This window comes from Dryas octopetala, chromosome 2 (assembly GCF_963921425.1).
Source record: "Dryas octopetala chromosome 2, drDryOcto1.1, whole genome shotgun sequence".
Taxonomy (NCBI): domain Eukaryota; kingdom Viridiplantae; phylum Streptophyta; class Magnoliopsida; order Rosales; family Rosaceae; genus Dryas; species Dryas octopetala.
The window spans coordinates 13,412,695-13,484,783 of record NC_141367.1 but is presented as its reverse complement, the minus strand read 5'-3'; the positions used below and the strand labels follow the sequence as shown (position 1 = coordinate 13,484,783).

The following is a 72,089-nucleotide window of genomic DNA, read 5'->3' as shown; positions in this document are numbered from 1 at the left end:
ATCAGAATAAGAGAAGAAATTGCAAAGTGTCTGACTTCAAAAAATTGTTGATAAGCTAAGCCCCGGTTTACAGAAATTATCCAAAAAAATCTTGCATCCATCCCTATTAATTGAAGGTGAAGATGCAGCAATATCTATATTAATTTCATTTGGGCTTCAACTATATTTCCCCCTTGGCCTTGGCTTGATATAACTATCTTGCAATTAATATTTATACACTTGACTGGTTTAATGCTAATCAAACAGGCAACAGTAAGCCTAGTAAAGCTCAAGCCTCAAGCTAAGCTAAGCTAAGCTAGAAGCTAAGCTTTCCTCTTCAAACACTAGGTTTTTTGCCCCCAGATGGACCAAACGAATTCCTTCCTTCCACTTGGTACCTAATTAAACTAAGAAAAACTCTTCTAGTACTGCTACACTGAAAAAGAGTTGTATTTAGTACTAAAATTAAACTGACCCAAAAAATAAATAAATGAAGGTTGCTAGAATTTACTTAACAAATCTACTAAGGGTAAATTTGGAGCAAGAAGCCTTTTAACTTCTGTGTTTTCCAAAACATTAGTCTTACCAGTTTGAAACAAGGAAAAACAAGATATATTCTGTGGATTACAAATTGAAAGAAGGAATGAATAAATATATTGTATACCAGTTTTTGGGCACAAAAAATTCGCAACCAAAACAACTGTTCCTCAGCACAGAGACTTTTCTTTTTCCATCTCTACTAAAGTACTTACAAAATTTTGTGTATCTGTATACTGTACAGTGTACACTAAAAACTAAATTTTTTTTGGAACTTTGCTTGCGCCTTTTAGTTCCGTATTAATTCTAGTATTGCACTTCAGAACTCAAAAATGAATTCTTTCAAAATCCAATGAAATCTATATTGAACTCACTCCCTGAATTTCTAGACCAAGCTAGGATTTGGGTCTGTACCTAACTCCAAGACATTTGCTTCTCCAGAATGTGGCTTTACAGAACCATCTCCAAAATGATGGTTCTGCTCATGATTGATTTGTGTTGTCCACAACACAACCAACAACACCATTAGTACTGCAAGAAACACCATTGCTGCCCAAACCATCTTGGCATATCTCTTCATAGGTTTGCAGTGGTTGAGAATGATATCAGAGAAAGCATCCTTCACTGTCTGACATTCCACAAGACTTTCCATTCCCGGGTATACATTTAGTATGTTTTGTATGGAAGTTGTGTAAATTTCCACCAATTCGTATTCGCTATTGGATATGAATGATCCATTTTCACAGGTTCCATTGTTGGCAGCTGAACAAGTATATACCTTCAACACCTTCAAAATTAAAGACAGATAACTAGGATTAGACAGAAAGAAAAATATATATTCAATTATTCACCATAGTAGTAATTAGTTTAGAAGGGGTCAAAATTACACTTATAATTCCTCAACTTTGCTGTCTGTCCCACTTTGCTGCTACAAATTGACTCACATTACCTCATGTATTATAAATTTGTTGCAATATGGGTCTGTCCAAGATTCTATCAGACTTCTCATGTATTAGACTTCCATATTTTTCACAGAATCTTGGATGGAGTTGGACCCACATTGCAATAAGTTCATAATACAAAAGGGCTAAGTCTGTCAAAATTTTTTAGGAGCCAAAGTGGGGTATACCCCAAAATTGAGGGGGCATTGTGTAGTTTTTCCTTATAAAATATGAAAAACATAAGAGCTTAATTTGTTAAATTCAAACTTTCTTCAAGCATACCTCTGGGATGTCTCCTATTCGAACTGAATCAACCGGGCAGTTTTCTGGCTGGTATTGGTACTCTGGTGGTTCTGAGAAGGGATTGCAGACATAAGCTATATTTTGATTTGCTGGCATGTTTCCATTCACCTGGAGATTTACCAACACAAGAAATTTCAGAATTGCAAGTACTTTGTGCACATGATAAATTAACTCCGAGTTATATAACTAGAGCACCTAATAATCTGTTGCATAAGCGTGCTAACTTTTCAGTTCACCAATTAATTCTTGAATGTAAGACATGGTAACATTCTGCCTATTGAGGAGTCTATTGTCCACAGTAAGTTCCAATCATATTCAAGTAAATTAATCATGACTGATGACACAGTACTTCATATCTAAGAAATAAGTCAAATACTGATGAATTTTGAAGATATCACTGGAACAGATGAAATAACTTTTTCACAACTTCAACAAAGATCTTAATTTTCTTATTACTTGGTTTCTAAAATACAAAATAAGAACTTAATTACCTCATTAACTAGGCTAGAGATCCCTTTACCAATATCATGTAGAACTGATTTTGCTGAGAGCAATTCATCACAGGGGAGGATCGAGCTCAAGCTGTTGTTGTTGGGATTTTGTTGGAAATTTTCAAGAGCTGTGCAAGCATCACCTGAGAACCTGAAATAGAAATAATGGTTTTTCTTTTAATTCTTATTCTCATTTCCAAACTTCTGTAGTCCTGCATTTCTTCTAGTTGTTTCATTCATGGAGTCCTACTAATTGAATGTTGTTTGAGAATATAATACAGAACATATAATATATAATACAGGTAATGTTCTGTTGTCACATATTCAATTAAGGGTCAACCTAATCAATGATCTAGATTAACAGTCTATCGACATAACATTGGCAAGAGAAAGTTTTACGTATATAATACTTAATTAAATTAAGGAAAGGAAAATATGACTCGACATACTCTGCTAAGAAGAAATAAATCCCAAAGAATAGCCAGCACATAACAGTTAAGAGCCAGCACAGTGTAATGAGCCTGTAAGAGAGCAAATTAAACAGAAACATTCAGATTAATCATATCATTGAAATTTGAATGGGCCTCCATTAATCAATGTACTATTTAACTTCCATGTTCAAATTGATTTCTAAATTGTGTACTTACAGGTAAACTGGCCTTTGTAACTTCAAAATTCCGGCCGCTGCAGCAGGGAGAATTACAACTTCAGTGATAATTACATTAATTGAAATGATATAATATACAGGAATTCTTGCTTGTAGTTTAAGTAACTACTGGCCATATTTAATTCTTGAAATTTTTATTTTCATAGTCAAACTTTTTTTTTTTTTTTGGTGATCATCATAGTCAAACTTTAAAGGCAAAAAACAAGCTGGATGTTTGGAATTTCATTTTCATGGTAACAAGAAGATTTGACAATTAATTAAAAAAAGTAAGATGGTGGATTACCAGAATTGATGCCTAATGATCAAACCTTAATACTTGTTTCAAACTAATTAAAAGTAAAGCTCCTTTAACTATTAGTGCTACTGATGAAAATTAAAAGCACACTTAATTGCACTCACACACCTGACAGAGCAATCACTGCAACCAGGGTCAAGGAAATAGTCACTGTGGTTACTATATACCTGCAGGAACAAAAATATATCATATATATAGTTATTGACTAATCTGCAGCACCCGATGAGAGGGTTTGATAAAGTTTGTTGGTTTACCACAATTCTCAAAAATTGAAACTTTTAGAATGTATATTTAATGTTAGAGCCATCAAATGTAGGTTAAGTACTCTTAACAGAGACAAGCACTAGTCCCATATTGGTTGATGTAAGCTTTTAATAAAGCTATATATGCTCATTGGGTCTCTGCACCTAGTAGCTTCAGATTTTTGAAATAGCGGTAAACCAACAACTTTATCAGGGTTAACATCGAGACTTGGGATCCAAGGAAAGGGAGAGAGTAAAGACTTACACTATCTTGAGACCCACGTCAATTAGATTCCTGTTCTTCTTAGCTTGCTTTGCTATTTCTGCAGCTACAGTATCAAGTATCTCGGATGTGGAGGTGAGGGGGCTAGAAACCTCAGCATTCCCCATTGCTTCAAAGTTATTTCTCATTTCTTTGATTGCTCCTGTTGTGTTGTATATGGTATCTGATGCATCATTTGCTGTATTGATGATGATGTCCACCACATTTTTCGCTTCTGAATGAAATTTCGCGTTCCCTCCTAGAACTAATCCCAATGCAACTCTGCATGGATGTTTCAACAAATCATGATATAATTATAATCTATATTTGGCAACAATAGGACAAAAATTTTTATGTCAATGACCATTTAGTCTAAAGAGTATCTGTTTGTTTCTAGCAATTAAGACTTATAGTGCAAAGTTTGAATGACTTACATTGCAAAGAGCATGGAGAATAAGGCCAGGAATATATGCCAAAGGTGACAATGCTTATGACAAAGTGGTCTTTTCCTCAGCTTTCCACTCTTCCTATTTTTACAACAAAATTTTGTTGCTAACAAGAAGCATCCAAATAAAATGCCACACAGAAGCCACAGCACCCCAAGTGCGTACCCATGAACTCCTGTAAATATAGTTGACTGCACATAACAAGATCAAATTAAGTTATATATATACTTTGTGGAAATAGAGAGAGAGAGAGAGAGAGAGAGAGAGAGAGAGAGAGAGAGATTTACTTACAGCCCAGTAGTGCTTGTTGGTAATGTTAAATCCTCCTCTGTATTTCTTGAAACTATCTAAAGGATCCACCCTCACAGTTTCATCTGACTGTCTCATAGCCTCTTCTGACACATAGTTTGCCTGATCCAGATTCATCCCTGTAAACAAGAATAAAGGCAGTGAATATGCATCATTTTTTGTAATACGGGAGAAGGTAGAGAGGAAGCTAAAGAATAGTGGTGAAAAATAGTGGGCAGAAATGATTTTTGTTTTAATTACAATTTTTTCTTTTACTCATGTAATTGTATTTAATATATAAAAATGTGGTATAAGAATGTGGTAAGTATAGCATTATTCATTACTATATATCATGTTGTAACAATGTCTTATGGAGGAAAAAAATTGTATGCGACTATAACTGCCACATGGTGTTACTATTACGCCACGTGTTATAATTAATATGCTTTTTCGTGTGATCATTTTTTGATTTTAAAATTTTTTACCAAATCAGCATTATATTGTCTTAAGTCTTAACCAATATATAGAAATATGTAAGTTTATTGTCAAAAAAAAATCCAATCTTTAATTCCCTCTATCCAAATGGATTCCAAAATATCCTCAAATTTAACTACATCATGAAAACGTACTATGTCTATTTAATAATTGGAAGCCTGAAATGTCACCATAATTACATAGAAATTAAGAAGGTTTGAAAGCGAATCAAATAGAGGAGATTATGTAGATATGGTAAGTGCATGCATATGCTTACCTACTGGTATTTCTGCCTGTGCCAAGTTACTGGATGAAATGGGTTGTCCTGCTATTTCTGGGATCATCAAGCCTAAAATTATGACCATCATGGAAATTATGCTGAGAACTAGTGGTGTCCCACATGTGGACCCCATCTTTAACCTGCCCAAGTAACCAAGTAGATGAATATATAAGATCACTATTTTCCTTCAGAGAGAGAGAGAGAGAGAGAGAGAGAGAGAGAGAGAGAGAGAGAGAGAGGAGAAGAGCATTGAATGGTTTAGTTTGGAGTAGTTGATGAGGGAAGTAATTTATGTTAGCAAAAAGAGTTGCAAAAGAAACTGCTAATTAATTCCCACTAGATGCATGCATTCGGGTTCCAATATGTGAATTCTGGAAGGATTTCTACATATTAGATAAAGAGTTTTCTAGCTAGTGGCTACTAATAAAGACACATAGAATGAGTGCTTCAGAAAAAGGCAAGATACTAGTAACTTTGCGTGATTGCCATTTCTTTCTTTCCCTCTTGATTTAACTTATAAATAGAGTAATTAACAAAACCACAAACCATTAATTTTATAGTAGTTTTGGTGTTTTTTAAGAATTATTTTATATACCGCCACTAATTTATGTATTATAATATAATTAGATGTTATTAATACTATATCCTATAAATATAAACTCGTGATCTGTCTATATTATAAAATGTAAATTAGTTACACCAATATAATAATCTATTATAGTAGTTTCGGTTAACCAGTACTAACTGCATTTTATTTTGTTTATTTTGTCCTTTAGTATTGTTAATTGTGTTTCTCTTTTTCTATTTTTTATCTGCCTAGGACGTTTTGAAGTTTAAGAGCAAAAATTCCACAAAAGTCAAAATTTAAAGGGTAAAATTGTAATTTACTCTTATCTTTTATGAGAATAATTTCTTTGCAAGGTAAAAGAACGTTTACACGGCAACAAAATTTGAACTGATAGGAATTAGAGCTAATGCATGTATCTTAATTAGAAATTTACTTTGTGATCAAGGATATGATGAATTTCAATTAAAGGTAAATGCAGGTTTGCCAAATTTGAAAGACAGGAAAGAAAAAGTTTCTCTACCAAGAATTTTCCAAGAAACAGAGGCTGGATATTAATGCATGTAGAGTGCTAATTAACTAAAGTAGAATAACCATTAACGAACGGTAGAATTAAAGGGAATGGTTTTTCCATGAAGCTAGTTACCTGCAGAAACTCAGAGATGAAAGCTTTCTGATCATCAACGTTCAATGAATTGAAGCTGCTTCAATGGCTGCTAATAATTAGCTTCAACAAATTAACAAAACCTTTCTCTGCCAATTGTGAACTATCTCTTTAAAAACATGATCATATATATATATATATATGCTTGTGTTTGTTGGTACTTCCAAGTCTAAAGCAGCCAAAACCCAAGTCAAGAACCTCAACTGAAACACCTCTAGAATTTCTTAATTTTCAACCACACAAAAAAGAGATGGCCTACACACTTTGGTAACAAGAAAAAAAAAATAATAATATATAAAAGGCTAACTAAACCGTGTCAAACACTTCTTTATGCTTGTGTGCATATATATATATATATATATATATATATATATATATATAGCTAGAGAGAGAGAAGAGAAGAGAGGAGAGGAGAGAGAGAGTGATGGAGGTTTGGTATTTCCAACTTAATCCAATCCTCATATGTATGCAACTACTTCATATATATATAGCTTTATACAAGAATGAAGCATCAGCCATATTGGATGGAGTTGGAAATTACATTAATTGTTTTCCAATAAATGTCTAAAAGTCAAACATGAACAAAGAAATGTGATTGTGGTCAAGTTAGCGACTTTCTCGTCATGGGCCTCATTGGCTGTATTCGACACGGCAGTGCACAATTGTTTGCTCCTTTTCCATTGTTTCTAGTAGGTCCTGCATCCCGCATGCGTAAATGAAATCTAATACGGTCAAAGCTCATGCGCTATGTTGCTTCCGCCTATCCAAAAGGAGGAACTTTATTAACTAATGAATTTTAATGAGACCCTAATTACGAGTTTAATTCAAGTTTGGAATATTACAAATTTTGACTTTTTGTGACTTTTTATTAGACTAAATTACCCCTCATGTGATGTGCGCTTGACCAATTTGTATTGATTCTAAGCTCTCATATACACTCAACTATCTCTAGGGATTGCAAAATTGTGTGTTCAGGTGCTCGAATTGAACCAAGCGGGTATGGGGACGGCTTCGGGGATTTTTATTAAGTTCATAAATAAAAATTAGTCCAAATTAAAATTATAAAAGGATTATTTTTTGTTTTTGGTTAAATATGAATTTTTTATTTTTAGCTATATTATGTGCCTTCAAAGTAAAATTTATCTATAAAAAAAATTAAATTTTATTTAACTAATGGAACGGGTTCCTTAATCAACTTGACTACCATCAACTTTAAGTAATGGAACGGGTTCCTTAACAGATTTGGGTAGTGACGTAGGGTTATGGGGGTGGCATATCCGGTTCTCCTCAATCAACTTGACTCTAATCTCTTCCCCAAACTCAACTCTATTCTCCTCAACCAATTCGACTCTAATTAATCTCCTCGACCAACTCAACTTTAATCTCCTCAACCAGCTTGACTCGTTAGATAATTCAGTCCTTTTTTAATTTTTTAAAAATAAAAATTGTTAACTTTTTCATTGGAGTTGTCAGAATTGTAAATGCCTCATTAAAATAGATCACCCATAAATTTCCTAAACCATAAACAAGATAAAGGTAAGAAAAAAAAAGGGTTTTTTTTTTTTTTAAGTCCAAAATGAAAAAACTCATGATCAGCCGGCCTACTTGTAAAAACACAATGATAAGCCGGTCCACTTTAATGAACTGAGTACTCGATATTATCCACCGAGCGGTCGAAAATTGTCACTGTGCGATAATAGTTATTTGAATTGCAAAAAATACCTTTGTTATAGTATTATTAATTGTCACTGTGCGATGTGACAATTAACCCAATTCCAAAAAAAAACACTGAACGCTCGATACCAAAAACACGGAATAGACATAACGTAGGCTTTATTTGTACAAAATAAACCTATTTATTATTGTAACTTTTTATATGAATTTATTTATTATTAAGTACTGTAAATAGATTTTAGAGTAATTTACTTATAAAAACAAAAAAACAAAAACCAACTTTTCACTTCCTTTTTTGTTATTGTTTATTTTTTAGCCATTTTATCAGACAAAAGGAAAGTCAACAATAGACTAAAGAAAAAAACAACTTAAAATTGGAACACTCGTGTTGATCTGTAGTTTCCGAGCAATTAGTACCTCATGCAATTTGCCACAAGTGGACTTTTCTTTTCTTTTCCATTTTTCTTGTTGAGAGGAGTGAGATGTGGGCTTTGGAAGTTGACACTTCAGACTTGGTAGGGTTAGGACCCCAAGTAGAAAACATAGTTAACCGTCGTAATGGACCATGAACCATTGGAAATAATAATGGGCCAAAATATGTTGCAAAAGTTGGGTTTATAATTTTTTAGGTTTCTAGGGTGGGGTGCTCTAAGTTGATATAACGCTTAGGGCCCGTTCCAATATATAATGGGGTTTACAAAAATCAAAATAATAAATTTTGGTATTTTTTGATTTCTATAACTTTTATTTTCGCTTTGATTTCGGTAAATTTGGTATCTAATACTTTTTATTTATTTATAATAATACTAATTATATATCAATAGAATTTAAAGTAAATTACTCTAAAATTCATTTTACAGTTCTTAAAGATAAACACACCTAAAAAATTACAATGATAAATAAGTATATTTTGTACAAATAAAGCACACATTATATTTGCTTTCGTGTTTTTGGTGTAGAGTGCTCGGTGTGTGTGTGTGTGTTTTTTTTTTTTTTTAATTGGATAAATTAACACTGTCATACAATGGCAATTATGAAATTTAAATAGTTACTGTCGTACAGTGGTAATTAATAAAAGTATAACACGAGTATTTTATACAATTCAAATATGGGGTATAGAACTCATAGAAATGGTATTTTTTTTTATTTCTATTAACTTTTAAAGAAATGTTACCACCATCCAACATATCTTCACGTACCATTTCTTCTCCTTCCTCCCATCATTTCATCATCTTCCCATGGGACATTGGCATAACGTGGCTCAAAGCAAAGCAAAGTCAATTATTTATTCTTGCCCTCAGTGCAAGAAAAGGACTAGTAAACTACAAAACTAAGCTGCAAAATTAAAGTCTAAGACATTGTGAGTTGGCCCATTAAAGCCAAATTAATGCCAAATGCAGATACCATCCCCTAGACCCATGACTGTTTTATATATAGTTGTAATTTTGATCCTACAGTGCTGGTTCACAGCCAGCATATACCACCTCCTAGACCCTCTCAACCCATCACCTTGCAACTCTTAATAACCTGACCTTTCACTTTGTTGACACTGAAGATCGAGCCAGAGGAAGAAGATGTCTTCAAGTGGCAATCTTCGAGTAATCGATACCCACGTTATGCCAATATCCCACTACTTCCTCCCACTATCACATTTCTTTCCCCTCTTCTCCCCCAATTATGGTTGGGATTTTTTTTTTCTTTTTTTGGCCAGGCAATTATGGTTGGACTTAAATAAAAAAATTACTAGATTTGTGATGAGAGATAAAATAAACAATATATAAAGCTAAAGGAATTGAAAGATGAATAGTGAAATTGAGATTGGAAAGGTTGGGGAGAAGAAATTGAAAGAGATAATGGAAAAAATGAATCAAGGGTCATAGGATTATTGGAAGGATTGGGGTAAAGAAATTGTAAAAGAAATTAATGGGAATTAAAATGAATCAAGGTCATTGGATTTCGGAAGGGTGATATATGTTGTATTTTACCAAAAATGATGTGGCAACTAAATAAGTTGATGTAGCAAATAATTAATGATGTGTATAAAATAAATTTGCTACATCATATTAGGGCACATAGATTTTGTGCCCTATTAGGGCACAAAATCTTTCCCTATATGTATACATGCAAGTAAGAGAGAGTTTCAAGTAAGGATGGCCTTTAAGAAAAGTAAGACCATCCTCTCTAGGTACCACCCACTAATGCAGTTCAATGATTAAAAGCGTTTGTTTTTTAAGTCTTTCCTCAAGGGTTGTCCCTGTAATAATAATCAACGAAATCAATGATAGTTTAGTCATCTAAACTATGCAAATATGTGTGAGATATTTTTAAACCCTTTTTTGCTTGTTTCTTGTTCCCTATGTACTTCACCCTAACTTGTACATATACACTATATATAAGACTTTTAGAGGCCTAAATATGTGTGAGAGAAGTGAGATTCTATTAGAGAGGTTGCTCTTCTTTGTGAAGATTAAGAGAGAATTATACGGTTTTAAGTGAGATTTGAAAATAAGTTGGGATTCTTATCGTGAATTAGTTTGAGCAAAGAAAGATTATTTGAGTGTGGAATAGGCTATTTCCTCTTCGTTGTAATCTTCTTCATCCTATTAGTGGATTCATCGCCTACTGGACGTAGCCCAATCATATTGATTGGATGAACCTAGCTATATCATGTGTTCTTTGTATTTTTGTTTGCTTGTTTGGTTGCTGCTCATTTAGGATTAACTTTCATTCTTTCTCATCTTAGTGTGATCTTGGGCTAGAGATTTTTCCTAAATTCCTAACACTTATTATATATGCACCTAAGATTTCGTAACATTTTTTAATCAAAATAGTAGATAATTTAGTTGATAAGTTTAAAACTCTTATAATTTAGTTGATAAGATTTCCTATGATGTATTTAGAATTTGTAGTCAAGTCCTTTGACTATATGCTACATTGGAATTATAAAGACACATTTCTTATAATCTGGAGGGGGCTGGGAGGAAGGCGATTTATAGGAGCTAGGGGGCAACGCTGATGGCAGAGGGAGGAGGGTCAGCAGTGCAGTGAGAGGGAGAGAGGGAATTGCGATGGCACCAATATGAAGGGAAAATAGAGGGAATTGGATGAGGGGACACCGATAGTGGGGAGGAGGTGGTGGTGTTCGGCTTGGGTGGTTTCTGGTTTCTTTTTTGTTTTTTATTTCTAACTATTTTACTTTAATTGTGCCAACCCACATATTGGTATACTCAAATTGGGACCTGAATCCTCTGCCTTGCTTCCCTGCAAGGTTAGTACCAGACTCAAATCTGAGTCTTTGAAGACAAAGTAGAGAGAGAAAAAATAAGAAGAGAGAAATTGTCTTCAAAAACTCAGATTTGAGCCTGGTAAAAGATATTGGTTTCGGGTTTAGTGTTTAAGTCTCATAATTAATTGTAAGATTTTTTACAACTTAAATCTCATAAAGTGTGGGGTTTAAAATTTAAATCCCTTGAATTGTGGGGTTTAAATCTCATGAATTATTGTTTTAAAATTTTTTAAATAATAATATGAGAAATTTTGGAATAAAGAACTATGACGTAGCTGGATGTTTAAAATTGGACTTGGAGTAAAAACTCTAAAGAGGTATGGTGTTTGTCTAACTGGTGTTCATAGGGACCAGACTATCCCTATGGTGACACCAAATATTTAATACCTCCAAGCCTCCAACAATCCCTACGGTGACACTGCCGCAGCACAATCTCAAACTAGAGTACGATAGCCTTGGCATTCACTTGACATCACAAATTTTCATGATATTTTTCACTCACTGATGCCTTGTAAGGACCATTTAGCAAAAGTGGATGAAAGTAAAATTAGATGGCTCCAAAGTAAATAACAAAGCAGGCAAATCATACACTTCTCTGTACAAAGAAGGTCAAAAAGGAGAAAAAAGTAAATACTCACTACCACGAGAACTACAAGCCCCGACCAAAAAACCATATGTTTTGCTCACTCAATTACTTGCACTGGAAGATATAAGCACCATTGATTAGCGATACGCGGAAAATACATGAAATAAAGTGCTTCTTATTACTCTTTCAGTCCCCAATACATGCCAAAAATAAACGAAAGAATTTTATTTCCTACTTTTTCTACAGGAAAGCTAAGTCATGCCTTCTATGGAAAGGAAATTATGAAACCAAACATGAAATACTACAAGAGAAAAAAAAAAGGAGAAAAAAAAAAAAAACTGACATCTGCATAAATAATGAGATCGCCTGCAGTTTCTGAGTTGGCATAGGCGGGTCTAACTCCATTTTGTGGTCTGGAGGTCAGGATTTGATTTGAGAAATTCCAGCCGGATTGGGAGGCTGCATATTGTTTTGAGAACTCATCAGAAGAAGCCTATGTGAACAAATAACACAGATAAGGCAGGATCACGATTGCATCTGATGGGTTGGTGGAGGAAGGACATGGGTTGCTAGCTCTTCATTCACTTTCACTGGAAGTGGTGGCATCTGCTTCATTATGTCTGGCATGTCATTCAAACTGTAGAGAAATTGAAAGATAAATGGATGAATTTATACGTACTTGTAATAATTCATCACGAATATTGCTCAATAATTTTAACAGAAAAATAAGTTCCATAATTACAAACAGTAGAAGATTAAACAAGTTTTTCTCATACACCAGTGAAGTATTAACACAACCTTTTCATTTGCATTTCTCAGTGGGATCAGAAACAGTAAGTAAAATTTACAAATGAAAATACATCTATACTTGTACTTGGCATTGTACTTGTAGCAACATCCAGATAAATTCAGCACTCATGGCTGTGGAACTACCATGACAACAAAGCGCTGATATAAGTTTTAGTAACTGAAACCTCAAGATTTTTACATTGTACACTGGGACCAGTTGTAAATTGCATTAGTAATGGTGATAAGATGGGGCAATCATCTTCAACTATACAGAATTCAGGAAGGTGAATGCAATTAGTTTAAAATGATCACCAAAGCAAAAAGCTACTAAATAATGCATTAGAGAACTTGTGAATTTGCAGACGAAGGTTCAATAATCAAGGTGATTTTGGACCAAACTCTTTGGTACATACGGTCTGGCAAAGGCCAATCTGATGTAGGCCCATTGAGACAAGTCCTATCACCATCAAAATAAATGAAGCTGTGTATGCTGCACGTGACATTCTCCAAATTACTTGTTCTCTTTTGTTAATGAGCTGTCAACTTAAGGCCAAATGTATATAAAGTAAAAGTTATGAAACAGGTGACACATAAGCTAGTAGAATTAAAGGAGCAGCAAACATAAGCATGTCAAATTGTCAATCACTGTTCTTACAACAGAAAATAAATATATACAAAATTACATGCAAATAATTAAAAAAAGAAATAAAAGCATACACATATTGCAAAGAGCAGAAATGCCTCAGCGGATCTCATTTAAATTTATAATGGAGGAAAAAAAATAAAAAAGCAAAGTTAACAGCATACTCGTTCATAATTTTGAGGATGTTGTCTCGAGTTTGGCAGAAGAGGTTGATGTTCTCCTGTATCTGAAAACAGATGAAAAAAAAAAACTCACTTCAGTTATCAAGGCACCAATAATGTATCTGGGAGGATATTATCACCAAGGCATTAGATCAATTTTAGGATGAGTCGTTTCTTAAAAATGTACACAAAAGTAATTTTTTTTTTTTTTTTTGGTTACATTGGAGAGAATCGAACCTTAACTAGTTAACTTATCCTAATCCTACCCATTACCCCACCCTTCCTCGCCGTTTGGGCTAATCCAAAGGGCTTATATATAAAAATGATTCAACTTAACCAAGTCGTTTATAATTTCCAAAACAAACAGAAAGGCCTATTATTCTGTAAGCAGAACAATGGTTACCTATCTGCGATAGTTTATTCTTCTTAAATATCCACACAAAAAACTTAAGTGCATCATCTGCATTAGATATTGGGGAAACAATCCTATAGCATTAAAAAAAAAAAAAAAAAACATGAAATGATCCTTTGATTCATCAACCCGATCATTGAGCCATCCACTGAAAACAATTGCAGCATGTGATAAAAAAAAATGTAACTTACGTTAAAGGAGTCAAATACAATTTTAAGGAAAAAAAATTAAAGGGTTAATTGGATCCCAGTCCATGTGACACATTTAAAATAGCTTGTAGCCTATTGACTTTTCTGTTTGTTGTTCAGGTTCATATAGTTCAGCCAACTATGAAAAAACACTCCTAGAGATTCTCTCCTAATTACAAGGCCTGCCATTGTCTTAAACAAAACATAATTCGAAAAATGCTTCCTAAATTTAAGGGATTTGATTGGCATAAAATCTAATCTGAATTAATTCAAAAAATCCCTCCAATCTAGAATAATGTACCTACTTAGGATACGGTACAACTAGTCTAAGGAACAAACCCACCAAAAAAAATTCCCCGGATGTTTATTAATAAAAATGTTGTATATCAAGGGATTCAATCTAATTTTACAAAACTAAAATGCTTTGAGTAACTTAATAGTGATAAACATATACAACTACTCGGTGTTCTGTTTATTATCGACATAAATCATCAAGAAATGGATCTCAATAGTCATTACCAATGCATACACAGCATGTACACGAGCAGAACTTTGGTTTTGAGTTTCCTAACACCATCTGGCTTTCATATTAAATTAATAGCCACAATGATGCGAAACAAATAATATAATGATAGCTCTATACCTGGAAAGCTGCAAGATTTGCAGAAATTTGATTCAAGGCTTGCGCGTTTTGCTCCAAAAGCTCTCCTGTAATACCACCAATTGCTGCAGACAGAACAAGCAAATTTAAAAAAACCATTACAACAACTCCTCTCGAAAAGGAAGCTCTAGAATTTAGAACTCCAGAGCATTTTAATTGCAAAGCAAGCCACTTCCAGTCCAAATGCATAAGATCAGCAGCACACAGTGGCAATACATGAAATTAATATATGTACTTATCTTAACGTGAACATGTCATTGCAACTTCTATTCAACTAATACTATCATGACAAACCTTTAGGTTATATATACACATACCGAGAAGGTCAATATCTTAAAAAATCCTCCATTTCCTCATTAGAAACATATGAATGGAGGGCATGTAGAATCCACCCCCAGACAACTACATCAAATATTGTCCAAATATCTAAGCCTAAGTTTTACCTTCCCGCAAATATTTAAAATTTAAGGACCACATGGTCCAATCCGTCTAGAGTCTAGCTGATGATCATCAAAACCTGGAGGTGCAAACTCCACCTCCTTCCAACTGAGAGAAGAAAAGCCAAAAAGAAAACAGAGAAAAAAAAATATCACTTCCCTTCCTCATAATGATATATCCCTTATCTTTTTAGTGATACAATCAATATTATGCTCAAGATCAACCAGTCTCTCAAAATCCAATCATAGCATGATCCCTTTAATCAGCTCTTATACTGGAACTTTAAATGCCTTTTGCACTTCAAATTTTAAGCGTGAAGTAGCAAGGTCTTTCAAACTTTTAAAAGCCACTACATTCTAAGTTCTAACACCTTGCTAATAAGCTTCAAACTCAAGCCACACAGTAATGTAGACAAAGAGTTTGGAGTAAAGGAAATGAAGAGAAGAGAGATTTAGGCGCCCTCCAATCTTTTGACATCAAGGTTTCTTGGAATCACTCTTAAGAGAAAGATCAGGAAAATTCCAGCATGATAACAGCCTTTAGCATCACACCGATGGTGTCTTGGATTCACTCCGTGTGAACTCATGTTGATATACTTTCAAAGCTTACAAAGTAACCCCTTTTGAAAAGGCTACTGGAACATGAATAATTGGAATACCCAAATTTATATGCTTAGAAATTTAAAAGACAATTAATATAAGAGTCCAAAAATGCTTGTCTAAACATATTACATGAAAAGTACAGACTCTCAATCATGTGGGGCTTGGTACTTGGGTGGGCTTATTTATCATACTTTGAACTTGGCTCTTAAATTGCATAATTCTCAAAATAGCAAAGATATTGACAAAGAAAACGAGTGAATAATCATAGATCTACAAAAGTCATTTAGATCTCTTTAATACATATATGCCCCCTACAAGCTAAAGCACTATTTAGCCATAAAAAAATAATAATCATAGCAGGCTAAGTAGCTAAACAAGAAACTCAGAATGAATTACAACTTCCAAAGTCCAGATATATGCATTCTTCTCCCTGGGGAATTAAAACATGCTAACTCGAGTGATCTGGTGCTTTTATAGCCAAAAGAAAGGGGTTGGGTTGTTTGTACCAGGGATAGGAAGGTTTTGTTTGGTAGCTAACAAGTATTATAAGACATTCAATTTGTATGAAATGATTGAATTTTGAAACAAACAGACTTCATAAAGTTGACCCATATAGTTGGAGTTAGGAAGTATGATTTAAGGGTATAATTTTAAACTTCTCTTGGCTTATCTGATCTCAAGTAGAAAATTCTTCAAACACTCATTATTAAGTTGCAAGCACCATTATTTTTCAAGACTGCTGTAAGCTCAAGGATTTCATAGCAAGACATGCATACACGCCACTCTTTGGTCAAAAACTATTTAAACCTGTGCAGAATACTTCCAGAAAGTATATAACCTCACCTTTGTATGAGATGCCATCATCATTGTCCATAGTTATCATTGGGGGAGCATAGGGAGCAACACTGGGTCGGGCAGCAAAGTGAGAAGGCTTTGCTGAAGTATCAATTACTCTCTCCTGATAAAAAAAATGCAAAAATAATCCATGAGCATTTGGGACAGAGGAAACAGGTATACAAACAGAAATTAGAGGGGAAAAACTGCAACATAATAAATGCACACCTTGTTCAACAAAGAATGAATGGGAGAAATCCATAAATAAGACTAAGAAGAAAAACTTCTCATTATTGCTTATTGAGCGAAAACAGAAAAGAATACAATACTGAGGCTGGAGAAATACTGCATTCCCTACTATTATGTTTACACAAGGTTTGACTATTAACAATTAGGCTTTCTACAGAAGTTGGAAAGCTTAAAAGCATAATTGCTGCAATCTGAAATCTAAGAACTAGAATCCTAGGAGGGGATTTCATCATAAGGTTTTTATGAAATCCAAAATAAGTTAGTAAAAAACTTTTCATCAAGATATTGCTAGGAATCTGGAAATTGCATCCCATCTGACTTTTTTTTAATAAATAGTGTTAAATTATATGTGCACCTGAAACATCTGAATTATAAAATGCTATAATGTTACCCTTGATTTCATAAGATTTCGCTACAACAGAGTATCATGTTATCATCCTTCCAGTTCCTTATCTATGCAAGTAAAGATATTAAAAATGTGTACGAACCTTGTGCAATTCATTACAATTTTCTGATGTTTTGTCTATTACGACTATAGCATACACAATCAACATTATTTGGGCTTTGTTAAAGTCGTTAAAATATTATTGTTATTTTTATGCTAGACTAGGGATATTATTGTAATATCCCATCTTAAGAAATTTGGATGTTTGGAAGCACCTAAAATGCTTTTTGTAGTATTTGTCTGAAATAGACAACTTTTTGGGGTCAAAGAACTTTTTGGCTGAAATGTTTTCTATGTTAGTATTAACAAAACTGCTACTGAATAAAATGCTCATATAGAAGCACTCCTGAGCATGTACAGATACATTTCTAAGGTTAAGGGGATGATTATAGAAACCTAATCCTATTCACTAATCTCCCTTCCTCTAATCCTTCATTCTTTGTAACCCTATTCGTGCAATACACAAATAAATTTGGGAACAGGAGTTGGGTTCAAGGCTCTGCAAGACTGCAACTGCAATCTCCCAAGTCCCAATTTATTTTGTATTTCATGCTCCCAGTGGTGGAAAGAACCACATGTGAGGAGAAGGATCAGAATAGAAAACAATTGTTGGCCTATCCTAATAGGTTAGGCTTTTGAGAATAATAGTAAACCAACAGAACTTATCAAGCTTAATATGCATCTAATAAGTTTTGTGCTCCCAATTTATTTTAAATTGCATGCCTTAGGCTTCACTAGCAGTGGAAAGAGCCACATGTGAGGGAAGGTATTTAAACAGAAAACAATTGCTAGCCTACATCCTAATAGCTTAAGCTTTTGGGAATAGTGGTAAACCAACAAAATTATCAAGCTTAAATATGCATCTAATAAGTTAAGTGCTCCTAAGAGGAGGGAAAGAAAAAGAAAATGAGAAAGCTTATACGCAAAGTTGTTATCAGACAACAATTTTACGTTAACTGTAGCATTATATCACCATGTTGGTGTCATTCAGCAATAAATGAGGACCGATACCACAATCAAACAACTAAGTCTAAAGGTAATACACCATTCCTACACCACCAAGCTAAAAATTCAAATCCCACGTGTTTGAAAAAGATATAAAAACTTCAAAGATAAACCAGAAACATGTAAATAGTGAATTCCCAAGGTAAAGAAAGGGCTTTATATGACATCTAGATCCAAGAATCATGTATTGCAATCACATAAATAACCAATTATATACCCCTTCACTGAAATATGTGGTATATAATATTAGAAGTTAGAACCACCAACATTTTCTGAACCTCTCAAAGGTTAGTCATGCATACCAGAGAGAGAGAGAGAGAGAGAAATATGAAATCTAAAATTCATTGAGCCTTAGCAAGTAATTTGCATATATTTACACATTTAAAAACTAAATGAGTTTAGGGGTTTAGGGGACTAATTAGCAAATGAAAAATACAGCTGCACTTCCTTTATAGAGGCATGTAAAAGTAGACTCTTTCATATAACTTTATAGAACCGGAAAAATCTGATAGTCAATAGCCAAAAAAGTGTAAATCATAGCTCTTTTTTTTATGCCCATGAATCTTAGCTCAAGTGGCATGAGATGGTTTGGGAGAGGGTAGAGATCCTATGTTCATATTTCCATGTACGCAAAAAAAACAAAAATCATACCTTTTTATCTCTGCTTTTCCTTGTTAAGTTATGCTCCTCCTTCCTTCTCTTGCTGTTTTCCTTTTTCTGGAAAAGGAAGTGAACCAATTAAACAATCAAAATACAGCTTCAAAGAGATAGCCAGGATATTTCAAAGAGGTACTAACTTCAGTAAGATGCCAATTTATTTGCATTATTTGAAGCTTTTTTACACCTTCAAGGTCCAAAAATGACATATTCTTTTCACAAAAATGTATAATAGGGAATATTCTTTTCACAAAATGGTAAAAGTATCAGGCTGTCAACAACTAGTATACAGCTTGAGAGCAGCCACTTCGTGTTAAAAGGCCCAAGATAAGGGGCTACACCACTATCAAGATCCCACTTGGTGGGTGCAGCACTTGGTAATGATCTTGCATTTTAGGTCACAGAGATGATGACCACCAGAGTAGGACATTTAAAAAAAAAAAAAAAAGAATAACTTATCCAGTATTGTTCACGTTACTTGCTGGAATAATTCATCAGTCTTCTGGTTTTCCAATATTTCACTATGTCATATGGTTAGCATCGCAATTCTATAAATCAGTATGTATAATATATATTCTTCACAATCGCAGTCACTGATTATAAGAATGTGATGTCAACGATGAAAGGATATGAGTTTTGACCTTGCAAATGATAATTATGGAAATATGATGTTAATTATTGCAAAGTGAATTTTTTTTTCTTGGTACTCGGGAAACAAAAAAGCATATCATGATGCATTGACCCAGGCTCAGGCCATTAAATTTGATGGCACATGTCATCTTGCTTACCCATAAAGATAGATTTCAACTAGATAGTACCAACGGTCATATACAAACACACACGTTGAATGAGTTTAAAAGATATTTCTGAACCGAACTTAAGTTATGGATTGGAACCTTGCTTTTTCTTAAAACAATCTAGGGAAGTACAAGATCCCCAGGGGAAGATACATAATTTGGTGGAATCCTAATTCCTAATCAAGCATTTTGCAGACTACCAATTTTAGGCACTAACTTGTACCCATTCAAAATAAGCTGTCCAAATCTTTAACAAGTAATTTGATTGGGCTATTCACATGTTTTGAAAAGTTCAAAATGGGATAATAGTAACTATATCAACATGAATAAAGGCTTCAAGCAGAAAAGGGAACAAAAGAAAAGTAATAGAGCTTACAGTCATCCATCTGCAACGCAATGCCACATCCCGGACAGTCTTATTCTGTAGCTGCATGGCTATCTTCGCATACCGAATTATGTTTGATTCTGTTGCATAGCTGCAGGGTAAATATCAAGACCATATAATTAGATAAATTAATCACGGACAAACAGAAATCAGAAAAGAACAAAAAAAAGTACATAAGAGCTTGATGCCAAAGTATATAACGTGAAGGTTCTGTAAGCAACAATAATACAGCAAGAACTCTCAGTAACTTACATGGCTTTTAAATATGGGTTTTAAGCACTGATAAGGAAATAAATTGCTGAGAATAAAACAATCAATAGAAAAATAAATATCTATGAAGATATGGAAATCTCATATATGAAGACATTGGCAGCGACATCGATAAGGAAATAAATATCAATATTGGTTTGATTGTGTTATCTACAGTAAAACATGGAAACTTTCAATAAATGTTTGGAAAGTAATAACAAACAAAAAGATTTAGTAAAAAGTCAAAACCTTCATATATGACAAGTATATGGAATATAATGAATAAACAGCGGATTCAGCCATGATTTTCTCCACTTTTCAAAATTCTTCTGTTTCCTAACAGTATTGTGCACACTATGGGTTTGGTGATGGGTTCGACATAATACATTAGGGAAAACAAACGATGTGATGCTCCTTTCTTTTTCCTTCTATTTATTTGAACTTCTAATTGTCATAAACAACGGAAAGAATTTACGAATTACAAAAAAACCAAATAGGTTAAAACAGTAGGCAGGTATGTTTAATGCTAACCTGATGATTAATAAGACACTACAAAATATTGGGCCCTTCCTAATTCCAATTGCTTTTATGAATGTGAAACAAATACAATTACCACGATAAGATATTCCTTTTATTTTTTACTATGTAGAAGCTTACAAAGTTTTATAGGTTTGTAAATTATTTCTAATATCTCTTTCTAACCAATCTATGTTTTATTAGTGAACGATAGATGAATATAAAAACACAAGACTATAAAACTTCCCATGATAAGATATTCCTTTCATTCTTCCAATCATCCACTGAACTATAAAACTTCCCAGCAGACTTTCGTATTTGTCATGTATTCAAAATGGCAAACTATCCAAAGCCTAGACAGGTAGACCCTGCATACCAAGCTTAACTTCTTTTTCTTCTTTAAAATACTTTGCACTAAAGATTTTTAAGCATTTTTCAAGTCTACAAACACACACCCACACTCACATATAGATGTATGGGGTGCTTCTATAGCGGGATCCTGTACCAATCAATCGGCCAGTGAAATTTGTACTTTTATTTTTGCAAGTTTGTGATTGATCAGCATCCATGTAGGGTTTAGGGTTTATGGTATAGCTCCGCTGTTTTGGGCGGAGAGCTAAACTTAAATTCTAAGCTCTAAAAGAACAATTCCATCCCTAAACTAATAAACTTTTTCGGGACCAGAATAAAAAAGAAAAAACACAAACGCACAAAATTCACTGGTCAATCAATCCGTACTTACAAAAAACACACAAAATGCACTGGCTGATCGATGCAATCAGGGTCCCACATGATTAAAGATAATGTTCTCTTGCAAGACACTATTATGCTGTCAGAGCATCACATGATTATTGAACTATCAGTCACAGTTCGTATATGCTACTGAGCACCTGGTTACAGCACTCTACACCATAATTAAGTCACACATGCATAATATCTATAAGTCTTTACCCTATCATTTATTGCAGGCTCTTCTAAGGGTTCACATTCCACTAAATACCTTAATTCTTGTCTCCACATAATCATATAATTTCTACAATTTGGAAATATTGATATGACATATTGATATTATTTATTGATGGCATTATATGTAGTAAATACATAACTATATGCAACAGTATACAGGATCACTCAGGAAAAAAGAACAATTCATATAAATAAATAATATGCGAGCATATTGTATACAAGAATGCAATATTCTAAATAGCCAACCACAGCAACATCCAAAATTTCATTTTTATCAACTCCTATAATCTAAGGGGACCAATAACCGAACATTAGAATCCAGATTACTAGAAACTCATTAAAACACAATTAAAGTATTCAAGACCCCTAAATTTAATATTATACTACAAGAACCCCAAATCAACAACTCAAACTTTAAACAGTTTCAATTCAAACAAACACCTAATAAAAAACAAAACAAAACCTACAGTTCACCTAAAATTCAAAGAAAAACTAAAAATTCTCTAAACCCAGTTGAGTACAAACTACAAGAACCTCAAAGAGTCCAACAAAACCCCAAATTTACTACTCACTTGGCGAGCCCATCTTCAAGAATTGCCTGCTCCTCTGCGCTCCAGTCCATAGAAATACCCGGGTTGTGCTTCATGGCCATGGCGGCACCGGAACTCTCCGGTGCGGCCACCGGCGCGGAATTTCCGTTGCTCGGGTTGGTGCCGTTGAACGACGACGAGGCATGCGGTTCTTGATGGTTCCCAGATGGGTTAGCCATAAATGATTCTTCAATTTTGAGCAAAATTCAAAGAAAAATTAACAGAAGCTCAAATTCGAATCCGAACCAAAACACCCAGTTCTCAGAATCTCGAAATTCGGCCGTGGTTCCCGCCAATTTCGGTGTCCCGCCACCAAATATCGAAAACCCAGATAGAATATATATATATGTAATATATCGAAAACAAAATGAACAGAGATTGGATAAAAATGAGAGAGAATTTACAAAAATCAAATATTTTACATGAAAATATACAAAGATATGAGACTGAAGGGAGCTCTACGCAAAGTGAAGTACTGAATTGCAGAGAGGGAGAGAGAGAGATGTACGGAAATCAAAGGGGGAGGGTTTTGACGTTTGAAGCTGTGTACTGTGTACTAATGTTTTTAATATTAAGCATAATATAAATATTTTACCCAAATATAAAATATATAAATATTCTTCTCAAAATTATGTTTTCCGGTTTGTGTTTCTACTTTTTTTTTTTTTTGTTTCTCTTGAGTTTCTATTTTATTTTTTCCATTTCGGGTTTTTATTTTCTTGCCCTGCAACTTGTTGCACCGAATAAGGAATATTTTTGCGCATAACGGAAAGAAAGCGACTGACAAATCATTCTTTTCTCTCTCTCTCAATTTTAATTTTATCTTTTTTATTTTATCAACTCTCTTTTTTATTTAAGGGGAAACTTTGACTTAGGTCCTCAAGTGAACAGCTTTTAAACTAAAATCGACAATATTTTAAAATTCATAGTCAACTTTTTGTATTCGTAATCAAGTCTTTTTATGCCACCTAAGGTTTTTTATTCCAAAATTGCCTATATTATTATTTTATATATCTAAAAAGATAATTCATTAAATTTAAATCTCAATAGTTTGTGGGATTTAAATACCACAAATTTAGGGATTTAGATTCTACAATGTAAGGATTTAAATCCCAAAATTGATGAGATTTTAATTTTAGACATATCACAAATTATGAGATTTGAATTATAAACTTAAATTTTAAACCCTAATCTCTAATTAACCCTAACTTATACTATAAACCCAAAACTAATATCCTCAAGCTTAAATACAAGCTTAAATACATAGACTGATACATTTTAATTGTACCAATACGTGAGTTGGTGGTATATTTTAGTTGTACCAAAAGCACTCACACTGCCGCTATAATACCAAAGCTTAACCATAAAAGCAGAATCCCGAATACGTAGATTAGTACATTTGGGTGTACCAAATACATAGATTAGTACGTTTTAGTTGTACCAAATTAGGAGTTTGGAACATTTCAACTAAACCAACATTCATTTGATTGCCATAATCAAAGCTCCGAACTACATCAACTCACCTTATGGAGAGAGAGAGAGAGAGAGAGAGAGAGAGAGAGAACACACTCATCACCCAATGGTAAGTAAAATCAACCATGATGACAACCATGAGATCACAACTTTACATGTGCATATGAAGGATAACAATTTAGAGATCGAACATGCCTATGAATCTTCCATCTTCGCAGAGAGGGGGAAGATATGCAGAAAGAAAGAAGAAGATATAGGGAGAGATAAAAGAGACATATTTTGATGATAATTATCTCATATGCATTAAATTGAAATTCAAAATAAGATAATGTTGAATGATAAAAGAGACATATTTTGATGATAATGTTTTTTTTTTTTTAAAGATAATGTTGAACAATATCTACACAATAAATAATAATTATTAGAAAAAAATCAGAAATGTTGACGTGTAATTAATATTCTGCTGTGTCATTCAAAAAAGGACTTAAATACGAATGCAAAGGATTTGACTATGAATTTGAAATCACTGTCGACTTTTGTCTAAACATTATTGTTTTAAAGGACATTAACCTAATTAGCTCAATTCCTAAAACTTCCATGTTATATTTTAAAAAACAAAACCAACAAAAAAAACTTCGATGTTACATACTTACGTGGCATCATCACATAATAGAAAAGAGGGGTGGATCCCACATCTTAAACCGTCCTCCTTATTTATGTATACCTGGATCCTCTCCTATTTTTTCTGTTCATTCACTTTTAATCTTAGTCATCTCCTACATTAAACTAAAGCAAATGCCAATAAATAGATTTTTGACCCAAAAAAAAAAACACTAAACAATGTTTTTCTAATCTTCCATCATTCTTTGACCTAAAAAAAAACCTATTGTCCTCTTTGTTCCCTACCAAAAAAAAAAAAAAAAGACTATCTTCCTTAAGGGCAACTTTAGGGTTTGGCGAAAGCACCCCATATGTGGTGCTCAATGAGTTTGTATGGAATTTATGTCTACCCAATTGAGGAAGTTGATGGTTTCTGAGCCCAAGCCCCTTCCTATTCCTTCATCGCCTACATGTGGTCTCATATTTGCTTCCCAGATCTCCATATCAATGTCGACGGGAACTAGATGAAAGGTCCTATGAAGTTGACATTGGGGTAGTAGTACGTGCGCAACCATCTTGATTGTTTGGTACATGTGTACAGAATGATGGCGGAAGTGCATGTGATTACATTAGTCATTTATAACTTCTTATATCATTCCTTCTATTGTGAGTTCGGCACCGCCTCCTCTTTGGACTCCAAAGATTTCACTAGAAATCTATCATGGATTAACACACTAAGTGCACTCTAGGAAATGGGTCTAGGTTGTGACTTTTGCTAAAACAAAGTTTGACACCCTAAGCAAATAATCTATGTAAAAGGTGATGAAGTTCTTGAGTTTGAGACCTTCTACTATGACTGCAGGCATTGTATGCTTGCACTGTATTATTTTTTTTAAGTATAAAAACCTAACCTGTTTAAAAGGTTTATAGGTAAAATACTAAAAAAAATCACGTGCAGCTCACACGTGAACTTCAGCAACCGGTTGCCTTACCTGGGTATAATCTGAAGCTTCCTCTCTCTCCCTTATCCTTAAATTTCAGAAGTGTTCAAACCAGTACATGGTCCCTAAAAAAGGAACTCTCTCTCCCAAAAGGAACTCCTTCGTGCGCCCTCTTTCGCCCTTGTCCACTTGGCAGTACGTGGTCCTCCTCTTTTCCGCTCCTAAACTTGGACGTGGTCCTTGCCCAAACTTGCAAACCTCTTCGCACGCCCTTTCTTGTTGTCGTTGAGTTGGCAGTGGTCGTCATTTTGGTCGTCGTCTTGTCCGCCGTCTGTAATCAACATACACTTCGTCTACATTTCAAGGTATTTCACACTTTGAGTTTTCCTTTATTTGTGTTTTATTTAGAATTATGTGTTTTTGGATTTTGCACTTAGAATTTTGCAAGTTTGGGCTCTGTTTTAAATTAGAGTTTTTGAATTTCTCCCTCTCATTTGCTCATTATTTTGAATATGGTCTTGTATTGGAATATTAAACTTGGGTATGCAGCAGTCTAGTTCCATTGGTTGATTGGTGTGGTCTGGTGGTATTGGTTGATTGGGTTAATGGATCACTCATACACTTACATAAAAGCCTCTATTAGCTCCTTTTTGTTGGGTTAGTTCTTTTGCGATGGTGTTGTCTGAAGTCTTAATTGAAGGTTACAATTTTGTTGGGACAAAAACACAATTGTTACATTAAAATTGTCGAAACGAACCTATTGTTTGACAATTACGAATGAACTTGCAATCATGAAGTTAAATATTGCAAAAGCTATTTTGGTCACCTGTTATGCTCATTAAGTTGCCTAGAAGGCATGTGTCTTGCCGGACTTAAATTTTTTTGTTCATGTGAACATAAAGCCACAGAGAACTTTATATGGCCTAAAATATTAATGTTTTTGTTTTCATGTTCATGTGTGAAATTATTTGTTAGTAATCATATTCACATATAGCTAAACTAAGCATGCAGTTGAATTACAAATAAATTATCATCATCCAATTTTTTGTTGTAACAATTTCCTTATCTTTTTTGAAGGCACGCATCAACAATTCGATGTCTAACTAAAGACAAATCTCCTCAAATCAAAGCCTTGTAATAAAGGGAGAAAACGACACTGACATGCTGTCTGTTGCGCATGATGCCTTTTTCCAATATCTGTATGTCCTCATCTGTTTTTGTTTTAAATTATTTGAAATACACTATGAATGGTAAACTCATTGTTTCATTGGTCAATGGTTTAGGCAAGTCCAGTTGGAGGCACTTAAACAAGCTGGCAAGCAATTCAAGAATAACAAAAAGGTTGTTTTATTTAATTTTGGGTTGAGGTGAATTGCCTATTGAATTTTGATGAACTGCCTATTTTATATAATAGTTTATGACTTAGCACTCGATTTTGAGAGTGGAAGCAAGAGATGTTCACTCAATGAAAGGCATTGGATGCGAAGCAAAAGGCAGAGTATTGTCCTAAGCCAAAGTCTAATGAGATTGTTGGGGAAACCAGCAGCAGCACTATAAAGACTAAATGCTTCCCCGATCGGTTTAGGGAAGTCGTTGGTGGGTTTAATGCTGATAAAATCACAGCTGTAAATGAGATGTGGTAAGGTATGCTTACTCGGCTTAAGTGCAGTAGCTTACTTCGCCGTCTCTGTCGTTTTCTTATTGATCACTTTGAACCGGACACGTGTTCCATTGAGATACATAGAAAGACTTTGATCATCACTCCCGAAGATTTTAGAGTCTTAATGGGTGTTTTGGAGGGTGGACTGTAAATTTTGACTATGGACTCCGTGAACAAGAGTGAAGTCCAGAATTTGGCCAATATCCATTACAACAAGGATGGGAAGAATCACGATTATTGACTTACAAAAAAGGCTTGTTAAGGCAGATACAATTGACGATAACTTTCAAGTTAATTTTATGTTGTTAGCCTTAGGAACTATTCTTTGCCCAACTTCTTCCTTCATAGTGAGTAGAAATTTCTAGAAGCACTCAAAGAACCGAATACCATACGACTTGGTAAATGGGCAAGTTATTCTCTGAAGCATCTGGTGGATGAAATCAAGTCCTTCAAGTCCAAAGAAGGAAGCTACCTATCCGGCTGCGTTCTGTTTTTGCAGTTGTACTATATTGATGCTCTTCAACGTGGTAAAACAATGGTAGACTGTTCTTTGCCCGCCGTGGTTTCATGGGATGAGCAAAAGACAAGTAGGCTGCTGAAATGGGTGAAAGAGAGAAGGAGATTTGTAAGCACTAAAATTGAACTAGGCGATCGTTGTTTTCTAGTTCACCAACATACTAATGTGACTTCCTTAAAGGGCGAGGTAGCAACATTGTCTCATATTGTTTATGTCCTCCAGAAGTCTGTGATTGATGCTTGCTCATCTATTTCTGCCATGGGGAAAGCCATGGTTAAAGGGAATGATGTTGTTTTTGCCCTCTAGAAATCCCAACTTGAAATGAATACAAATGTTTTTGCTATCCAGAAATTCATTGCCGACGACAATAAATTAATGTCTAACAGATTTATGCAATTTAAAGAAGAATTTTTAAAAAATGTGGGTGGACAAATTGCTAGTATATTGGCGGTTTCGCAAATTGCACCTGTCCATAACGCACTTAATGAAAAGGAAAGACGAAAGAAGCACAAGTGCATAACCAATATGAAGGGTTTTATTAATAATAATAATAATAATAATAATAAGCCATGAAGGATGAGTAACGCTTAAACCAAATTAACAGCCAACATTCCAAAATTAAACCAGATGTTGTAAACAATCAATTGGTGGCTCCTAATAGCATGAGGTGGTTAGCATAATAGGTGGTTGTTCACCAAGTGATTAGTCATTTACTAATATATAAGTGTTATCATCTTATGTCTTTTACTTGTGTAAACTAGTAAATCTAGAGCTTTCCACCGCCAGATTTACTTCTCTATAAAAGGGCAGCTTGTATAGTAATGAAAATATATATGAATTCTCTTCTTATCTTGGTTCAGTTACTTTTAGTTTATCTCAAATACACTTATACACAAACACGTTATCAGCACGATCTAGGTACTCATCCTTCTAAACTTTCACTGATAATATTTGACCAATAGGCAATAGTATTGTTGCATCTATTTGGTTAATTACTTGAACTATTTTGTTCCTTTTTGTTATCTGCACTTGTACTACTTGCATGTTATCAACATATTTCTCTGTCTAATATGGCATCATCTTTTAGGCTATTAAATGAATGAGTCTCTTTTATTCTTTGTCTTACAACTAGTCACTAACCCGGCCACTTGTAAATCAGATTTCTTATTTTCTATAGGATTCGTCCTTTATTTATTTATGATTTAGCAACATGCTTCTGCTAACAGTATGCAAAAAATTATTACTATTCTGTTATTAAATATCCTTTAGTTATTAATTAGTCACTTCGTAATTGCTGTATCATTCTATTATCATCACAAATGAGAAAGGACCTGAAGTTCCTTATATAAAAAATTGGAATCCGAATTTTTCAATACCTATTTGAGAACAAAGAATTCTGAAGTAGACATATATTATGAACCTGAAGTTCGTGAATTCTATGTTATGAACCAGAAGTTTCATAATTAATATGCAATTGATTATTTAATAGATTCTAATATATGTGCATTATGCTATATAGTGTTCTGAGTATGTCGAATCTAATAAAGCGTGAGTTCGTGAAACTCAATATCATTGGAAAGAACTATCTTTCATGGGTTCTCGATATCGAGATGCATTTAGCCTCTGATAATCTCGTACATACTATTCAAGAGGACAATATCGCATCCCAGAAAGATCGCTCAAAAGCCATGATCTTTCTCCGACACCACCTTCATGAGGCATTAAAGGATGAGTATCTCATAGTGAAAGATCGATTACACCTGTGGAAAGAATTGAAAGAGCGCTATGATCACCAGAGAACTGTGATTCTTCCAAAGGCTCGGCATTAATGGATGCACCTGCATTTGTAGGATTTCAAGACTGTGTTCGAATATAATTCGGCTTTATTCAGAATCAGCTCCCAATTGAAGTTATGTGGGAAGAAGATTACTGATGAAGACATGATGGAAAAAACGTTTTCTACGTTTCATGCTTCTAATGTTGTGTTGCAACAGCAATATCAAGAGATCGAAAAACTTCAAGAAGTATTCTGAGTTGATTGCATGTCTTATTGTTGCAGAACAAAACAACGAGCTCTTGATGAGAAATCATGAGTCCTGTATGACTGGATCTACATCATTCCCTGAAATGAATGCTATTGCATTTCAAGGTTATGGTCGAGGCCGTGGACAGGGACGTAGACGAGGCCGTGGCTGTGGTCACCATAATGGCCAAAACCGTGGTGGTTATAACAATTTGGGTCCTAGAACTACACAAAACAAATGGCATAATGACAAACAAGGCAAAGGGAAGGCTCCACAAGACAAAGCTTCCAAAGATGATAATAATGTTTGTCATAGGTGTGGTTCAAGTGGACATTGGTCTCGTGGTTGTCATACACTAAAACATTGGTGGATCTCTACCAAGCCTCATTGAAAGGAAAAGTGAAAGAGGTCGAGACAAATTTTGCTCATCATTCTGATCCTATGGATGATGAGGGTTCTTTGAACATATCTCATCTTGATGTTTTTGATTTCTTTAACGAGGATGAGAAATCTTTCAATGTAATGATCGGAGATGAAATTGTTAATACTAAATAGGATGTTTTTCTTTTAAGTACTTTGTATAAATGTTATCGTACTTTATTTTCGGGTTTTGTTGTTTAAGCTTGTTATTTTGTTGTCTTTCGTTTAAGTCAGTAATTTTGTTGTACTATATGACTTAAATGAATTTTACATTTCGTTTATATTGAACATCCTTTTAATTTACTTTATTTTATATATATTAGTTGGCATGGATAAAAATTATAGAGGCAAAGAGATTTGTGTTGTTGATAGTGCAACTACACACATAATTCTTCGAAATCACAAATATTTTACCAAGGTTGATGTAATCGAAGCTAAGGTAACTACAATATCAGGTTCTACTTACCCGATTAAAGGGTCTGGCAAAGCCCATATTGTGTTACCTAATGATACTCAAATATCCATTCATGAAGCCTTATACTCAGCGAGATCCAAAAGAAATCTGCTTACCTTCAAAGATATACGTTTGAATGAATAACATATTGAAGCAAGGAATGAGAATAATCTCGAGTACCTTTGCATTACCTCAAATTAATGCTTTTGGCCAAAAGCATATGTTGGAGAAGCTTCATGCTTTCTCATCTGGGTTGTTTCATGCAACCATAAGAGTTGTTGAAACTCATATTATTAGTGACCTGAAGTTCACTAATTTGAAGCTATTTAAGCTTTGGCATGACCGTCTTGGTTACCCTGGATCCACAATGATGCGTACGATCATAACAAGTTCATCTGGGCACAAACTTGCCAAGAAAGATATTATGTTGCAAAACAAGAATTTTTGCAAATCTTGCTCACAAGGGAAATTGGTTGTTAGACAATCTCCACATAAGGTGTTGAATTAGAATCCCCAAAGTTTTTGCAAAGAATTCAAGGGGATATTTATGGGTAACCACCATGCGGACCATTTCACTATTTTATGGTCTTGATTCACGCATCTACTAGATGGTCACATGTGTGTCTCTTATCAAGTCGAAATGTGGCATTTGTCTGACTTCTTGCTCAGATAATCAAATTGAAAGCATAATTTCCAAATCATCAAATTCAGTCAATTCAACTCGATAATGCCGTTGAGTTTACATCTTCGGCATTTAATGCTTATTGTGAATCGCTTGGAATTGTGGTTGAGCATCATGTTCCTTATGTGCATACTCAGAATGGTTTAGTTGAAGCGTTTATTAAACGATTATAGTTGATTGTTAGACCTTTACTTTTAAAATCAAAATTGCATGTTTCTGCATTGGGACACACTATCTTACATGTAGCATCATTGCTTCGTTTGAGACCTATTTCGGACTCTTAATATTCTCCTTTTCAACTTGTATTTGGTAGTCCACCTAACGTCTCACACTTACGAACATTTGGATGTGCAGTGTATATACCAATTGCACCCTCACAACGTACTAAAATGGGTCCTCAACGTAGATTGAGAATTTATGTGGGTTTTAATTCACCGTCGATTCTTCGTTATCTGGAACCAATGACGGGTGATGTATTCATCGCACATTTTGCAGATTGTCATTTTGATAAGACAAATTTCCCGCCGTTAGGGGGAGAAAAGATCTTTTCTGAAGAACGTCATGAATTGTCTTGAAAAATATCTACTATGTATCATCTTGATCCTCGTACTAGCCAGTGTGAAAATGAAGTACGAAATTAAGATAATTTATTTTCAACAGATTGCTAATCAAATGCCAGATGCATTTACTGATACAGCAAAAGTGACAAAGTCACATATACCGGCTATGAATACGCCTGCAAGAATTGAAGTCCAAACATGACAACATGACATAGCGGCAAATGAATCATCTGGCCCACGCCTGAAGCGTGGAAGACCTATCGGGTCAAAAGATTCGGTTCCTCGAAAGAGGAAACCGAGAGTACATACAAACCCCAATGAAATTGATAAGGTTATGGAGAAAGAAGTTAACAGTGAACTCATAATTCACAATTCTCTAAAAAATGAAAGGGTCCCCAAAGTGACCCAAGCCCCTGAAGAGGCCCAAATATCTGACAATAGAGAAATTTCTATAAATTATGCATGCACAAAGGAATTGTGGGATCAAAATAATATAGTCATCGATGACATATTTTCATGTGCAGTAGCTACTGAGATCAATGAATGTGGTGATATAGAACCACACATTGTCAATGAATGTAAACAAAGGCATGATTGGCCTAAGTGGAAAGCAGTAATTCAGGCTGAATTGGATTCTTTGGAAAAATGTGTAGTATTTTGGACCTGTTGTTCAAACACCACAAGATGTGAAACCCGTTGGTTATAAGTGGGTATTCACTAAAAAGCGCATGAGAAAAACAAGATCTTAAGATATAAAGCACCACTCGTGGCGCAAGGTTTTTCACAAAGACCTGAGATTGATTATGAAGAAACGTATTCTCCTGTAATGGATGCGATTACGTTCTGTTACTTAATAAGTCTAGTGGTCTCTGAAAAATTAGATATGAGACTTATGGACGTGGTGACCGCATATTTGTATGGGGAATTAGATGCAAACATCTACATGAAAATCCCAGAATGTTTTAAGTTGCCTGAAACAAATTAAACCACGGGGTATGTGCTCAATCAAATTGGGGTGATCATTGTATGGTTTGAAGCAATCTGGAAGAATGTGGTTTAATCGTCTCCATGAATACTTGATAAGAGAAGGATACGTTAATGATCCTATATGTCCTTGTGTGTTCATAAAAAAATCTATTTCTGGATTTGCCATTATCGCAGTATATGTGGACGATATGAACTTAATTGGAACTTCTGATGAGCTGACAAAAACTGCTGAATATCTAAAGAAAGAATTTGAAATTAATGAAAGACTTTGGGAAAACAAAATATTGTCTCGACTTGCAGATCGAGAAATGTACTATAGTGTAATTTTTGTCCATCAAACAACATATACTAAGAGAGTGTTGAAACGTTTTAGTATGGACAAAGCTCATCCACTGAGTATCCCAATGGTCGTTTGGTCTCTTGATACTAAGAAAGATCATTTTCACCTCAAAGAAGATGATGAAAGGATCCTTGGTCCTGAAGTACCATATCTTAGTGCAATAGGTACTTTGTTATATTTAGCACAATATACTAGACCAGTCATAGCATTTGCAGTTAATTTGTTGGCAAGATATAATTCTGCTCCAACAAAGAGGCATTGGAATGATATTAAAGATATTTTACGATACCTTTGAGGAACGACAAATATGAGATTGTTTTACTCAAATACATCCATTGATAGCACACATCTGGTTGGATATGCAGATTCTGGATATCTCTCTGATCCACATAAAGGCCGTTCTCAAACTGTATATGTATTTACTTATGGCAATACTGCAATATCATGGCGATCTACCAAACAGACACTTGTTGCCACATTATTAAACCACTCATAAATTCTCGCTCTTCATGAAGCAAGCCGGGAATACATATGGTTGAAATCTATGATCTATCATATCCAGAACACGTGTGGTCTTATTCCAATCACAAGCACTCCAACAACAATATACGAAGATAACGCTGCAGGTATTGCTCAAATCAATGGAGGATACATCAAGGGAGATATAACCAAGCATATTTCACCCAAATTCTTCTACACACATGAGCTCGAGGAGAATCGTGAAATTGAAGTTAGACAAATTCGTTCTTGTGAAAATTTTGCAGACCTGTTTACCAAATCTTTGCCGAAGTGTATGTTCTAAAAATTGGTACATGTTATCGGCCTACACCGGCACTCTCAATTATCAGATTAACAAATGCTATCGTCAGGGGGAGCATCCTACAACACCAGACATATACGTGTTGTACTCTTTTTCCTTCGACTAGGGTTTTTATCCCACTGAATTTTTTCCTAGCAAGGTTTTAATGAGGCAACATTATGCATGTCTAACTCCATATCAATGATCTCAAAAAGGTTGTACTATTTTTCCTTCGTGTAGGTTTTATCCCACTAGGTTTTCCTCACAAGGTTTTAATGAGGCAACTGTCACTGATTGGTGAACATCTAAGGGGGAGTGTTGTGAACAATCAAGAGGTGGCTCCTAATAGTATGAGGCGGCTCCTAATAGCATGAGGTGGCTAGCATGATAAGTGGTTGTCCACCAAGTGATTAGTCATTTACTAATGTACAAGTGTTATCATCTTATGTCTTTCACTTATGTAAACTAGTAAATCTGGAGCTTTTCACCGACTTGCCTATAAAAGGGCAGCTTGTATAGTAATGAAAATATATAAAAACTCTCTTCTTATCTTGGTTCAGTTACTTTTAGTTTATCTCGAATACACTTATATGTACACAAACACCAAACAAAAAAAAAATCATAAAATTAACGACACCAAGGGAACTGAACCAACCAAATAACCAATGCATGAGGAAGTAACAAGCTCAACACTCAGAGCAAGAGTCCAAAGATTCCAGAAGAAAGAGATAGATTGATTGGTAATCTAGAGCTAGCCAACTTACACCAAATAGCAAAAATATTAGAGGGTAGATTGGTAGAACAACTGTAAGAGACTAAGGCCTCGTTTGGAGGACGGGACAGGACTGCAGAGGACAAGATTGTGTCCTATGGGACATGACATGCCATGATAGGACTATGGAAAGTCCTAACATGGGACACAAGGGATAGTCCCACGTTTGGTGGAAACACATGATTAGATTGGACTGTTGATTTATTTATTTTTTTGTAATTTTCTATTTGGCACATGCATGATACATCCTATATGATATCTATATTATACTCCCTTTCTCTTTTTTTTTGGGTCAAAATTATACTCCCTTTCTAAATTCAACAACCCATTCAAATAATTTAAATAAAATATTAAAAAATACACACACAAAATAATCGAATAAATCCTTTCTTTTTTTCGATGCACTACTGTCACCGCCACTTGCACCAAAACTGCCTCCATGGCCTGAACCACCACTTGCATCAAAAAGAAATTGCAGGTAGATCCGATTTGGAGTTCGGTGGTGATGTGCAGAGAGATGAAGGAGAGAGAGAAAGAGAGGGATGATGGGTGGTGATGGGGGAAGGCATTGTGTTGTCGTCTCCAGCAGGGCCATTCCTGAGAATATTGGGGCCCTGTGCAAAAATACATAAATGGGCCCTTTCATTTCTTATAAACAAATGTATAAGACATTTATATTTAATTTTTCAAAATTAAAATTGTGTTATATAAATGAAGGAAGTTAAGAAATGAGTTCTTTTATTATGCAAAATATTCTCAAAATAAAAAAAAGTATGGCTTGTATTATTATTATTATTATTTAAAACAAAATGGCATGATTTTTGGTTTTCCAAGCATCTACTCTTTTGATTAGAAAGAAAAGCAGTTTGCTTTTTATTGGATAACTTGATATTTCATTAAGGGGAACTGGGGAAGGGGAGAAAAACTTCAGTGGGGAAGCTCCTGCCACCTCACCATGCTGAGTGGCAAGACCCAGCCAAGTAAAACTTGCCATTTGTTCACTCATTTTATAATCAAGAAAAAAAAATTAAGAACAATCTCTTTCTTCTTTTCTCTCCATCAACACCGAAGCTCTCTATTTTCTTCTCCCCTGCAAACCCATGACTGCTCTCTATTAACAAAGCAAAAATATCGCTTAATTAGTTTGATTCACACTGGCCAACTAACCAAGGTTTTAACGATGGTAGTTAGTTGTTGGTTCAAATTAGCCAACTAATGAGGGTGGGCGTGGGTTGCAGACAAAAGAAGAAGAAAAATTGAAAAAAAGAAGGGAAAGGAGAAAGAAAGAAGAAGGAAATAAGAAAAAAAAATCTAAACTTTTTTTTTTGTGCTTGTCCCTTTGTGTCTCACCTATTAGGGTGAGACAAAATTTTTTACTTATTTGGGACAAGAGTACTAAATAAGTGTTTAGTCTCATATATCTTGTAAGTGCACCAAACATAGGACATGAGACTGCTGTCCATTTTAATTGAATAGTTATGTCATGTCCCATGATCCAAACGAGGCCTAAGAGGCTTAGATTAATGCCTTAAACACTCTGTTTTTGTCTTGATCATATGTGGGGTAGAATTGTAGAAAGGACATGTCCAAGGCATATTTAATGCAGCCACCTCAAAAAGGGCCCTATACCAAATTAATTTCGAACAATTTCATAGAAATTTTTCGAAAACCTCAAAATTTCTATGAAATTTTCGATGTAGAGACCGGAGGGAGAGAGAGGAGGCAGAGACCAGGGAGAGGGGAGGCAGAGGCAGAGCATCGTCGTCGAAGGGAGAGAAGAGATCGGAGAGGAAGCTGCAGAGGCGCACCGTCGTTGGAGGGAGAGAAGAGATTCAGGGAGGGAGCTGAGGAAGATAAGGAGATCGGGGGAGGGAGAGGGAAAAGAGAGACTAGGAAAGGAGGAGGGAGTGAAGGACTAGCTAGGAGAGATAAACAATGGAGAAGAAAAACTGGAAGTGTGGAAGAAAAGAAAAAGGAAAGAAAAAAGAGGAAGAGTGGAAGACGAAGACCATTGGAAGTCACGGGGGAAGAAGAGGAAAAGGAAAGAAAAAAAAAAGAGATAAGAAAAGAAAAAAAAATAATAATAAAAAAAAAGTTTTAGGGTCGATCAAGGAGTAAAATTTTGGATTTCGCAGAAATTCGAAATTTCGAAGATTTTTAAATTTCAACAAAAATTAGACAGAAACAACAAAAATTGATATCAAAATACGAAAATTTTGAATGAAACTTTACTATATGTTTATTTAACATATTATCTACTATGTTGTTAAAAAACATTGAATAAACCAAATTATATAGTAGGTTTCATGTGATATAAGATGAATATAATGCGCGTTAGAGACAAATACTGTTAAATAAAATTAGTATAATGAATAAATGAAATTAGTATATTCTTTATACTCTATAATCTATACACTAAATCCTAATACTAAACCCTATATACTCTATATACCTAAATATTATTTATACTCTATAATCTATACACTAAACTATATATACTCTATAATCTATACTCTATATTGTTTAAGATATGATATAGGATATTAGGATTTAGGTCATTTGCGGTATTTTTAATTATTTTTTATATAGAAATGTATTAAAGTTTAAAACAACTAAACAAAACTCCAAAACAGCCAAACGAAAACCCAAACCTTTTTTTTTTTTTTTTTCCAAATTTCCAATTGCCCAAAGGCTCTAAACCCTAAATTATACACTCCAAAGATACTTTTCTATGCTCATGATGTTCAAATCATGTTTTTCAAAAAAAATATTATGTAATAAATAAATAATAAAAAATAAATTGAAATTCATTGTGGGCCTTGTGGCATAGAAACTGACATATATAATGTGGTTAGTAGGGGTGGGATCAAAGGGACATGAAATTAGTGTGATCAACACATGACATGACTGAGCCCGAGAGCCCAACCAACCAAGAAGCCTAATCTAATCACTGGGAGTTGTAGGCTTTTCAGTAAGCTTCCTCTTTTTCCTTTTCTTTTTTTTATCTTTTCTTTTTTGTTTTTTTTTTCTTTCCTTTCATTCCCCTTGACTCCCCAGTCCCCACTCTCCTATTCCTCTTAGTTCTTCTCATCTTCTCTTTCTCCCTCCTAGTACGCCCTCACTCCATCCCTCCCTCCCTCCCTGATCTCTTCTTTCTCCTCCCTCTCCCTCTCAGATCTGTTCCTCCTTTCTCCTTCCCCAATCTCCCTCTCTTCCTCCTCTCCCTCCCCAATCTCTTCTCTCCCTCGATTTCTTCTCTCTCTAATCTCTTCTCGCCCTCTTTCCTCCCCAGTCAATAAGGACACCTCCCCTTCCCCTTTTCTTTTAGAACCTTTAGGGGAAAATGGATGATCTCTTCTCTCCCCCGGGCGAGATGACTGGGTTTGTGAATTTGATCGAAATTTCACTCAAATTCACCAAAAGATGTTTCGGCGAAATTTGACGAAAAATGGATGAACATGTGTTAAAATTTCTATAGTCTTGAAAAACGAATTTCGCCGAAAATTTTGAAATTTAACTCCTTGGGATCGATTGAGATTTGGAGTCTTTAGGCAATTGGAAAGAAAAAAAAAAGGTTTGGGATTTTATTTGGGGTTTGATTTGGCCATTTTGGTGTTTCGTTTAATTGTTTTTAAATCTTAATATATTTCTATATAAAAAATAATTAAAAATACCCTAAAGGGTTTAAACCCTAATATCTTATATCATATCCTAAATAATATAGAATTAAGGTATATAGAGATTAATTATTAATTAGTGACTCATTTTTTTAACAATATTTGCCTCCAGCGCGCATTATATTCACCTTATATCATATGAAACCTACTATATAATTTGGTTTCTTTAATGTTTTTTTTCAATGTAGTAGATAATATGTTAAATAAACATATAGTCAAGTTTCATTCAAAATTTTCGTATTTTGATTGTAATTTCTATCGTTTTTGTCTAATTCTATCGAAATTGAAATTTTAATCGAAATTTCCGCGAAAATTTCCTCAAAATTGAAATTTTACTCCTTGGTTATGGCTTGAATTACTTTTCAATTTTGTTTTTATGGCTTAAATTCTCATTTTAAATTTTTTTTGTAGCGGTGGGGTACTTCATTTAACCCTCATGTAGTAGCTTCTGAATTCAAAATACATAGATGATAGTTCATTAATAAAAAAATTAGCAATTAATTAATTAGAAGAAGTTTCCAATGGGCCGGGCTACCTTGCAAAGTGCAAAGGTTTGGTCAAATGACGGTCAAAAAGTCTTAACATGCTTTTGACACCGATAAATTAGCTTCAAGTTGCCAAGTTAACCAACACGATCGAGGAATTCAAACTAATTAAGGACTACGTTTTATTTATAATAACCTTTTAATTAATTTGAAACCCTGTGTGTGCCAAAGATGAGAAAAGCACTGGCACAGGTTAGTCGGCTATGAGGAATTTCCCTTTTTGCTAGGTCAACAATTACATTGCTAAGCTATACATCTTAATTAGCCAAGCATGGTTATATACTCAAATCATGTGAACTAGGCTTTTGACTTCGATGAAATACTGAAATGGCTTCAGCTTCTTAATTTATAACGTACTTTTTCTTATTAACGCATGAACTACTCCAAATAAACATGATCTCTTTTAAAATAAAAGAAAATAAAGCAATTAATTAAGAGCATCACAACAACGTGATGATTATTAATATAAGGTGCATGCAAAAAGAATTAAGTAGGGTTAATTATTCGATATGTTGGGGTAAGTCTTAATAAAGGGTGGAAATTCTTGATATGGCACATGCAGCATGATTAAAAATACGAGTGTTCTGCTCTCAAGCTTTTTTTGATACTATTAATTAAATAATCAAATTACTATCCCAATACAAATCCGAAAATTACACCATGACCTATAATGGAACACAAGATAATGACAGGACTCGATTGTCATCTCTTCCTTTTTACCATATATCCTTATGTGGGGTTCAATTCTTGCAGAGCCTTATATAACTCAGAAGAGACCTGGGCACACTGACATTCATACACATAAATTTCTAGCAAAATAGATTATAAATTAATATGTTATCAACTAAAACTATACAATCAGTCAACTACGAAACCAATAAACTATATAACTTTTAACCATTATCACATATTAAATGTTATAATTGGTCATCGAATAGTGGCCGGCAGCGATCCCACCGTATAAACTATGTACTTTGGGTATCCAACCCTAATGGGATCACAAAATTCGTCCTTGTAAGACTCAATTTTAAACACTAAATCCAAGGCCAAGCTCACATGCATTCTCATTCATATTCATGCATGTTGCTTGATATCTAAGATTTGGTTAACAGAACATGGCGTATAAAAATCAAGAAGTTAGGTTGATAACTTGATACACGTCCCTCGGGGCTTGTGAACAGCCCCATGCCCCCACACTTCCGTCACTCGGTGCCTTAATACTGGGATATGAGAGTTTCCAGGTTGTGCTAGCTAGCTAGTGTACCCCTTAATGTATAATTCAAGGAATATTACACTTATACCCACTCAATTTTAGGGTTTGCATGTTCCCCACTTTACCATTTCGATCGAAAAGAAAAGGACTCACAATGCCCTTTGTATCATGCATTTGTTGCAATGTGGGTTTGTTGTTCAATATTATGTCATAGTAGATGTGTGAAATTGGTTGGACCAAGTTTTTAGCTTATCAAGCACAACACGAGCACGAATTAATGGATTCAGACCAAGCACAACCCTTTTAACATTGTTTTCTTTATAGGAAAAAGAAAAATACAACGAAAAACATTGACTACAACCCGATTCTAAACCCATTTAACATTGTTTTATTTACCCTTTTAAAATATTTTTCAACAAACAAGTTTAATTTCAAGAAAAAATATTAATGCGACCCCGATTTGTTACAAACATGGCATGACATGAATGAGTCGCGGCTCATGCAAAGCCTAGACCTTGCATGGCTATATGGGTGCATAACACGATTATTAAATGAACTGGTACAAATTCAAAGCACGCGTGTATGAGTAAGTTTAAATGAGTTGTATCATAACGACACAACTCATTTAACACCTCTACTTATATTAGAAGTCCATATATATTTTTCACAAAACTATAGACAAGGTTGGACAAAAAGACCCAAAGTTAAGGTAGAGTAGATGATTCACATTGCATAAAAAGTCATAATATAGGAGGCAATTTGAATGAACTTTATTTTTAGGAAGCAAAGTGAGGTAGCCAGACCCCAAAGTTAAGTGGGTATAGATGTAGTTTTTCCAATATTTAAACAATATACACAAATAAATTTATCCAAATTTGCATTGTCGGTCATTCCCATGTGCACAAACCCTGAAAATTTCATGTATATAAATCCCCAAGGGCTGCACGAAACTACACCACATTAACTCCACTACTGCTGCTAACTAAACTAGCTAGCTAGCTAGCTAGAGATAGATACAAGCTCAGTAGTGCAAGCACTCAGAGGTCCAAACAATACGTTTGGGTTTTTTTGGTGGGAGAGAAAATGATGAGAAGCCAAAGATTTGTGTTTCTTGTGGTCCCACTTTTGGGTGTAGCAATGCTAATGAACTTGTGTCTAGGGTTTGTGGGTGCTGCTTCACCACGCCCAAATAAGTTGGTTTGGCATTATTACAAACTCCATAACACATGCGATGAAGCAGAAGTTAATATCCGGCACCAAGTGAAGTTGCTTTGGGACAAGGATAGAAGCATCACTCCTAAGCTCCTCCGCTTGGTCTACTCCGATTGCTTCATAACGGTACCAATCCTTCTCCTCCTCATTCTTTTAAATGATCAAATTTTCTCGTACCATCGAGATTTACAAAAAAAAAAAAAAAAAAAAAAAATCAGAAACTCTTGTCAAACCATCATGATATGCTATATGTTGTTAAATAATTAATTTGTCGGTCATGTGAATTTTTGTTTGAATGTTTAATCAGTGAGGAGCCAATCGTCTGGCCAAATAAGAGGAGTAAGTTCATATTTTAGCTCATGTTAATTAGCTAGCGTGAAAAGATAATAATTCAGAACAATCATAGCCAAAAACAAAAGGGTGAGAAAAGAATAAAAGGGATAAAAAAAAAAAAAAAAAAGAAGCAAAACCTAGATTAGCTAGCTCGGACTTAGCTGTAGTGAAGCAGGACCAACACAACATTAATGCATGGTTTCCTAGTCAACAATCCCTTTTAGCTTCCCGACTTAACTAATTTATAAAATATTGGACAGAAGTATTCATTATAGGCCTTGACGTGGAGTTAAGGCAAGGTATTTCATTATTATGGACATAAATTTTCTGATTAATATTTTTCTGCGATGGTTGAATATATCAATGGGCTAAAAGATAAAAGGAATTCAGCAAATATTAGGTAAACCACCTTTGTTTTTCTTCTAATTTATTCTCTTTTATCTTTCTTTTTGGATTAAAGTTTGCCTTGTGAAAAAAACAGTCATAAAAGATTGTAGGTTTTGGCGGTGTTGGTTAATTACAAAAAACACAAGCATGATGAGTTTCCCTCTCATCAAAATTTGCAAATGCAGGGTTGTGATGCATCAGTGCTACTTGATGGTCCAAATTCAGAAAAAACTGCACCTCAGAATTGGGGGCTTGGAGGGTTTGTTTTTATTGACAAGATCAAAACCGTTCTTGAACAACGGTGCCCTGGTGTCGTCTCTTGTGCCGACATCCTCAACCTTGCCACCAGGGATGCCGTTCATTTGGTTCGTATCATTTTTTATTTTATAATAATGTTAGACTCAACAAATATCTTACTAAAAATAAATAAATTAATGGGTTCAATTTCAACAAATGAAACAGTAATATTATTTGGTGAACAAAATTCAATGAACCAATTTTGTGTGGCTCAATTTTAACTCCTATATGTGAAAATCATAATTGAACAAAATGCTGATATTTAATTTTGTACTAATCAACAGGCAGGTGGACCATCTTATCCTGTTCTTACAGGAAGAAGGGACGGTCGGACATCAGACAAATCATCAGTGGACCTTCCCTCACCCAACATCTCATGGGAGGCTTCACTGAAATACTTCAAATCTAGGGGCTTAGATGTATTGGATATGACAACTCTCCTAGGTAAGGAAACAAAACAAATTTTGTATTTTTATTTTATTTTTGAAAAACCCCCCATTTCATTCATCCAAACCAACCCTTTATTAAATTTTTCATTAGCATAAAATTATTCTAAAAGACAATAAAGACAAGGTGGCATGTCCTCGGTGAGTGAAATCTTTGCTAAAGATTTAGTGGGTTTATTATAATGATGAAATATACACTTGAAAATTAATGGTCCAAAATCCCAAAGCAAAACACTCAACAGAAATGAAATTAAACATACTGGGGTCCCCAATATGAGCCTCGTTTTCTTTACCTGTTTAATGTCATACTGTGAATATTCATTCCCATAAACAGACTCATGCAAGGCAGCAAGTGTAAGTTTGACGCAGGCTCATAAGGTTTCTTCGCACAGAGTTTCAATATACATTTCTATTGGTTTCTCTTTGTCAGGTGCACATTCAATGGGAAAAACACATTGTCGACACATCATTGACCGGCTGTACAATTTCAATGGCACGGGAAAGCCAGATCCAAGCATGGGTACTTCATTCTTATCCTCTATGAGAAAGCAATGCCCACGCAGAACAAAGAAGGGGCAGAGCGACCCACTGGTGTATCTAAACCCGGAATCTGGCCCCCGTTACAATCTAACAAAATCCTACTACACCAGAGTTCTATTCAATAAAGCTGTACTTGGAGTTGATCAGCAGCTACTATTCGGTCAGGACACTAAGGAAATCAGTGAAGAGTTTTCTGACAGTTTTGAAGACTTTCGGAAGGCATTTGCTATGGCAATGAACCGGATGGGAGCTTTACAGGTTTTGACAGGAGACCAGGGAGAGATACGCCGAAATTGCCGAATCCCAAATAAGAAGTAGATGGCAAGTAATGTGCTATTGTTGAGGATGGATTTCATATTCAGAGCAAGGGCAATATGGTCATTTGGTTGGTATTGTTTAGTGTTGGTTAAAGAGGAATAATTCATAATGACCTAAAGAAAAAGTACATTTTCCATTCACAAATAAAATTATCTACAAAGTTTCTTAGATTATGAGTAATTCTCAGCATATGAAATTTTGTATAACTTTCAAATAAAATCTCTCCCTCCAAGTATTCACATTCTCAAGCCCACAAGATTCGGAACTCTCAGCATGTAGTTTACCATTCAAATATGATGCAATAAAGATTACAATATTGAAAAATAATCATGTTTGTCAAACCTGTAACAGGTATCCGACAAAGCTAAGCAATCAGACCTCCATCCATGAAAACAAAGAAACTTCTTCCCACTTTACAATCTCTTTGCTGGCTTCAAAATAAGGGGAAACAAAGCAAACAATATAAGCTCTGGCAAAGATTAACTGAAAGCGTAAAAAGGAAATGGGCATACACTCTTTTTGAAGAACTTGTGGGCAGAAAATCATTTTTTAGATAAAAAAAATGTTACTGAAAACAATTGACTTGCTCTAACATAAAGGAAAAAGGAAAGACTTATGGATTCTAGAAGTGAATAAGCTGTTCACTGAAATCCTTAAATAGACCAAACCAATATTTGCTAGCCTGCTCTAAACTTAAATTAAATAATCCTGTTTCATCAGATCCTTGAACAAACCTAACCCAAATTTGGTGGCATGGTCGTGGCCAAATCTATAGGGAATAAGAGCAAGAAAAGAGTTCTCTAACTCTGATAATAGGTCATCAGTGAAGTACTTGATAATGCTAATGCTAAAGACTATGAGAAGCTAAAATAATCAGTATGGGCACGTGAAGTAAAATCTACAGGGAATAAGAGCAAGAAAAAAGTTCTCAAACTCCGACAATAGGCCACCAGTGAAGCACTTGATAATCCTAATGCCCTCCCCAAAATCCTTATTTTCTGCTAATTATGAAATACTAAAATCTGAAAAGTTCTCTGAAAGCATGACGAGGAACATGAATTCCTGTACAAGGGAAAGAGAAAAAAAAATATTAACACCCTTAGATCATATGAAAAATTGTTTAGAGGAAGAGGTGGGAAAAAGAGTAGTGCAAATAAAATTGTAGACTTGATGTTCTGAACCCAACTAGCAATTTTGACTTATTAAATAAACTGTTTTGAGCAGAACCTATCAAATATTCAAAGTATTCATAAAAGGTTTACCAATAAAAAATTATTTATAAATGAACAAAACGGGAAGGTAACATTTGCCACATAACATGTTTTCTTCATCATAATTTTCTTGTTTCGATTACGGATCCAAGTAACATACAAAATAAAATATTTCTACATTTGACGTTTTATCCTGATTATATATTCACCTAGGTTGTGGCAACTTATTAATTGATCTTTTGATTAAGTTCACTACCATACATCCTTCAGTTGAACTTATATCCTGATGTGACATAAAAAATGTCAACACAAATTTCAAAAAACATTGCACCAAACCTACACCAGGAAAACCCATCTAACAAAAAAAAAAAAAAAAAACCACAAGAACTAAAGGTAAGATACTGATAGGTGTCTGCATGTGATGCCCACCTGACCATCAGTCCAAGAGTTCGATTCCTAATTCAGAGGCACCAATGCAGTCGAAACTCTAATACAAATAATGTTTCCTTAAAAAAAAAAAAAAAAGCAAATGATATAGAACTGACTAATAAAAAATTTAAGAGCAAAAATGACAACTAGAAGAGGGAGAAACATAAGTAGAATCAGCAGGAGAGGAAGGCAAGTAGGGTAAACTTTATGTCTGTAATCTCAATCAATATGCCCAAAACAAAAAATTACCATAGGGCCAGTTTATAGAGACAGTCCAATATTAAGTTCCTACAATTACATAAATGTATAATTACTATTAAATCGAAGGATTCTAATTGTAAAATCCAAATAACAAATATCCAAATGCCACCCTTCTGCCAAAAAATCATAAATGGATCTCTTTGTTACGGTCCCCACCAACAAATAATAGAATCACAACCACTTGTTCGCGTACCATAGGTGATTTTCCTTAGAAAAAATATTTATTTCATTCATATTCAGACAAAACCATGATTTATTATTGGATTGAATGTTAAAGTGTACCAAAAATAGAAACAAAAAAGAGAAAGCCCTCCTCTAGAAGCATTTCCAAATCAGCTCAAAACAGAAACTCTTATGGAGATCCATACATATGAAAGCAAGGAGAACTGCATGGTATTTACCTTGCAAAAATGTGAAGGAGATAACGTTAAGTGCAAATAACTTGACCAATCTACAAATGGCAATGGCGCTTCCGCTTGAACTTACGACTCTAATCATATCAGAGTGCCATCAGTGTTTTACCATGATACTATCTTGTTATGAAACAAGCCTAGTCCCCACTCCGAGCTGCAGAGCTGTTTCTTTTGATAAGCTGGTTCAAGCAGAAATTAAGTTTCACAAAGAGGATCCACAAAGCAATATACATGTTTCATGCAACAAAGATGGTGGTCCCATGCACATGCATAAAAGTTGCTGGCCATTTCCATTATTGGCCGCCTGTATTTCAGTTTCATGCAGCCAGGCTTTGGCTGCCAAGAACCAATGAGCCTAACTAGGACGACCAATGAACCAACATGTGGACCTGCCCACTAGCCCACCTTTTAAAAGCTTTTTACTCTAATATTTTTCTGCTTTTAGTGTAAATGATAAATAAACCCATTTTCTATTCTGCTACAACAAATAAAGTGCAAAATATTTTAAAAATGTTGTTTGTGTATTTTTTTATTATTTTATTATTGTAAATAATTATAATTGAAAAATTATGGAAAAAATAATTAGCCGGGCCTAAGGGTCACCCAAGGCCTACAGCCAGGGCCGTGGACCTTGAATTAGCAGACTCGGCAGGGCCCTTGGTCATAACTAAATAATTTGATGTCATAGGGCAGTAACCAAAAATGTAGTAATGGAGAAAATTCCATGCATTTTGACATTTAAATTGCTAATCATATCAAAGTTCTGGTTATATATAATTATATAGTCTTAGTTTGAAAAAGTGAAACTTCAGATAGTGCTCCGGGACCAGCAAGGGGAAATGAAAGGTACTCATAATTTCCTTTTTTTTATTTTTTTTTGGGGGGGGGGGGGGGGGAGAGAGAGAGAGAGAGAGAGAGAGAGGAATTCAGTTCTGAGAAGAAAATCAAAACATGCAGATGACATACAATGCTCCACTAATGCGTGGTGCCATTCCATGCTTTATTTCTCAATTTAAAGGATGATGTCCATCACGATGAAGAGGTATGGTTAAAGAATTCCCTTTTTAAATTTTACAAAATAACCGCTAGAATGCCCTCTCTCATTAACAATAGTTAGAGGAAAAAAGTAAATAAAAATCTAACCTTGTAGAAATATTTCTTCCGAAGCTTGACCGCTGTGCGGATGCATCTTTTGACATTGATTTTCAGCAAGTTATCATTGAAAATCTGCAGTGCATTGAATAAGTGTCAAATTATTTACAAAAAAAATAATAACAGTTCCACCAGGGAAACAACAAAAAGGCAGCACTCTTCAGCAGAAACATTGGCTATTTTGTGGATAATTGGAAAGGAAGTGGGTTTTCTTTGGATAAGGATTAGGTTCTTAGGCTCTCTTTGGAAGCATTTTAGAGATATAATTTTAGTATAATTCACTAGATGGGAGTTTTGAATTGAATGTGATTTGTATTTTTAGTTTGAAGGTGCATCTTGGATTTTACAGACTTCTTGCCCATTCTACTTGCACTTTTCTCCAATTTTATTAATAAAGTTTGTGCATATTATCATAAAAATAAATAAATAAAATTCAGTTCAGAATACATGAGCAAATTATTTTCTAGACCAGGTAAAAGTATACTTTGACTGGAAGAAAACAAACAGAGGAATAAAAATTAATTAAGATGAATTATTGTAGAGTGCAAAATAAAATTGAATACTCAATATAATGCACCTGCCTTTATCATATCATCAATTGAACGCGTCTCGCGAATGATTTTCTGACGGTTCATGATGAGGATTGCTGCAACACAGAAGACCAGCAACTCATCATCCCCATTCCTAGTTGATGAGACTGCGGTGCAAATGTGCATGTGATCATTCCTTGACCAAAAATTCCTCGTCAAGCCACAAAAATGATATGTTGATGCTGATTTGATTCCAATGTTGTCAGACACGGAGCCTTCTACATTTCCATGATTTGAATGTGAGCCACCCTTTGCATCACCACCACTCTCAGCACTTTCAAACTTCATTTCTGCTTCAGAATCCCTAGGAATCTGTACCACTAAGGCTTCCAGACAGTTGTCCTCTAAATCATAAGCCAAGGATTCTTGAAAATCAGCAGCCCACATCATCTGCATTGGATAGAAATGACAATTTAGAAAATATAAATATATATGCTGCAGCTTATTAGGTCACATATGGTGCAAGATACTATCTCATTCTAACTTATTGTAGACATAGCTTACATACCTGGAATTGGAACGAGAAAAAACCGGAATGGAAAGGAATTGGAATGAGGCATTTTCACTAAAAACAGTTTGAAATTGAAAAGTGATTACTTTCAGGATTCAGAATCAAAACCAGTTTGATTACTAATAATTGAATATTTTTCAACTACTTAAAAAAATATATTTCACTGCCACAAAATAATTTTACTACTAATAAGTCTACCACAATTTTGCAACAAATCATTTCTATATTTTGAATTATTCATTTACCATATACTTATAATGAAAAAACCAGTTCGATTACTAAAATGGAGTCCGGCTAATATGAGGGACAAGTGAGGGACAACACATCTAAGGGTTGGATTTCACACGATTGTAAACCAATACATGGTTGAAATAAATCTAACCCTTAGATGTGTTGTCCCTCATATTAGCCGTAGTGTACTAAAATGACCATGTACGAAATAATTGATATTTTTTCAACTACTTATTAATAGAATAAATTAAATGCCAAAAATTATTTTACTAATAATAAGGATACCAGAGTATTTTGCAAAAAGTTATTTTTATATATTTTGAATTCTTTATTTGCATCTCTACTTTTTAATAAAGCCAAAACTTCTGGTATAGTGACATTTTTGAAATATGAAAAATTCCTCACTTAAAAAAATGTTAGAAGATGACATTGATATTACATAGGGATACAACACTAATATAAACTTTAAATTTTTAAAAAATAAATAATAAAATAATATCTTGTGAAAATTATTTTCTGTATTTTTAATTATTTACTTGCAATATATTTAAAATGCACAAAAAAAAATGTTTTACTAATAATAGATGGAGTAAGTTTGAGTTTGAGTAGGTTTTTTTTCTAATACATGAGGGTATTGTTCGTCTTATCAGAAAATAGTAAGGGTTCTTATATGCTCATTCTTATGGACGCAACTCCATTCCACAGTCCCCAGTGGGCCCCACATGTTTTTTCATTCTTAAATGTAACCAATGGAATGGGTGGCAAAGGGAATGAGAATCCTTCCATTTCCATTCCAGGTAAGTAAATGCCCTTGGTTTCTTTAATGCTACACTCATCAAATGCACTACAATATTAAGGAAACATGCCCTTAAACCTACACCCCCAATGATATGAAATAAGCCCCTTTCACATCAAATAATTCAGAAACATCCACACAATGAGAAGACGAAGAAAGTAATCATTTACCTCATGGACTATGGCCAGGGCACCCGATTTACATAGAATACACATATCTAAGTAGTTTCCATCGAATAAATGTCAAAGTACATTCATATTGTAATGCATATATCAATGTATTAGGTTTTGTGGACCATATTAACTGTTCATAAATTCATAGGGTAATCTACCGTATCAAGCACAAGAGAACATCTAAAGAGCACAAACCTCCCACATACAAAGAGCATCATCAAATGATAACTCACGACGGAAGAGTACCAGCAGCATCCGGAATGCAAAATGCAGGCTTTCAGCACCTATATGTGACAGGTGTGTGAACATTTCCCTGTCACTGAGTTCCAAGATAAGCCACAATGCTTGCAACTGCTTCATTACCCCAGTTGGTCCTTCCATCTTAAAATTCTCACGCTGGAGGGTTATGAAAATAAAAAAGGTCAGTGATGGAACATAGAACTGTCTAGCTCAAGATATTGCAAGTTTCGAATACCATTCTCCTTAGAAGCATCTCAAAGCACCAAAATGCATCAGCATTGTCCTCAAAGAGAACAACAAAAGGAGACAGCAAGTCACTCATACCTAAAATAACAATTTTCAATTCAACAAGTAAAACTTACAGCCGCAGCTTTTGAGATAAATTGGAATATTTACCATGAAAGAGAAATCAAGTCACCAGAGAAAGTGCATTGAAAAAGAAAAAACAACCAAGAGCAAAAAACAACCTTGACAATATCCGGTTGCTGGATCAACCCATGCATAAACTGCAAGAATATCTGACATCCTAGCTAAATTTTTTGCATCCTCATAGAATTCAAGATGACTATCTGTTCTTACCACATCAACAACTGAAAAAGTAGAAACTTTGTCAGCTGAAAATAATGGTCTAAGACTATCCATCAATGAAATTATGAAAGCAACAAAACCTCCCACCTTTATATAATAAACATAAGTGAGACTAAGAGAGAAACAAGAAAGGAAGACTTGCCTATTCGGTGGAGAGTCCAAAGCCATTCAGATACTCTGTCTTCACTAACAGCCCCTCCTTGGGACATGGTTGTATTTCTGAATTCTGTTTCTGGTACATCTGATATTCTCAATCTGTTTACTATTTCTGTCTTATTGCCCATATTATTGGACTGCAATACTGATTGATGGGTATCAGCACGAACCATTTCTATTTCAGAGTTAATGGTACATGAACCAATGTTCGATGGTGAGCAATTTGATTCAATAATTAAATCTACATTGTTATTGATTTGAAAACTATGCATTCTCTTCTCTTTCAACCTCGATTTACATTGTGCAGAAAGTTTATCATCATGCACCCCACCTTCGTTTTTGACTTCTTCACACTTTTCAAACAAATCAGTGACGGGTAAAGGGGGAAAGTCAAAACAACCTTCAGGTACAAATTTTGTACCGTCTGCTTCTCTCCCTAGCTTTTGGGAGTTGCAGTCATGTGGACTAGAAGTATGTATGAAACAAGAAGAATCATATGCTGCACTGTCTGTACTTTCCCTCATGCTGACAAGGTCAGCCGAATCACTAGAACTCTCTTGTTGGCATGCATATGATGTATCTGTACAATTGTTATTCCTATCACAGTAATTCTCTACTTTGTTAGTATTATCAAAAGAAGTTTGTCTACGTTCAAATTTAGATTCCATACTTTCATCATCTTTAGACAGTGCCCTCATATCCATAACCTTGGACCCCACAACATAAGCAAGTGAACCAGTTCCAATGCTTGAATGCATCATTTGGCACTGCTTAATCAGGTCCCTGTAACGTTCCCTGCATACAAACGTTTATAAAGTTGTTCAATACGAACTTCAACTACACTTAATAATTCAAAAGAATTTCTAAAGACAAAAAGAAAAGCTCAAGGAACATTTTAATATATATATTATGCAAAAAAAAAAAAGCTGAATTACAAATTTTGCCCCTATTACTTGGCCAACATGGTAGTGTTTTTGTTTTGTTTTGTTTTTTTTTTATTTTTTTTTTTTTGTCTCAAGTCTAAATAGACTGATTGAACTTAAATATTAATAACATGTTTGTTAATTTTTTTTGTTTGTTATAAATCCAAATTTTAAGTGTTAATTTTGTTGTTATTTAAATATTAGAAGGCTCCTAAAATAATATTTTGACATAATTAACCTTATAAAATGGTAAGTGTTCATTTCTCAATTCCTTCACCAATTTCATGGCTTCCTCAAACATTACATCAAATAGCAGTCTTGTATGATGACCGCCTAGTCCAAAAGATAACGCCCCTCATGGTGCTCCTCACCATTCTTTGGATCCCATAGGCTTCTTCTTAGCCTCTTGTGAATTTTCTTAAACTGAAAGAAGCCTCCATTGATCCCAAAATTAAAAAGAAACGAATAAATGAGAGCAAGCAGTTGCAGTGCACATTGCCATTCCCATGCACTCTTTCTTCACCTAATACCCATTACGAATCCCTTCAAAAGCCCACACCCAACAATAATGTGTCACATTGAACCAAGTGTCGAACATTGGACTTCAAGAACCTTATGCTTAATATTGTTCAGAAATTGAAATGAGATTGCATTATGGCCCTCAACATCCCCATTACTTCCAACCAGCCCTCAAAATTCAGAAACACAGTGAGACATTTGTTTTCAGACAAAAGCCAACTTTTTTAACTTAATAAATTCAAATAAAAATATCTTTAAAAGGGTATTCAGAAAAAAAATAAAAAATAAAATAAAATAAAATAAAATCTCTTAACACTTAAATTAGGTTAAATTCAGATTAAAGTCAGAGTAACAAACAGGCCTAAATATTTTGATTTAGCCCCTGACACACTGTATATATTAAGAATAATGCTACACCTACAAAGTTTGTTCCTATTTTATAGAGCTAACTTACACCATGACTAGATTTGCCATCTAGTTTCACGCTATTTACGACATACGCACAGGTTGAGTTTGAGTTATGCATGGCAATTTGACCCATTCATTGACCACATGAAGGGCACTGAACAGATTATTGAACACATGCCCACCACATGATAAATGGACAAGTGAGAGTTTGGGGTCTCTAGACTTTACATTTGCCACATGCCCCAAAGAATATCTCCATACATGTGTACAATCATCAAGCATATCCATAGAGAGAAGTTTCTTAAGGGAAATATCGTCAAAAATTAATGTAAATTAAAGTAAATTAAAAAGAGAAGGGCCAGACCTGCGGGCTGTCCGCAACTGCCTACGAGACTCTGCGGTGCTGCCCACAGTATAACAACCAAGTAGAAATTCCCAGACTTCTGGTCTTATAGATGGATCCACGCCCTATCATGTAGCAGAAAGTTCATTATAATTATAAGTTAGAAATCCTTGACCAGACCACCTTTAAGACAGGAATCATGAGACGTCCATAAATCAAAAATCGTCAATTTCAACATGTTCAAAACACAACCTAAGTTACAGATAAATCATGCCAAATTAGCATACAAGTCTAAAATAAATCTCTCCATCACAAACAAAACAAGTCCATCACAAACAAAACAAGAACAGTCAACCAGACTATGATTACCAAATAAGCCAGTAAATAACCAGCGAAAGATATACTACTTCTGCCAGAGTGAAAAGAGAGAATATACACCAGAAATGTCATGCCTAGCCTCAGTATGGTAGAACAAGTGGTAGAACATAAACAAATATGCGCAACTTCTCTTCAAAAACTTTGACCACATGTCTGGAGACTTAGATGAAATTAAGTGAATGGCTATCACAGACAAAGGCTAGCTGTCTACCTATGCTGGCATTGATAATCCACTTTGTAAACAAAATTTAGGATAATAAGATAAAATATAGATGGACAGTTAATTTTAAAACAAATGCAACTGAAATGTAATAAGAAACTCAATGGTAAAACAACATACCCCCAATACTATTAATTTGAGTGCCTTCTGAAAACCAAAGATCTTCCCATCACTGTCAAATGTTGCCTGCCACTTCTCCGGCTTAAGCATTTTGTTTACCTATTCCATTAGGAAACAAAAAAACAAAGTTTCAGAAACACCTTTCTATCAAAGATGAATTCAGAAAAGTATCATGCTCTCTCAGCCTATTAATCATGAATAAGAAGAAAATTTATGTGGTAATTTAATTACACATAAAGAAGGACATGTGAGAAAAAAAAAATCAAACAATTCCTATTGAAAATAAATTCAGACAAGAGTCGTGCTCCCTCAGTTTTAAATTGTAATGAAGATCTACTACTTGACACCATAAATATTTTTTTCATTTGAAGAGAAAGATACTTTTCTTAACACAACTCTAAAAATACAATAACAGTGGATAAGACATCCACATCTAAATTACATTAACTTGACACCATAAATATTAGAAAGACTGAAATTAGCTTAAAGGAAGCCCCACTTGCGATGATGTAGAAGGAGTTGACAAATATTTCAAGAACTGGCCTCCAAGTTTCTAGAGGAGATACCATGGCAAACATCACTTGCCCCTATATGCTCAAGTAACCAGAAGACAAGGCTAAATTATTTTCCCCCTTCTCATTCTTGTATTATCGTAAATAATTTGTGGAAGCTTGTAAAAGAATACATATCAAGAAAAACTAGGAACACAATAGATGCATCAACGCAAGGATCGAATCCCAGAGCTCATCTTCCACCCCTATTATTAAAGGGGAGGAGATGCCACTACAACCAAAGGCCCAATAAGTATAAGTCAGGATTTCTGTTGGGACATAAGGATATACGATGCTTTGCAACAGTGCTTTCAAAGGCATGCCTCAGGCTCGCCTCATGGCCAGGCAGCAGCAAAATGCTTGCGGCTCCCACCTGTTCTACAAAAAGCATAAAAGGCTTACGCCTTTCTATGGACGCTTACACCTCACGATGGAAATGCACAAAGGCACAAGAGACGTAAGCCTCTGAAGCATTTTTTTCTTTTCATTTTTTCTTCATCTTCACTGTTCTACTGTTTTTTTGGGTTGGCTTTTCAGTAATTATTTGGAGTTCTTCACATTTTGGTTTTGTTGACATCTATATGTACTTACAGAGTTCTTCATTGCATTTATTTTGTTTACGTCGTGTTTCAGCTTTTCAGTTCTTCACTCTTCTACCGTTGCTGTGTTGTCGGCAGATTTAATGTTAAGGGCTGGTTTTATACTTCTATTTCAATTTTTTATTGTTGTTCAAGGCTAAATTTTTTTATTTGGAGCAATGTTTTGTGTTGGTTTTGTTGTACTAATCAATCATGATCTTGTTGAATTTTATATTTTTTGTGGTTGATTATTATGCTTGAATGACAATTAATACTATTTTTTCATCATAATAATTTGAGTTCTCAAAGGCTTACGCCACGGCTTGCGAGACATAAATCGCCTTTCCTTACACTTTTCCGTCTGAACACACTACTTTGCAATGAGGTACATGGCTTTAGTAGGATGTCCATAAAGAGATGGATTGTCAATTAACAAGTTGGTGGCACATTGTGGGTTCTAATATATTTTACCCAGCTTTCTTCCATGATTTTGAATATAAACATAAAAGCTAAGGGTAGTTTAGATTTTAGAAAGGTAAGAAAAAGGTGGCTGCACTACCAAATTTGAAACAGGAAATGTTTAAAAACCAACAAATTAGAGAAAAAGTGGTTGCAGAAGAGAGCAAGGCGGCATTTGATGCAACCACCAAAAAGCTCTAGGAAAAGAAAGATAAAGATCAAAATATTTTGAAGGAAAAATTTAGCTACAGTTCCTGAACTTTGACTAGTATGTTAGTTCAGGACCTAAACCTTATTTTTGTGCCAAATTGCCCCCTCCACTTAAATTTTGTGTTGGAAAGGTCCATGCCACCAATTTTGTTAAATTTTCTGTTAAAAAGGCATGGGCCAATCACATGTCCTCATTTTAAGAATTTAAGGGTGTAACGGTCTTTTTCTACATGATAAATATTAATTGAAAATTGAAAAATCTCTCTCTCTCTCTTCCCCCCCCCTTTTTTCCATATGAAAGACAGACGGACCATCTGTGAAACTTAAAATCAAATGAATTCTAAGAAATATTTGAAGAAAAAGTATTCTAAGCTCCACCACTGGATCCACTCCTCACAAATTGTTCCAGCCTAGTCATGACTCTTGTAACACCCCATCCTTGTCCCAAAGACCCAGACTCTTTATGATGAGATAAATAGCTCATACACCATACTAAGATGTAGTTTATGAGGAGTAACCACTAACCGACCACCAAGGTACAAATGGACTTCCTCAATTGACTAACCACTAAACTGCAATGTGATGCGGTCCAGCAAGGCATGGTGGAATGCAAAAATACTGGACCGCATCCTTACAAGGCCCACAAAAACCTCAGTGATCAGTCAGTAAAAGCCCACCTACATCATTGTGGACGATCCTCACAAATTGTTCCAGCCTAGTCATGACTCTAATATCATATGTAACACCCTCATCCTTGTCCCAAAGACCCAAACTAATAGAATGATCGAGACGTAGTGTGTGAGGACTAAAGCATTAACCAACCAGTCGACCACCAAGGTAAAAGTGCACTTCCTTGATTGGCTGAACAATAAGGTGCATGATTTGGTCCATGGAGGAATGTAGAATCTCACATTGCTCACAAGTCACATCCTAATATGTTATATGAGCTTGATTTTGCTTCAAAAGCCCCAGGTGTTACAATAGTGTACGTAACAATTTGCATGCAACTCCTAGTTCCCTACCTAGGTTCAGGTGTGGACGTCTACACACGCATATATATTTTGCCATTCAAATGCTTACTCAAAGTCTTCAATGCAAATTTGCAGAAGGTCCGCACTTGAACATTTTCATATATGTGTGTGTGTGTCTAAAATTCAACATCCTCAAACTTCATCAGTTGTTAAGGAGGAAAAAATTAATCAAAATACGCACACAAACGTATAATTGGATAAATAATGCATAGGCCATAGACGGAGGCAAGACAAATGTACAAAGATAAATAAACTTAATGTGAGAGTCTTACAGCTATAGCAACCTTTATAGGCGACTGAGAGAGGCATGGGTCGCCAATGTCGCGCACAATTGAACCAACTCTTTGCAAATTAATGGCGGCACCCGATTTCCCACAACCCCATCGCTTGTCCTCTCCACCTCCTCCACAAGACATACCAATCTCACAGACCGCCAAAACCAAAACCCGCCACTACCACTACCTCTCTTCTTCTTCTCCTTCTCCTTCTCCTTCTTCTCCTCAACCTCCACAACTACCATCACACAGTGGGGACAAAAATTAAGAAAAAACTCAAATTCCCAATCCAGAAATCCAATTTACTGCCAAAGAAAATCAACAACCAAAAAATTAATATTCTATGGTGAAGATAAATTAACGAAATTGATAGCAAGTTGTGGAAATGAAAATTGAAATGTAGAATCGGATCCAGGAATTGATTGGTAAGCAGACGATGATCGATCGGATCATTGATAAATGTTTGTGTGTGATTTGTGTTTGTATGTGTGTGTGTGATTTGTGTTGGTATACATACATACATATATATATATAGAGAGAGAGAGAGAGAAGCTTTACCTAGAGAAGAGAGGTTGCAAAGAATATCATGACAATATCTGGAATATAGAGAGAAGGGGCTTCAGGAGGAGCTCCTCCGATGCCATTTAACTCACAAATGAAACCGTTCTTTGATGCATTTCCCCTGAATTTGTTTTGTTTTTCTTTTTTTCTTTCTTTTCTTCGACCCTATATTTTGGTTTTACACTTTTACTCTTTTTCTTTTTCTTTTTTTGTTTTTATTTTTCTTTTTGTCAATAACGAGTGACTTGAACGTTATTAATCACATCAGTCAAAAAAGAAAAAAGAACGTTATTAATCACATTGAATATGTTATGGTGTGTCCCAAATTTTGTGACTCAAACTTATTTTGGGTCATCAAATAATGCCACATTTTTAGGTCTAAGTTTTTCACCATTAATGGTGCTAAGACTCAAATTTGAGTCTCGCATTTTATATTTATTTAAATTATACCTAAAATTACTTAAGTGATCGTTAATTAAAATTTATAAACTTTAATTATTATGAATATTATAGCATTTTTAATATTTTAATTAGATTTTCAAAATGTGACTAATATTATACATATTTAAAATGTAATTTAAAAAAATAGAAAATTTTATAAATTAGACAACACAATCCGTACAACATTAATACATCTATTAGCACATGAAAACATATTTAAAAACATAAATAACAAGAACAACATGATCAACAAAAAAGCACAACAACAACAACTGCAATTGGCATCAAAGAAAACGAAGTTAAGTCCTTATTGAGACGATGTCAAGTCTCACAAACTAGTTTAGTTGTTTTTATGAAGTGAGGACGAATCAGGGAGGTCCACATAATTAAATAAATCTTCGATCTTTTTTTCGGTTTCACAATTGTCACACCGTTGAAAGGGAGGGTAAAGGTCTCTCTTCCCACAAGTGCATGGAACTGGGAATTTGAGCTCAAGTAGATGGTTCAACAATTGGTGGCGACCATTAGGATGATTGGTCAAGACCTTCCTCCAAACTCATGGAGAAATCACATAGAGGGATCAAAATATCGTCCTCACACTTGCACAACATCTGGTCCGGTTCATTTGCGTCCTGCCTTAAACAATAATCGCACAGTGGTTCATTTGGGTTAGAAGGCACTAACAGTATTTCATTATTGGGTCATCTGCAAAGATGGCCTTACAATACTCGCAAGGTGGTGCAAACAGCTTGAGGGGCACTTACACAAGCTCTCATCGAACTCTTGTTTGGAGGAGGAAGTCATTTCTAACAATTGTATGTGGGTGTGTTGAGCTACCAATTAAACCTTAGTATTTATAAGGGAAAAAAGCATGTCTTGCTCATTAGATACCCTGATGAATTCAAAGATACTCGAATCTCACATGTGAAGCAACAATGTTGTGCATGAGATGGAGTGTGGAGTCGATGTATGATCTTGCCATTGTTGGAGTAATTTATTACTAAAACGTACATCGTCTCGTGTATACACAATAATGCCATGTGCACAACTGTGGGTGAATTATTACTCAAACATGTGATGGTTATGTCATGTCAAGTCAAATATTCGAATCCAATGCTTTTATTTTATTTCACAATATGAAACCACAAATACAATTAAATAACAAGATAATTAAACTAGAATTTGAAACATAAAGCAACACACTTAAACAACAAACACGAAGACAAACACCCTCATGTCTAAACGTGTTGAATCTTAATTATCCCAGTCGAAAGTGCTGACTTGTGATTTTGCATACTTCTTAAATGTCTCGAATCCAACGCCCACCCCCTCGTAATATTTATTTTCTAATTCAAGTTATTCGTTAAACTCCTTGTAAGCCCTAACCGCACGACTGTATGTATTCTTCTCCATATCGTGCTCCAACTCCACCTCTCGATCCATGGTCACTGCCTTCGCATGTCGCATTCCATATCTGATACGTCTTACCAAGTCAGGCATTAAGTCCTCATCCAAATCATCGTTCTCTATTTTTTATGATAGAGGAGGTAAAGCACATGTCTTTGTCTTCTTAGATGATGAAGTCATCGTTGTTCTTTATATATTTGAGTGGTGTGGTTAGATAATCATGAAAACTTTGGATTTTATAAATGAAAGAGCAAATTGCAAATTAATACCTTAAGTTTACCTTATATTGCAAGCTGGTACCTCAAGTTTAAATTTCAATTTTTGCATACCTCAACTTCCATTTTTTGGCAAATACATACCTTTGTTAGGAATTCAGTTAAGAAGGCCGTTAAATGCTAATGTGGCACTGATGTGGCACATTACTAGCATGACTTTAATTTATTAAAGGGTTAATTTCATTTATATACTTTAACTATACATCACTTATCAACTGGGTACCTCTGGTTCAAAAACTTTCATTCGGGTACCTCAACTTCAATATTTCATCAACTTAGTACCTCCGTTAGTCTGACCGTTAGGAAGACCGTTATCTACATATGTGGCGCTGATGTGGCACACGCGGACCCCACCATTAAACGTTGATTTGTCTTTTAAAAAAAGACACATATACGAAAATTAATAAAAAAATCAATAAAACCCTTAAAATTATATAAAATTGAAAAAAAAAAAAAAAAAAAAGCCAACGCCCACCTAGCACCCTCCCTCCCCTTCCTCCCCCACTCTTCCCCCACCCAGGCCACCCCATCCACCTTCCCCACCCCTCCCCCCCAAACCCAGGCCACCCCCCCACCTCCCTTGCCCTTCCCCCCCAAACCTAGGCCACCCTCTCCACATCCCTCGCCCCTCCCCCCCAAACCCAACCCCCCTGGCTCGTCGCACCCCCCCTCCCACCTAACCCGAACCTCTCTTCCACCCTTTCCCAAACTCTCCTAAACAAAAACCAAAAACTCATTGCTAAGATTGAAAAAATTAATTATTTAAGGAAAACCCATCAATCAAAACCATCAAACATCCAAAACCCATCTTCAAAATCGATTTTTCTTCCCCAAAATTTTTTTTAGCTAAAATCAAAGTTGATTTGAAAAACAAGAACTAACCATCATTCAAGAGGAAGCCCAGAAACCCAGCAACACCTCTGCCTCCCTCCGCCTCCCCTGCATAGCCACCCAACTGATGCCTCTCTCACCGACCGCCACCCTCCCCCCTGTGTCCTTCCGAACCCCTAGCCCCAACCCCAAGCCCTCACTTTCTTTCTCTGCCTTACTCGATCTCGCTCTGCCTCACTCTCTCCTCGTCCCTCTCCTTTCTCTCTGCCACTAGCAGTTCGTGCCTCTCCTCGTCCATGTCCTTTCTATCTGCCTTACCCCAGCCCCGACCCCACATCACCACCGAAAACCAACCCAACCCATACGCAGCCCCTTCCCGCCCCTCCGAGCGCATACCCGGGCCGCATCTCTCTCTCTCTCTCTCTCTCTCTCTCTCTCTCTTTCCTCCCCACACCGCCAACCGAAACGCAACCACTTCTTTGTTTTTGCATTTTCTAGGCATCCAAACAAGCAGTCCATTTTAAAATTTCCAAGGTTCATCGTCTCACGCATACACAGACGATAACCACAAAAAAGGTATAAAAACTACAAAAACCCAATTCCCTCTTTTTCTCTCATCCCGCTCAGTCTTTCTCAAATATGAACCCACCATCATTGCCATCGATGGAAAACGAAGAAGCAGCTCTCTCATCAAACCCCAACCAAGCACAACCAAATCCCTCTAAGCCTTTTCCCTCCTTTCAAATTTCCACTCAGAGACTCACAGACAATCCCCGACGGCCCCATGCCGAAAGAAGAAGAGAATGAACCTCACACTCACAAAATCCTAACGTTGCTCTCTGCACAGCTTCACCACTGAGCCGCAGAAACCGACCGAAAAGCCCCTAACAATGATGCAAGACCTCTTCGGCATGGTCCGCAAGTCCCTGGTGTTTCAGACCCCAGGCAGGGACAACGGAGGAGGGCGGTTCGGTGGTGTTGCTGGGTGTTTGGGCTTTTTTTTTTTTTTCTTTTTCAATTCAATTATTTAAGTTTTATATATTATATTATTTTAAAGGTTTATTAGTTTTTTATTAATTTTGGTTTAGGTGTCTATTTTTAAATGCCAAGTCAATATTTAGTGGTGGGGTCCGCGTGTGTCACGTCAGTGTCACGTATCCAGATAACGGTCAGACTAACGGAGCTACTAAGTTGACGAAATATTGAAGTTGAGGTACCCGAATGAAAGTTTTTGAACTAGAGGTACCTAGTTGATAAGTGATATATAGTTGAGGTATATAAATGAAATTAACCCTTTATTAAAAATAGCTACATAGACATATAAATAATAATATATTATAATATATTTTATAGATAAAAATAAATTATAAAACACAAAAAAAAAACCTTAAAAAAACCCACAAAAACCAACCTACCTACCACAGATCGTGATTCCCCAACAAATCCCCAAAAAAAGAATTGTTCTTTCTTGTTTCTTCTTCAACCCTTTTTATTTTCGTCTACTTCTTTTATTTTCCTTTCTTCTTCTTTCTTTATTTTTTTTTATTTCTTATTTCTTCTTCTTCTTCTTATCTGCAACTAGATCTCTCCTCCCTTTTTTTTTTTTTCTTTCTTCTTTCTTCTCCTTCTTGTCTGCAACTTGATCTCTCCTCCCTTTATTTTTTCTTCTACTACTTTTCTTTTTCTTTCTTTTCTTCCTTCTTTTTTTTCTTTCTTCTTTCTTCTCCTTCTTCTTGTCTGTAACTCGCAGCCCTATTTGTGCAGATCACAAATACCCAATCAATCCCCAAAATTTTCTTTATTTCTTCTTCTGCATTCCATTATTGGGAAAAACAATAAAACTCGTAGCCCCTTTGTGAACCTTCTGGAGCCTCTCTTAGCTTGGCGACGAGTACTCAGCGAAATGATGGATGTCGAGTACATATGGTTCGGAGCTTCTGGGGAGTCTTAGATTTCCTCCACGTAAGACGGAATAGGGCGGCGGCTTTGACCAAAGGGAGTCAAATCAAGCGGATTAGCAAAAGAAGAAGAAAAAAAAATTGAGATTGTTTGGTGATATGCGATTTGCACAAATCACTCATGGCCACCTTTTGGCCAATAATTTCATCAAATTTTTAATTGATGCCCATAGTATTTGTACCCAAAAGATGGGCTTTTGATTTCATTTTGAGTTTTTATGTTTTTCTTGGTGTTCTTTGTGTTTTTGGTGTTCTTATTTATTTGGATGGCTAGGGGTGGGTGAAGATGATGATGATAATACGAGACTAGCAGAAAATAGAAGAAAAGAAGAAGAAGTGAAAAAAAAAAATTTAGGAATTGGTTGGAGGGATTTGGGATCTACACAAGGGTGGGGAATCTGCATAAGATTGGTGTGTGTTTTTTTTTTCTTTTCTTTAAATTTGTATTTTTTAAGTTTTCTTTTTTGTGTTTTATAATTTATCTTTATTTTTAAAATATTTATTATTTTTTTTCCATGTGGCTATTTTTCAACAACACATGTGTGCCACGTGTGTGTTTCGTCATCGTCACGTCATCACTTAACAGAATTTTGGATGAAATATTTAACGGAGGTATGTAATTGCCAAAAAAATGAAGATGAGGTATGAGATCATTGAAAATTGAACAAGGGGTACCAACTTACAATATGAGGCAAACTGGAGGTACTAAATTGCAGTTTGCTCTAAATGAAATATTATGACATCTTATAAGAACATGCTCAGCAATCTCTACCTTGTATTGGGTGATGGAATGTGGTGTATTGTAAGGTCGGTGATAAAATGCAAACAGTGACCGTAGATATAGAAAATTCAAATTTCATAAATTTAAAGGCACACTCGCAAGTACAAAAGTAGAAAGCAAACACAAGAAACGAAGTAAACAACAATGCATGAAACACAATAAAGATAAACCTAATATACAATAATTCGAACAACACTGATCAATCATGATTTTGAACTCAACCATGTGGTGCGTTTCCTTCTCAGACCTATATGTACTCAATCAGATTGTCTTTCAGGGATGCATTCACATTTCTTGACATGACCAAATGGCGACGAGCATTCATCTCAGGTACGTAATCATATAGTGGCGGCTAGTCAGGCATACATGGTTATACACCATCGTATTCTTGTTATGCCCTACTAGTGCTGACTACTGCGTCTATTGGATCATCGATACAGTCATCTTCAGGGCGCTCATACTCCACGATCATTGAACTTTGATGTCCTCAAGAAAACAAAACAAAAACAAAGTTAAAAGACTCTAAACAAACACAAGTTAGTTAGGTTTTCCAAAGAAATTCCTCAAAGCGGTATAGCACAAAGAGACAAACAAACATTGTAAGGGTTCTAAATAGGATTCAAGAGTTAACCACACCTTACAAAAACATTCTTCAAGTGCGTGTGTGATTAGCCAATAATCAATATAATACTTGCAACTCGAACATATATTTTCAAATAAGTAAAATATGAGTGATCTCTAAATATTAAGATGTGATGAACCCCATAGGCTTGCTCTTCATGTCATCTCTCCACTAATGTAAACCAATGCAACACCAAAGATCAAAAGGTCTTTTACAAAGGTTGTAACGTTAGGCTAGGGGATTGGTTAAACAAATGAAGAATAAGGAAACAACAAAAACTAGAGAACGAAATAAGCACAAGATGAAACACAATAGATTTTGAATTTTGAAACAAGCAAGGGATTTTAGCATATTTCAACATACTTCACAAATTTCAGCACCTTCTATGTATTTCAGTTGGCCAAATTTTACAGCTCTTTACCCTAGATCTCCAAGATTTTCACCTTATAACACCCTAGGACTGTGACTTCTTTGGTCACATACTACATTGTCTCCTTTTTTTTTTTTTTTTTTTTTCAAACCCCCAAACTTATTTCTTTTAATCATACAAGGTTTAACTTCCACTTACTTTCTTTTGCTCCTTATAGCCTTGCATTCTTTAGATATCTGTTTAAGGATTTTTTTTTTATTTTTATGATCACTAGTTCTCTAGAAAGGGTAAGGACATGTGTTTAAGGTTCATTAGGATAGGGATGATAAGTTTAACAAAGAAATAGGTTCACTTTAGAAGGCTCAAAGGGTTAATTAAAGGACGATTACACAAAGGGTTTGCTAGAAAATAGCTCAAACGGTCCAAGGATGGCCTAAATCATCTCCCTAATATTGCATCGTTTAGGATTTCGCCTCAAAAGACATTAAATTAAGCAAGTTCTAGTGCTCATTTGAGATCTTAATGACTACTTAATCCACAAATGATTCTCTAAGTAAGCAAAGCATTTGCATTAACATTGGCTATGTGCATGAAAAAGTTTAAAGAATGATCATATAATGCATAGGTAACCAAAAAATACAACAAATTAAGAATACATGCAAACAATGCTTATCGATTTCTAAGAACCATATAAATCAAGTCAATGTCATTGAATTTGGAAAGGACTAACTAAACCAAGACTCAAAAACAAAAAATCTTTTTGGATTTTATGACATTTTTCAATTTTTGTAAGTTTTTTTTTTGACCTTAAGAGACTCAAGACAAAAGAAAAACACAAGGTTTCAAAACTATCCCTATCTAAAGACTCTCCCCCCAAACTTGAATAAAACATTGTCCTAAATATTTAAAAGATTGAAAATAACATGTCATGAATCAGACAATTAAGGGGAAGTCAAGCAGACAAAGTAAAAAAGAGAAATATAAATATGTAAAGAGATAAAGAGATTAAGTTTAGAGCTCCCTGGGTATTAGAAGTCATGGTATTTTGAAACTGCTGTAGATGCCAAGATTAGGCTACTATCTCTATACATCCAAAACTACACCTACCTATGTTGAAAAAATACATTTTCAGTTAAGTCACCAAATGTTGTGACCTTGCATACATTTTTTGAAGGCCTAAATCTAAGAATCCAGCGATCACACATTCATTTGTTTACAGTAAAGCTGTAAACAAATGTTCATGAGGCCAATGTTCCAAGCTCTAACTAAAGCATAGATATATCATGGCACAAGTGCTTGGACTTACACGCAGAGGGAGGCAGATTCGCAGAGTGCTTGCGACGGAGTCGCTGGTGCGAAGATGGCATTGTGGTGGTGCTCAGAATGTCTGAGTGATAGCGTGAAGCCTTTATGGCTCTATCAACTATCTGATCGTAGCTCAGATCTCGATCTGATCATTAATTGATCGAATATCATTAATTGATCGAATCGAGTCCGATCGATCAGAGTTGTGTTTGTTTAGTGGTGGTTTGATGGTGAATCGGTGATGATGGTGAGCCGATGAGGTGGGACGTGGGTGGCTTGCTTTCTGGAGAGGTGGGGGTGGTTTGGGGTTTGGATGTTGACACTGAGACTAAGACTAAGAGGGGATTGAGAGAGAGAGAGAGAAGGAGATAGAGAGAGAGAGAGAGAGAGAGCAAAGAGGCGGCGATAGTCTGTGTACTCTCAAAAATTTAGGTTTGATGATGAATCAGTGATGATGGTGATGATGGAGAGAGGCTGGGTTCGGTTTAGGACTTTGGAGTTTAGACAGAGACAGAGATAGAGACTAAGAAGGATTGAGAGAGATTGAGAGTTGAGACAAAGAGTCTTGAACAACTGAGCAAGGAGGCATCGAGAGTTAGGTATGTGACTCTCTCACACAATTAGGTTATATACTTTCATTACTTTGTTAATATTTTATTAATTTAGGGTATTTTGGGGTTTGGTCCTTTGGGGTTCGGTTTGGGGTTTGGATTTTTTATATACGTTTTATATAATTTATATAATGTATTAATAATGTAATATATAACTAATAACTATCTCAAGTTTTGTATTAAATATTTAAATGTATTATTTGGGGTTTGGTGTTTTGGATTTGAAGCTTAGTTTGGGGTTTGGTGAGTGTTTGGGGTTTAGAGTTTTTATTACATATGTTTTATAAACATATAATGTAATTATGTTTCCAACGATCTAAACTGTTCATATTTTAGTTCCTCACTCAAAGATAATCTATGAAAAAAATTAGCTCAATCAGAGATGTAGAAGTTAGGTTACGGTGGTCCAACTTATGAACGATCGTGGTTTTTCTAATGATAATCGAACGGGTAAATGAATTCTAATTTGGCCGATTTTTTGTAAGGATGATCTTTCACTATGAACATAGAAAATGAACGGCTCAGATTGTTGAAATCACGTTGTGGTTTTCACAATTACGGGAACGACAAGGTTTGAACGGAAAAGTTATTAGAATTATACTCTTCAAGTGTATTTATATGTAGAAGCTCACATCTCGATCATGTTTTCAATGATCAGAACCATTCATGTTTTAGTTCTCTACTCAAAGATAATCCATGCAAAAAATTAGCTCAATCGGATATGTAAAAGTGAGGTAATGGTGGTCGAATTAATGAACAATCGTGGACCTCGTGGTTTAATAACTTTAATTATAGTTGTATTATAAAAGTTGTATATACACATATACATTTATGTTTTATTATAGTTGTAATGTTGTATATAATTTTAAAAGTTTATTATTTATGGTATTACACTATTACTAACATAATAATATTATATAATAACTTAATAAGCATATTAATAATTTTTTGGAGTAAACAAACAAAAAACCTATTAAATATGTTATGATTCACAAACTAGACAAATAAATTAGTTAACTCAGTTTGTTGATAATTGAAGTTTGTTCTATGAGGTCTCATGTTCGAATCAGAATATAGCCAAAATCCTATATTTTTTTATTAAAGATATTATATGTGTAAACGGTCTTTAGGCCGAGCTTCGGGCAGGCTGTGGGTTTCAAGGGGATGGCCCAAGCCCAGCCTAAGGGACTTTTGGACCGGGTCGGGCCAGCCCAAATTTCGGGCCTTGGTTTTTTGGTGAGGCCTACTTCTAAATACTTTCCAAATGCACGTGACAACAATTAGGCTCCAAGAAAGAAATCTAAAAGGAGTTACTATTTATTTTCGCATAAAACCTCATGCCTGAACTGTCTTCACTCAAATAGCCATAACTCCTCTTAAAAAAATGCAAATCACGAACCGTAAAAAGCTAATATCCGTATTTTTCCAACTGTATAAGGCTTCTCATCTAGTTTTCTCCGAGGAAGTGCAATTTATTCCAGCAAGTTGACTTATATGTGTAGGAATTTCTGCTCTGAAAGTGTCATTTTTCTTTAGTTTTTCTCTTCTTTGCTCCTCAAACCTATAAAAACACAAAACTAAATTAAACTAAACTAAATTCACTTAAAAACATAACAAAAATCCAAGATCAAGAGTATAAAAATATATGAAATAATAGTCAGATCAATCATATTGTGCAATATTATGCACGCCTTCATGATATACCTAAGGTCATTCGTTTCCCAATAATGAGGACACCGTTTTAATTATAATATGTCACCGGGCTTTTAGAATCTTAAACGCCATCTCCACATCCTTCCGGTAGCCCTCTAGTCGCCTTGCAAACAACTTGTGATGATCTAAAATAGGATTGTGCTATGACTTCAGCTTTTTTTCCTCCCAATAACTCTGTTGCATGTCATTCATCCTGGAGAGGTCTTGGCCCATAATTTGCAATTCTTCCCATTCTAGCTGCTTCTCGGTACTCGACCTCTCTCTTTCTTCCTTGACTTATTGACTGCATCTCTTTCTTTCTTTGCATGCTCTCTGCCAAGTTTCGTTTGTATGAAAATCCTTGAATTAATTCATTGAAATCATCGACTGCCTCAACCATATGAACTTGGTGGGGTTCAGCTGCCTTGGCCAGCTTTGAATTGTTTCTTCCTGGTGGACTTGGCCACGAGAAACCTATTGGTTGAAATGTCAATGGGTCGTTGTCTGCTTCAAGTGCTATGCTTGGATCAACATTATCACTCTCGGGAGTGTCGAAATTGTCTGTGGGGATCTCTAGTTCACTCAACCGAGTTGGAGTATTAGCCACCGCATACTTAGCACTTTCCCGTAAATTGTCCCAAACATGTAAGAATATAAACTTTTTTCCAATCTTGTCTTAAAAATATCCAAGTGTTTGCGTAAACTACAAATATAAAGTTAAAAAAATATGCAATTTTTAAAAATAACCGAATAAACATAGCTCATCACCCACGAAAATGCTAAGTATGCGGCGGCTAATACTCTCTGCTTTTTGCATGACTGAAAGGAAATGTTGCTCTTTGCATTTTATGCTTCAAATCTAAAGGGCAAACCGAAGCTAATTAGCACAAACTAATATGCCAAAAAGATACTATTGCGTATGACTCACTTCTTTTTTTAGCTTTAAAACGACAACTTTCACATCTCTGGTCATGTATCTATATCATTTTTTAGCTTCTAAACGACAACTTCCACCTCTGCTCATGCATTTACATCTAATGAAACACATTTTGATACAACAACCAATATAATGTTTTTTGTGAAATAGTTTAACATATTATGTTGTCATAATTTACTAAAATGTACAATGTTCTCATCATTATCGATAGTTTGGCAATACAATATAATAAACCGTCAAACAATAGAATATATCCAAGATTTTACACCACAAAAAAAAAAATCATTACAATTATTTTTCCTCAAAAAGAAAAAAAAACAGAGGGTTTTGAAGGTGTTAAGACATAAATTAATAGTAAATCAAGATTCAAGAAGCTGATTAGGAGGCCATATAATTTTTGCAAGCTTTCTAGCACTTTATTTGGATCACACATCCATGAAAATATCTTTCGAGTCAGTTCATGAGGTGCAATGCAATGCAATTCCCCAAAGCACATGCATGCATGTAGTCTGTTTATGTACGCAATAAGATAACTCGATTAAGGTCAAGATAACTTTGAGCATGTTTTGAATGATTAATGATAAAGAGGACAACCACATTCGGGTTAAAGTTAGTTTAATGTCTATCAACACTCAACAAAAGAAGAATTTGAATCCCACACAATTTATATGGTTTTAGGGTAAAGACTACATTCACCTACAAACCACACATATAAGGTAAATTTGAATATCAAATTTAGACTCTCAAAAGACTTCGGTGATTTTTTGTTTTTGGTTTTTAAATTAGGTGTTCTTTATATATTTTCTTCTAGATGATATAATAGAGAGGGTACTTGATCATCCATAGTCATTTCTATGGCAATTTGTCTTACTTCATAATAGGGCTGGGTCGGAATGACTGCAACCGCACCCGATACCGACGTAATCGCAACCGCAAAAAAGCTATCCGACGATTGTCCGAAGATCGGTAGCGGTTCGCCTACCGTACCGATGGTGGGCGGTGGCGGTTTGGAAATCTCAAGCCATCGGTATACCGATACCAAACCGCCCCACTTCTTCTTCTTCGATCTTCTGGATTCTTCTTCTTTTTCTGGATTTTTTTTTCTGTCTTCTTCTTTTGGCTTCTTCTTTTTCTTCTGTCTTCTTATTCTTCTTCGATCTGGCTTTTTCTTCTTCTTTCTGGTTGCAGATCAAGGGTGGTGTTTTTGGTGCGACGGTGAGGCTGGTGCGTTGGTGTTACTGGTCTCTGGTTGCAAATCGAGGGTGGTGTTATTGGTGCGACGGTGAGGCTGGTGTGGTGGTGGTGTTGCTGGTCTCTGGTTGCAAATCGAGGGTGGTGTTGTTGGTGCGACAACGAGGCTGGTGGCTTGGCAGTGCGTGGAGGCTCCGGCGAGGCGAGCTTGGGCTGCTTGGCTAGTGCGACGGCTAGCCACCAACACCGATCACACAAATTCGACAACAACTGCATCTGAAGCAGTCGATAACCGACAATGTCGGTGGTGGTGTCTGTGGGGATTTGGGCAATTCCGACCATGGTCAGTCGGTAATCAGTCTGTAATCAGTCTAGCCCTTGTGGTTTGGTTACCGATCCGCCCCCAGCTCTACTTCATAATGCATATATATTCAACCATTTACCACAACCATCCACTTTGAGCCTTGAAAAGTCTAAACACTAAATCAGGTTCTTTATTGGTTTTGAAGTCTAAATTTAGGCCCTTCGTTGTTCTTGAATCAATGAAATAAATATCTTTGGACAGATCATGAGCTGTTCGTATGATTAATCATCTGGGCATAACGACAAGTCACACAAGGCTTAACATCATGTCGTTTGGGCCTAGACCCAAAAGCTAAGCCCCCGCTAGGCTCCGGCCTCCTAGGCCTTGACCTCCTAGGCTCCGGCCCCATAGGCTCCGGCCTCCTAAGCTCCGGCCCCATAGGCTCCGGCCCCATAGGCTCCGGCCTCCTAAGCTCCAGCCTCCTAGGCCCCTGACCCGTGTCAACTCACTCGGATCCTCGAGACCGGTGACACGTGGCGCTCCTACAGTGCAAGTCATCACAAGGGACACGTGTCATCACCGGATTGGTTGACACTCTTCCAAAGGTACTATAAAAGAGGTACCTTCTTGTCACAAAAGGGACAACTGAAATCATTATTATACTATTCACTCACTCTGCTCTCAGATCTCTCTGAACACTGACTTGAGCGTCGGAGGAGCTTTGGCCGGCACCACACCGGTGCCCTTCCCGCTCACTTTTGTGTACCTGTGCAGGGTGCTTTGGATATCATTCTCTCTCATTGCTCACCAGTCGGACCCAGCTACCCGTTCCTGCCCCACTTCGACGTGTCATCCGCCCAGTGGTGGGTCAACGGGCCTACGTGGTTCGACTCGACGTTGACTGCTCTACCATTTTTGAGCATCAACAGTTTGGCGCCGTCTGTGGGAAAGTTACAACTTTTCCCCATTGAATTCTCTACCCTCAGTTGAGGTGCAAAAACCTTCCGAGCTTCCGAGCTCCCTAGCTTCCGAGCTCCCTAGCTTCCGAGCTACCGACCCTCACAATGTCTGACGGAGGTCATATCCTCGATCAAGTCGACAACACCCCGCTGGTTGACAGGCGAGGTAAGAAGACTGCCGAATCTGATCAGGAGGAGTACATCCAGCGTTTGGAGGCTCAGCTCCAACGAACCCAGGGACAGCTCGACCTCCAAAAAGGTGCAACACAGCTTTATGAGCGACTCCTCCGTGACAGGGAAGGACATACCACTCCCCGGAGTGGTGAGAGGAGGAACCCCCATGACAGGGACGAACACACCGCTCTCCGGAGTGGTGAGATGAGGGATCCCCCCCAAAGGGACCAAAATGTTCCCCGCCAATTGGATGTAGGGCAAGGTAGCCATCCGCCCCCAGGTTTCCAAAAGAGACTTGTCCACCCGGTCAGCCGGGCTCGATCTGGCGAGCATCCTACCCGCTCTGAGGAGTTCCACATTTACCGGGACTGTCGTCATCTGCTCGACGACAACCGCTCTCGGCGAGAAGAGCAGCGGACGAACCGGGGCGAATCCAACCCGCGTCCCCGAGACTTGGAGGAGGAGCAGGGGCGATCCAACCCGCGCCCCCGAGACTTGGAGGAAGAGCAGGCCCCCCGTCCCAAGCGACGACGGGGAGAAGAGCAGGTCCTCTCGGCTGGGCGCCGCGCAGAAAGTAACACTTATATAAGTGAACAAGTCGCTGACTCCGGTAACAGCGGCTCTCTTCCACCAGACCAGCTCCAGCAACTTCTCATGACATCAGTGAGCGCCTGAAAAGAGTGGAAGGAGGAAGTCGGGGTGGGCACCCATCTTTAGAAACAAGGGAGCTGCCTGGACCTTTCACAGCTCGCATCCTATCCGCTCCTCCGGTTGGCGACGTCCGACCTCCCAAAATCACTCCATACACAGGGAAGGAAGACCCATATGATCACCTCATGAGTTTCAGATCCGCTCTGGAATCTAAAGGTGCTGATGACATTACGAAGTGTCGAATCTTCCCTTCCACCCTCTCTGGCAGTGCAAGGGACTGGTTCTACCAACTTCCTCCGGGCTCGGTTGATTGCTTCAACGAGCTCCGAGAGCTCTTCCTAGGTCAGTATATCATCCAAACCGATAGAATCTACACCACGGATGACCTGACTCGAGTCCGACAGGGCAGCAGGGAATCCCTCCGGGAATACATTACTCGATTTCAGCTAGAGCGATCTCGGTGTCGCGACTGTGATGAGAAGGTAGCCT

At 35.7% G+C, this 72,089-nt stretch overlaps 4 protein-coding genes and 1 pseudogene across 9 annotated transcripts; 2 read left to right on the top strand and 3 right to left on the bottom strand.

The window, feature by feature from the left end:
* Positions 1–604: 604 nt before the first annotated feature.
* Positions 605–6,705, bottom strand: LOC147293245 (uncharacterized). The gene is made up of 11 exons (XM_086233448.1): positions 6,417–6,705; positions 5,203–5,345; positions 4,455–4,591; positions 4,152–4,354; positions 3,721–3,999; positions 3,322–3,380; positions 2,899–2,935; positions 2,701–2,772; positions 2,252–2,402; positions 1,740–1,868; positions 605–1,303 (listed from the first exon to the last, which is right to left on the bottom strand). The coding sequence occupies exons 1-11, from the start codon at positions 6,449–6,451 to the stop codon at positions 902–904; spliced, it is 1,647 nt and encodes a 548-aa protein (XP_086089574.1). The 5' UTR covers positions 6,452–6,705; the 3' UTR covers positions 605–901.
* A 5,430-nt stretch (positions 6,706–12,135) lies between these two features.
* Positions 12,136–23,104, bottom strand: LOC147293244 (uncharacterized). Its single transcript, XM_086231444.1, has 7 exons — positions 22,550–23,104; positions 20,238–20,337; positions 19,059–19,124; positions 16,718–16,832; positions 14,817–14,899; positions 13,577–13,638; positions 12,136–12,617 (listed from the first exon to the last, which is right to left on the bottom strand). The coding sequence occupies exons 1-7, from the start codon at positions 22,744–22,746 to the stop codon at positions 12,506–12,508; spliced, it is 735 nt and encodes a 244-aa protein (XP_086087570.1). The 5' UTR covers positions 22,747–23,104; the 3' UTR covers positions 12,136–12,505.
* A 6,183-nt stretch (positions 23,105–29,287) lies between these two features.
* LOC147293243 (uncharacterized) lies at positions 29,288–30,173 on the top strand (annotated as a pseudogene).
* Positions 30,174–41,297: 11,124 nt separating this feature from the next.
* On the top strand, positions 41,298–43,810 carry LOC147293242 (Peroxidase superfamily protein). The gene is made up of 4 exons (XM_086231872.1): positions 41,298–41,569; positions 42,349–42,528; positions 42,745–42,904; positions 43,337–43,810. The coding sequence occupies exons 1-4, from the start codon at positions 41,315–41,317 to the stop codon at positions 43,762–43,764; spliced, it is 1,023 nt and encodes a 340-aa protein (XP_086087998.1). The 5' UTR covers positions 41,298–41,314; the 3' UTR covers positions 43,765–43,810.
* A 150-nt stretch (positions 43,811–43,960) lies between these two features.
* On the bottom strand, positions 43,961–57,223 carry LOC147293241 (rab GTPase-activating protein 22-like). Of its 6 annotated transcripts, XR_015120355.1 has the most exons (13): positions 57,089–57,223; positions 56,528–56,835; positions 53,427–53,525; positions 52,730–52,833; positions 51,186–51,310; positions 50,502–51,095; positions 50,239–50,361; positions 50,007–50,095; positions 49,727–49,927; positions 47,812–48,210; positions 47,222–47,305; positions 46,067–46,257; positions 43,961–44,195 (listed from the first exon to the last, which is right to left on the bottom strand). XR_015120355.1 is itself a non-coding variant. In XM_086231871.1 (11 exons), exons 2-11 carry the CDS (start codon positions 56,669–56,671, stop codon positions 46,216–46,218), a joined length of 2,094 nt encoding a protein of 697 aa, XP_086087997.1. In that variant the 5' UTR covers positions 56,672–56,835; positions 57,089–57,223; the 3' UTR covers positions 45,528–46,215. The 6 variants fall into 6 exon arrangements, 1 of the variants encoding a protein (XP_086087997.1); XR_015120354.1 differs by having other exon boundaries at positions 50,502–51,310; positions 56,540–56,835; XR_015120352.1 differs by having other exon boundaries at positions 43,963–44,826; positions 50,502–51,310.
* Between the last annotated feature and the right edge of the window lie 14,866 nt (positions 57,224–72,089).

Excerpts from the sequence above, each read along its gene's own strand:
- LOC147293245 (XM_086233448.1), bottom strand. The coding sequence starts at position 6,451 with ATGATCAGAAAGCTTTCATCTCTGAGTTTCTGCAG. Across the intron at positions 2,936-3,321 it reads TGCAGTGATTGCTCTGTCAG|CGGCCGGAATTTTGAAGTTA; the intron begins GTGTGTGAGTGC and ends TCCCTGCTGCAG. Across the intron at positions 2,773-2,898 it reads TTACAAAGGCCAGTTTACCT|GCTCATTACACTGTGCTGGC; the intron begins GTAAGTACACAA and ends GCTCTCTTACAG.
- LOC147293244 (XM_086231444.1), bottom strand. The coding sequence starts at position 22,746 with ATGGCTAACCCATCTGGGAACCATCAAGAACCGCATGCCTCGTCGTCG. Across the intron at positions 16,833-19,058 it reads GGAAAAGCAGAGATAAAAAG|GAGAGAGTAATTGATACTTC; the intron begins GTATGATTTTTG and ends TTTTTTTATCAG. Across the intron at positions 12,618-13,576 it reads ATCCTCAAAATTATGAACGA|TTTGAATGACATGCCAGACA; the intron begins GTATGCTGTTAA and ends ATTTCTCTACAG.
- LOC147293242 (XM_086231872.1), top strand. The coding sequence starts at position 41,315 with ATGATGAGAAGCCAAAGATTTGTGTTTCTTGTGGTCCCACTTTTGGGT. Across the intron at positions 42,529-42,744 it reads CCAGGGATGCCGTTCATTTG|GCAGGTGGACCATCTTATCC; the intron begins GTTCGTATCATT and ends ACTAATCAACAG. Across the intron at positions 42,905-43,336 it reads GGATATGACAACTCTCCTAG|GTGCACATTCAATGGGAAAA; the intron begins GTAAGGAAACAA and ends TCTCTTTGTCAG.
- LOC147293241 (XM_086231871.1), bottom strand. The coding sequence starts at position 56,671 with ATGTCTTGTGGAGGAGGTGGAGAGGACAAGCGATGGGGTTGTGGGAAA. Across the intron at positions 51,311-52,729 it reads CAGTTGCGGACAGCCCGCAG|GGAACGTTACAGGGACCTGA; the intron begins GTCTGGCCCTTC and ends GTTTGTATGCAG. Across the intron at positions 48,211-49,726 it reads ATGCTCTTTGTATGTGGGAG|ATGATGTGGGCTGCTGATTT; the intron begins GTTTGTGCTCTT and ends TATCCAATGCAG.